At 41.5% G+C, this 72,089-nt stretch overlaps 3 protein-coding genes across 4 annotated transcripts; 2 read left to right on the top strand and 1 right to left on the bottom strand.

The window, feature by feature from the left end:
• Positions 1 to 32,255: 32,255 nt before the first annotated feature.
• CLUL1 (clusterin like 1) lies at positions 32,256 to 43,431 on the top strand. 2 transcript variants are annotated; one of them, XM_009487867.2, is made up of 7 exons: positions 32,256 to 32,358; positions 33,679 to 33,827; positions 36,385 to 36,552; positions 38,563 to 39,007; positions 40,259 to 40,396; positions 41,914 to 42,128; positions 43,264 to 43,431. In XM_009487867.2, the coding sequence occupies exons 1-7, from the start codon at positions 32,256 to 32,258 to the stop codon at positions 43,429 to 43,431; spliced, it is 1,386 nt and encodes a 461-aa protein (XP_009486142.1). The 2 variants fall into 2 exon arrangements, with proteins under 2 accessions (XP_009486142.1, XP_075562407.1); XM_075706292.1 differs by having other exon boundaries at positions 38,563 to 39,013.
• Positions 43,432 to 47,189: 3,758 nt separating this feature from the next.
• TYMS (thymidylate synthetase) lies at positions 47,190 to 55,527 on the top strand. The gene is made up of 7 exons (XM_075705597.1): positions 47,190 to 47,361; positions 48,091 to 48,164; positions 49,355 to 49,529; positions 51,463 to 51,564; positions 52,761 to 52,936; positions 54,386 to 54,457; positions 55,353 to 55,527. Exons 1-7 carry the CDS (start codon positions 47,190 to 47,192, stop codon positions 55,488 to 55,490), a joined length of 909 nt encoding a protein of 302 aa, XP_075561712.1. The 3' UTR covers positions 55,491 to 55,527.
• Positions 55,528 to 56,726: 1,199 nt separating this feature from the next.
• On the bottom strand, positions 56,727 to 71,575 carry ENOSF1 (enolase superfamily member 1). Its single transcript, XM_075705055.1, is given in 11 exon segments — positions 56,727 to 56,843; positions 58,255 to 58,313; positions 59,275 to 59,406; positions 63,609 to 63,648; positions 64,258 to 64,346; positions 64,349 to 64,403; positions 65,493 to 65,580; positions 67,088 to 67,169; positions 67,624 to 67,662; positions 67,876 to 67,948; positions 71,477 to 71,575. Coding segments are annotated over 11 exon segments (873 nt in total).
• Between the last annotated feature and the right edge of the window lie 514 nt (positions 71,576 to 72,089).

Below are 72,089 nucleotides of genomic sequence, written 5' to 3'. Positions count from 1 at the left end.
CTGCATCAAAAGCAGTGTGGCCAGCAGGTCAAGGGAGGTGATTCTGCCCCTCTACTCTGCTCTGGCGAGACCTCACCTGGAGCACTGCGTCCAGCTCTGGGGCCCTCAGCACAAGAAGGACATGGACCTGCTGGAGCCTCTCCTGCTGGAGAGGAGGGCCACCAAAATGATCCGAGGGCTGGAGCACCTCTCCTACGAGGCCAGGCTGAGAGAGTTGGGGTTGTTCAGCCTGGAGAGGAGAAGGCTGCGAGGAGACCTTATTGCGGCCTTTCAGTACTTAAAGGGGGCCTACAGGAAAGATGGGGACAATCTTTTTAGCAAGGCCTGTTGTGACAGGACAAGGAGTAATGGTTTTAAACTAAAGAAGAATAGATTTAGACTGGATATAAAGATGAAATTTTTTACAGTGAGGGTGGTGAAACACTGGAACAGGTTGCCCAGAGAGGTGGTAGAGGCCCCATCCCTAGAAACATTCAAGGTCAGGTTGGCTGGGGCTCTGAGCAACCTGATCTGGTTAAAGCTGTCCCTGCTCACTGCAGGGGGGGTGGGCTAGATGATCTCTAAAGGTCCCTTCCAACCCAAAGCATTCTGTGATTCTATGAAACAAGCCCAAGGATCAGCTTGCACAGTGTTGCCAAAATAGTTTTCACTACAACCAAGTGCTAAGGCTAGGTTTCAAAGCCACATTGATTAGTTTTATTTTCTCCCCTTTTGCCTGCTTGCTTGTTTGCATCTGTGGGAATATGCGTGCATGCATGTGTTTTTTAAATTTTTTCGCAATTGTTTCACAGTGTCCCTTCTGATGTCTTCGAGACCACACATTAAGGAACACTGGGTGTAGACTAATTACAAGACTTTCCTAGTAGCATGAATTTGAGCTTAAAATCTCTTCGGCTCTTTTCTTTTTCTTCCCACAAGCAATATCAAAATGCCAACAGACAGAGAGACATTTTTCATATGGGGGCATATTTATCTTGCATCATCCAATGTGCTCGCATGCTGCAAGCGTATACCCATCAGGGTACAGGACAAGCCAATAAGTTACTCTGAAGAAAATTAAGGGCATGAACTTATAGCATAGCTGTGCCCTGGTGATAACTGCAGTTCCCCTCCATTTTCCCTTTGTGTAAAGTAGTTTACCTGCAGTCACGGCTGGCTAACCTACCTTCTGCTGGCTGCAGGGTAGGAGCTCACATAGCGGTGCTGCACCGTAAGGTTGTGGCTGGGAGAAATTGTTCATCTTTCTGATTTTTTAAGGCTCACCACAACGGAGGGCATGGTCGCTAAAACACAGGCATAGAAGCAATGAAATGGTGTGGAAAAAAAATGAAGAAATATGCACTTCATTTAAAATATGTATGTATGTGCTCTGCTCCTTCAAAGTAAAGTAAAGGAACGCGCCACAGAAATAGTGCTTTGTATTTCTTTTAGATGTGGGATATTTGTTAACATTGTTAGATGGACACAAAGCCAGATGGCTTCATTTTGAATTGTTATATGGTGTTCTTTTTCCACTGTGCCTAACAAAAAATCATTTATGAAGCAAAAGAAAAAAACCCTCCTTATATTACGTAACTGTTAATTCAGCCTCAAAAAAGAAAAGAAAAAAAAAGCAGCCATTTGGGATCCCATGGAAATATTATTGGATTGTTGCTGAAAATTTATGGCTGAAGACAAACATTGGATTAAATGACAGCTATTATAATGGCACCTTCGTGGCCAGTACGTGCATTCATGGGAAAGTGGTTAATATTCCCTGCAAAGTAGCTGAACTTGGCAGAGAGGCAAAAAACCATACAGGCTTTTTCAGAGGCAGTTGATGTTTACTGAAAATTCACACTGCTGGAGGTGCTCAGGAGCTCCGGATGACTGTGAATATCTCCTGCCACCAGCTCTTTCCCAATTGCTGCCCACCAGCCCCCAGCACCCAGAGCAAAGTCCGTAAGGAACAGTGCTGCTGTGTGGCAGATGATGAAAATGAAGCAGAGAGGAGCCGTGTGTCATGTAGTGTGATGGTGACAGGGCCAGGAATAAACCTAGACCTCCTGACTCCACACCTTGTGATCTCCCCACTAGACGTCTTCCTGTTTCCCTTTGAAAATGTTGACAGCTTACTGGACAGAAAAGTCTCCAAACATTACACATTCCACTGTCAAAAAAAGGGCTTTGTTATTTGATATAGGAACTCTTTTAATTATTGCGGTAACTTCACAGCATGAGGTCGCAAAGGGCAAATTTGTTAGCAGCATTTATTAGTGATCTCTCCATGGGTAGCATACAAGTCCAAAAGAACTGGCTTGACATGCTGGAGGTTTTTATGCAGTCTCATTCAAGAACATTTTAATAACAAGCATCATAACTTTTTTTGACTGGAAATAGTGAAATTGGTACTGATCCAGTGAGAACTGACCTGATTTTTCATGCACCACTTGAATCAACACCAAAACCTGTTCCAGCTCCTGCTTCTTTGGATTTTAGTTTCAGATAGAAGCAGATGTACGCAAATCCAGAGACAGTTTTTCCCTGTAGGAGCCAAGAATCTAAACAAAACTTCATACACCTCCATCATACTGACTGTACTTCAATAGTTTGAGTTTTCAGACAAATGCAAATCTGTTATTAGCAGGACTGATTAGACATCTGGATAGCTAATTTAAATGCTTTCATTAGTCACAGAACATTTTTGTTGTTTCTTATGAATATTTCCATTAAATTTGTTAACAATAAGCCATTTTCCCCACTTCTTTATAATGGGAATATTAAAGGGGTTAGAACTAGAATATGTCACAGGCAAAAGCTCTCCCCTCTACGTACAGTAAACACAGAGTAAAAAGAAAAAAGTATTCAGCCATGTAAAAATATGATATGAAAGCTTATATCCTAAATTGTTCTTGGTCTGAAGTGAGTAGCAAAGTTCTGTCACCTTTTTGCCTTCTTATACCTAATGGTATGAGGCACTTTGGATTCAGCACTGGGACTAAGGCTGAGAGAACCTGGCAAGCTGTCTTCTTAAAAACCCCCTAACATCAGCCTACATCTAACAAGTCAAAGCAGACATCTTTGGGAATTTTGCATCACACTCAGAATTTGGTCTGTGCCTGAACAAGGTGCACTGGCTTAATGGAGCATCTTGCTGAGGTAACTCTGCTCACAGGTTTGCGTTTTGCATCACTGGAACTCGTATGAGCTCCGCACCCCTTTTCAAGCAGGCTGTACAGTGACCGTGATATTACAGTGGCCGTGCTGGAAAAGGCTGTATCCTTTCCATGGCGATGTTAAACAAGAGCTCTGGTAAGTAACAGCAACTACGATGATGACATCATAAATGTCAGTTTCCCAAAGGGAGACTATGGATCGTATCTTCATGCTGGCGATAGAAAAAACCAACACACAAAGCAGTTTCTTACATTCATTCAAAGCGTGTGAGATGGGAATTCAGGTATCTTCATTCCCCAGTCCAGCACCCTTCCTATTACTGCCCACAATATTCAATGTATGTGTATGGGTTTGTAGTCTCTGGAGGTGAGCCTGCACATCAGATACACCACATCATCTGCCGTGTCCTGGATGTTAGCAGGTCCTCTGCAAGGCTCAGGGGTTTGCAGTGTTAGGGCTCCCCAGGCACCATGGGCCATGCAGACTGCTGTGCTTATGTTGCTACCATGGTGTCCTCATTCAAGAGTGTGATGAGCTCTGCAGAGCTTGCTGGTATGCCAGATTGCTAGGTCCTGGTTTATATTGACAGAGAAGGAGAGTTGTGACAACTCAGCTAAGCAAACCCTTTGCTACAGGCACTTGTCTTAGGTGCCACCACTACTATGGCATTACATTCAAGAGCAGTGGGGTTGCTGGACCTTGAGTCCCTGTATGGTCCCAGCCTGCCCTGCAAGGGTCTCAGAAGAGCAGTAGTGGGCCATGCTCAGGCTGTCCACTCCAGACTTTTGACCTAGGTTTCGTAACTCCTTCTTCCCTTGAATACACAGGACGCTAGGATTTGTCAGCCTCAGGTTGTAGGTGGTCCAAAGCGCTCATGAAACTCTTGAACTTTGACATCACAGTGGCACCAATGTCCTCCTTAAGTGCTATATTAGCAGCTCTGAATGTGGCCCACGTGTCCTTTCCTGGCAATGTGATCTGCAAGGGTACACCTTTATAATCAACCTTATACATTCCCAAAGAGCTATCAGGGTACACGTGAGCTGAAGAGTCTCAGCTTTAAATAGTTAACCCTTATAAACCTTCATAGCCCTTGTGGATGTTTGTGTGAACATAATACCACACCTTCATAAGGAGGGTTTGTTTTCTGCCTTTACTGATCTGAACATGTGAAATACTTTGGATCATCTATATCATATAGCAGGGTCAAACATTTTAATTTATAGAGGGTCACAGTTGCTACTCCTCTTAAACACCAATGGAATTTTTCAATATCCTTGAAGTAAAGCCCTTTTGCAAAACAGTAAATGTTAGTATGACAGTATGTCAAACATGGATTTGTTCCGAGATTATTTACTTACAATTAAACAACTGTGCTGGCTCTCAGAGAGACTAGTCAGCAAAATCAACATTATTTGAAAGAGCAGCAGGGATGGCCAGTGTTTTAGAATCCAAGGAATGTGGTTTTCATAAATTCCACAGCCTGGTGAGATGCCACAGAACTAACTTGTTCTTTAAAGGGGGCTTTGGGGGGCCTATTTTACACTTCTCTTCATTTTAAAGGTTTTCTATTTAGTGAGGAAAAAGCAAATAGTGATTTCTCCATTTTAAAACTTGTGAGATGAACATTTTCCCATTATGATCAAAGTATTTTCCATTCTTTTTTTTTCTTTCCTTTCACTTCGACATATGTGTACATATCCACATACACACCTCTTGGGCAGGGCAGAATGGGGAATCAGCTAGTAGCAGCTGCCAGGAGTGAAATTTCTGAACATGAAAAGGCAGTTAGGCTGTTTGCAACTCTGATCTGCTTCATGACACCATTAGTATTCCTGCATGCTGCAGTTCAGTCTCTTCTTTGAAACTGCTGTCCCTTAATAGGCATTCTTTGTAAATCCTTGCTGCATTGTTAGCTCATTCTTGAGCTGAAAGCAAAAGGTAGAGCCTGTACTTATATATGGGGAGGCAGTATTTAAATTGACATTCTTCCTGATGTATGTTTTCAATAAAATCTTTATCTTCTTTACTAAATAGGCACATTTCTCTTTGTGGACACAGTGTAGTTTAAAGCAGGGCAGGGACAGCAAAGAAACTACAAAGCCCACTTGGGAGTTCAAAAATGGGTGTTTGGACATCTTTTATGCACACATTGAGGGGCTGGCTTTTGGTTTAGTGTAACCCAACAGAGCGAGGGCAAAGCAGAGATAGAGCAGCTCTTTGCCTGTGCCAGGGAAAGTAGCTAGTGGCAAAGTGGAGAGCTACTGGGGCAGAGCATCTGCACGGCAAAATGACGGTGACCTGGGTGCCCCCCTCACCTGGGCCACAGCTCAGGACAAACAGACTTGCTGCTGCTTCTGCTGCAGCCTGCGAGGTGGCAGTTTTGGCAGGGGCAGCCCTCCCAGGAAGCCCTGGTGAGACCCCCTGCCCACCTCTGGCTGTACAGCAGCAGCCGCTCTGCTATCCTCCTGGTCCTAACGCCAGCCCCGCTCCTCCTGCCTCCTTCTGGGGACTGTCCCTGGCCTCTTTTTTTTTTGTGGCAGCCTTGCAAAGCCCGCAGCGCCTCTGCTTAGTACCATATATTTGCAGGAAACAGCTAAAGGTGTGGGTACGAAATGTCTGTATGAGCCGGGGGGGCTGTGCAGGTCTTTGTGGGATGTAGATAATCTTACAGGGAAGCAAAGTTTGAAGAGGAAGGTCCTCAAAGGAAATGTTTTAAATTACTTAACTAATATATTGTGTATCTACCCGTGCCACCATTCTTTAATTTTCTCTGCAGAATAAGGAGTCTGTATCCATTGTATGAGAGGCTGCAAATATAAGCAGTATTATGGTAGTTGCGACAAGTTTTCAGCTTAACTAAAAATAGTCCTTGAAATCCCTGAAGTCTATTTACAATACCCCAATGACTTCAACTTGCTCTTTTCAAAATTTGCCTGAGACTCAAAACCTGACTTCAAGATCTCTTTAGTATTTCTGGTTCTCCTCTTAGAGATGAATTCTGTCATGTGCCACATTCCCTCCCTTCCTACACCATCACCATCAGTGAGGACTATGCTCTAAATGGATGAGAGCAGATAAATGAAGTATCAGCCAGCAATGCTTCACATCAAGGGTGTCAGGTAAGGAGGTAAAAAAGGGAGAGGAAATCAGAAGTTTTCCATACATGTTACAAAGTGTTTTGCAAGCTCATCCTAAAGGAAAAAGGGTCAGTGAAAAAGACAGTAGATTTTCTTGCAGATTTACAGATTTGTATTTACTAGGTAGAGTCTTGCTAAAACATTAAAGACATTTTTGTACTCAGTGTTCTCATAATGATGTGGAAACAGATGCCAGAAATAGTCTCAAGGGAGGAAAAAGAAACAGTGAACTAGGAAACCAGGCTCCTGTTAGGGCAGATAATTAGAATATCTGAAGAGTGACAAAATTCCAGTGCCAAAACAGCTCCATTTCACATCACGGAGGAGGTGCCAGGAAGATGGAATATAATGAAGACCTCAAAATTCCTGCTAGTTTCTGTTAAACTTGTTGCAAAGAGCCCATACACTATGAAATTTGCTTCACAAGCATGCTCCCTCCCCTTCTAGTCTTACCCATTTCTTCAGTTTGTACCTTCACGAGTTTAGTATCTGTCCTTTAGAAATTTGCAAGTAGCTGTTGTCTACCACAGGGATTTATACCACCTAGAATACGTGAAGTTTTAGGTGCACCAGAACTAAAACACACGCAAGAACCAGACCCAGACCAGCACCAGAGCTGGCTGTAGATGAGGGGGTGTCAGCACTGCTGCAACCTGCCTTGAGATCCACTTGTACAAGTCGCCTATATTTTGCACGAGGGGACCTGGGCGGACAATAACCATCAGGACATATTTTCCATTCAGGACAGGACAAGCCTGCTAGTGCAGATACTCTTCTTTACACTTGGTTGTGTAACGGAAACGGGAGGAGGAGGCATCTCACACCAAGGAGCAGAAAAGCAGGAAAGAACAGGGGATGTATTTTGCTCTGCTCCATCGAGTAGCCCTGCCCTGGTCCATTTGTTGTGCAATTTAAAACTGCCTGTCAGCAACATTATTTATGGCAAGGCACAGGCTGAGTCTCAGAATCAGGAAGCCAAATCCAGCTTCCCTGATGTCATTCTCCACCCAGGCTATTAGGTTTTTAGTCTTATTTCTTAAGCAAATGATTCCTACATAATTTTTGCAGCCTGTTCGTACGACAATCTGTGTGTCTTCTATCACTCTTTTCTGCAGAACTTTGTAATGCCACTCACTGCTTTCAATCAGATTCAGCAGAAGGGCACAGGGCTCAAAGTTGTTCAGTTCCCAAATGTTTTGTTGAACCATTTGTCCATGTAGAGAAACAAGAGCCAGAGGAGCATCTGTTCCTCCAGGGAATGCAGACAGAGCTCAGCCTTTGTTCGGTCTGAAAGTGGCCACCTGACCCGTCCCCACATGCACATTAGCTGGCTGCTTGGCATGCAGACACATCTGAGGCAGCCACAGCTTGTGGTGCCCAAAAGATTTAGGGGCACTGAAGGACAGTGGGGGGGGTTATCCATATTGCAATGGTGGGAAGCATGGGGTACATGAGAAGAACTGAAGGCACGGGGCACAACGGCATCTTTATGAAGACACAAAGAAGAAATGGGACGATTCACCAAAAGGCATAGAGGCTATGCGGCGCAAGTCTGTGGTAAGCCACTTCCAGCCCTGACAGAGCACCTTAGCCATTGTGGGGCTCCTGGGCTCAGCACAACCTTGCACACGTCCATCTGAAGTGGCAATACATCGAGAGCAGAACTGAGCACACTTCATGATATTCTGTATGTTTCTTGGCATAGATAAAGTGTTGGAGATAAACCAGATGATGCATAAATTCACAGATTGTAGTTTAAGAAGATTAAAGAAATAGGGCTTTTGACTTTAAAAAATAAAAGACTCTAAGGAACCTTAAGGGTGGACATAGAAACAGGAAGGGTCCAGAGACATGTTGATAGCATTCCTAATAATAAACCAAGGGGCTCTGATTTAATCTATGGAATGACCAGACACAAAAGGAATTCAAGTGGAATTTTCTGCCTGCAGAGCAGTGGATAGAGCATGCAGGAAAAACAGCGAAGGATGAAAAAGGTGTGGTATGCAAGTATGGGCTAAAAAGTATTGTGGAATTTATCTAGAGACACAGAGAGGGCCACATTTAATTAGAAAGGACTCCTAGCTTCCTTCTGTCCCAAAATGTCTCTCATTTGCTATTAGCAGCTCAGCAGGGGTGGTATGATACAATTACTCATTAGGTAAAGGAATTTCAAACCTTTGCCCTAAGAGGAAGCTAAACTTGTCACTCAAACTCAATCCTGCGTCTTTTCACGAGCCTGAGCAATTCTTAAACAAGGATCACAGAGCCGGGCTTTATTTTTGTTTTGTTGTGAGTGCTCAGGGTTTGAAATGGAGAGTTTGCTCCTGGTCATATGTGCTGTGCTATACAGCAGCTGTCCTGCACACACCATCCTCCCGCCTGCTACATGAGGCTGAGACAGGCTAGTTTTATCTGCCTAAGCTCATTTCCCTCATGAAATGCATCAACTACAGCCTCTTCTTTTCTAACAAAATCATTAGCTGTGAGTGCAATAACCATATTTTATATTCTGGGCAGAGGGGAAGATGCAGGCTACAAGGTTACATAGCTTTGTGGCCATGTCTTCATGTATATTAATCTTTTGTATTGTCAGACTGGTGTTGCTGTAGCTTTTGTAGTTTAAGGATACAAGAAAGGTACTATTTTTCATTAGATTGAATGACTTAATTGGAAAAAAGGGCAAAGCTTTTAGATTTGTGCCCTCTTTTCCCCAACTACGGCAGCTAGGCTAATAAAAGATATTTCCTCCCTCTACAAATCTTGCTTTTCTGATTAAATCTCCACAAACTAAACGCTGCACTGACTTATGGCACATTCAACATTATTCGAGAGTGTCACTCTTTTCAATAACTATTAAATAAAAATATCAAGTTAATGTATATCAAAGGCGTTTAGAATAAAATCTTCAAATTAAACAGGAACATATGTAGCTCACATATCTTTATTTGAATAAAGAATATGGAAAAACTAACAAAGTGTACTATTTCAGCTGATCTGTTTTCCTCAGAAAACTTTGCTGAGTAAGACACTGAAATGTTAAACTTTGTTTCTCTTTCCATTTCTGTTGCTTAAGGAATTTTCTACAATACAGTGGAGTGTGTGTGTTGGGAAAATAACACTGCTTTAACATTTTTTTATAAGTCACTTTGATTCTCTTTTGTTATGCCAGAGATTTAATGTTTCTTTTGACATCATAGTGGCTGTTTTTGCAAGGACTGCTTGGGACAGCAGCAAAGCAATCTTACTTGCTTCCGTCCGCATGTACAGAACAAAAAGCTAATAGACACCAAGCAGTTTTGACATATGTTTGGTGGATAACAAGGAACTAGCAAAATCCCACAAAATTCTCAAAAAGAGACTGAAAAAAAAGGAAGCAAAGTTATCCAGAAATAACACCATTTAGTTTGTGACCAAACCGAAGAGCAGCATCTCAGGTTTCTTTGGGAGGCCACTGCTTGCGACCAGGTGCTCCTATGGGATGTACTCTGCAAGCCAAGTTTTCTCCCCAGGGCTTGTCTGTGGGACTGCCTTTGCTTTCCTCAGTGAAAATATCACCAAACCCATCCAAGGACTGAACTTACCACCTCTGATTTTTCAAGGATCCTTTAGTGGGCAAGAAGCCTATTTCCCCTAAGAAAGTGGGTTATCTGTCAGCAAGTGAGCCACCCCTCTGCAAACACCAGCCCTTTTATGGCAGGGCTACTTTTGTGCAACCCTATGGTTTCAGATGATTTTGACAGAAATCTCCAGCAGGAGATTCCCCAGACAGTGGACTGATAATGTTCTCTGCTCAATATATCAAAATCCAAGCCTGAGCCTGGAGAATAGATACTTTCCATCTCTAAATACTTCCTTCTGTACAACTGGTTACAGAAGCATTAGGATTAAACTCCCTTATGACTTCCCTGCAAGGTTGCTCTAGTTAAAGAGATATACACCAAAAAAATGGAAAAGCAGATCTTGCTTTTTGGAAAAGCAGCTCAAAAGTTTTCAGCCAAAAGGTATTACCTCCATGATCCAAACAGATAGAAAGAAAGCACATTTAGAAAATATAATAAAGAAAGCAGTGAAGCAGGTGGCCTTAAACTTGGAGTTATAGAAAATGCGACAATGAGTAGAAATACCTTTATTTCTGCATGTTACAGTGTAAGTTTTCCTGTCCTGCCTAACCTAGAAGAAGCTAAAATTAAGTATGACTTGGGTATGCTAAGAAGGTATTGCTGTATTATGGCCACTACTCCATGCAAAGCAGAGCAGGCCAGGGTTCTGCAAATACTCTGGGTAACTTGATGAAGAGCTAACAAGAAAATAGACAATCCTGTGAATGCCTCTGTATTTTTCAGATTTAGGCTTGGTACATTATGAGATAGGAAGAGGCGTTTACTTTTAATAGGTACTTACTAGTGGGGTAAATTCCTCTAGTCCTTACTCAGATTTGTTGTGCTTGGTGTTTTGCTTGTGTAGGATTAAATAAAAATAAAATGCAACAAAATACACTGTATACCAAGTGCTTTAGCGGAATGGACAACATTTACCTTATTATGATCATATCAGCAATATGCAGCCATTGCAGTGTGCTACCATCAACGTGAAAGCATTTAGAGGCAGGATGGTGAAGAAAACACCTCATTCAATGAAAGAAACCAGAAGAGCTAGGCAAAGAGGATATGTACGTGTATTTGGTCAAAACTCCTCATCCCTTGTGAAGACAGACTTCTCCTTTATGGGCAGGAGCATAGCACGGTCTCTCACCCAGTGGGTAATATTGCTATTGCAGCCCAATACCTTCAATACTATGCTGCCACCTTGACTCAAAGCATTTTATAAGGGCTATAAAAGGTAAGGAGATCTCACGAGCACTTCTCCCAGTCCCAGGATTTCTCCAGGGAAGTCTCCCTCCCTGGACAATGCCATCTTTGCCATACAGACATGATCAGCAGAGTTTCCTTTGGCTTGGAGGGATTAGATGCAGCTCTTGATGAAGGGGTGAGTCATCCTGCAGTGACTGCAAGATGATTTATACAGAACGTTTGAGGAAAACTTTTGATTGGCAAGGCTATGAGGATATCTTGCAAAATCTGCATTGGCAAACACAGCCACATAGCTGGATTCCTAATACAATTGCCTCCAGTTGCATATTGAAGGGCAAAGGGGTCCAGGAAGGCTGGGCCCTCTTCAAGAAGGAAGTCTTAAGGGTGCAGGAGCGGGCTGTCCCCATGTGTCGTAAGACCAACCGGCGGGGAAATCGACCGGCCTGGCTGAATAGGGAGCTTTTGCGGGGACTCAGGGAAAAAAGGAGAGTCTACTGCCTTTGGAAGAAGGGGCGGGCAACTCAGGAGGTGTATAGGGAACTTGTTAGGTCCTGCAGGGAGGAAATTAGAAAAGCAAAAGCCCAGCTAGAACTCAATCTGGCCAGTGCTGTAAAAGACAATAAAAAATGCTTTTATAAGTACATCAGCAATAAAAGGAGAGCCACGGAGGAACTCCATTCTTTGCTGGATGTGGGGGGGAACATTGTCACTGAGGACAAGGAAAAGGCTGAAGTACTTAATGCCTTCTTTGCCTCTGTGTTCAACAGCCAGACCGGTCATCCCCAGGGTACTCAGGCCCCTGAGCTAGAGGATAGGGATGGGGACCAGAATGGAGCCCACATAGTCCAGGAGGAAGCAGTTAATGACCTGCTACGCCACCTGGATGCTCACAAGTCTATGGGGCTGGATGGGATCCACCCGAGAGTACTGAGGGAGCTGGTGGAGAAGCTCGCCAAGCCACTCTCCATCATCTATCAGCAGTCCTGGTTAACAGGGGAGGTCCCTGATGACTGGAGGCTTGCCAATGTGACGTCCATCTACAAGAAGGGCCGGAAGGAGGACCCGGGGAACTACAGGCCTGTCAGCCTGACCTCGGTGCCAGGGAAGATTATGGAGAGGTTCATATTGAGCAAACTCCACAGGCAAGTACAGGTCAACCAGGGGATCAGACCCAGCCAGCATGGGTTCACGAAAGGCAGGTCCTGCTTGACCAACCTGATCTCCTTCTATGACCTGGTGACCCGCCTGGTAGATGATGGAAAGGCTGTGGATGTCATCTACCTGGACTTTAGCAAAGCTTTTGACACCGTCTCGCATAATATCCTCCTCGGGAAGCTGGCAGCTCACGGCTTGGACAGGCATACTCTTCGCTGGGTAAAGAACTGGTTGGGTGGCCGAGCCCAGAGAGTTGTGGTAAATGGTGTTAAGTCCAGTTGGCAGCCAGTCACGAGCGGTGTTCCCCAGGGCTCTGTTTTAGGGCCAGTCTTGTTCAATATCTTTATCAATGATCTGGATGAGGGGATCGGTGTGCCCTCAGTAAGTTTGCAGACGACACCAAACTGGGTGGGAGTGTCGATCTGCTGGAGGGTAGGATGGCCCTGCAGAGGGACCTGGACAGGCTGGATCGATGGGCCGTGGCCAACTGTATGAGGTTCAACAAGGCCAAGTGCCGGGTCCTGCACTTCGGTCACAACAACCCCATGCAACGCTACAGGCTTGGGGAGGAGTGGCTGGAAAGCTGCCTGGCCGAAAAGGATCTGGGGGTGTTGGTAGATAGCCAGCTGAACATGAGCCAGCAGTGTGCCCAGGTGGCCAAGAAGGCCAACAGCATCCTGGCTTGTATCAGGAACGCTGTGGCCAGCAGGAGCAGGGAGGTGATTGTCCCCCTGTACTCGGCGCTGGTGAGGCCGCACCTCAAATACTGTGTCCAGTTTTGGGCCCCTCAATACAAGAAAGACATTGAGGTGCTGGAGCGTGTTCAGAGACGGGCAACAAGGCTGGTGAAGGGTCTGGAGAACAAGTCTTATGAGGAGCAGCTGAGGGAACTGGGGTTGTTTAGCCTGGAGAAGAGGAGGCTGAGGGGAGACCTTATCGCTCTCTACAACTACCTGAAAGGAGGCAGTAGTGAGGTGGGTGTTGGTCTCTTCTCCCAAGTAGCTAGCGATAGGATGAGAGGAAATGGGCTCAAGCTGCGCCAGGGGAGGTTTAGACTGGAAATTAGGAAAAATTTCTTTACGGAAAGGGTGGTCAAGCATTGGAACAGGCTGCCCAGAGAGGTGGTGGAGTCACCATCCCTGGAAGCGTTCAAAAAACGGGTAGATGTGGCACTTTGGGATATGGTTTAGTCTAGTCTACCCTTGATTGGTTTAGGTGGGCTTGGTAGTGTAGGTTAATGGTTGGACTGGGTGATCTTAAAGGTCTTTTCCAACCTAGACGATTCTATGATTCTATGATTCTATATGCAAATAGGGGTTTTGTATAATCACAAAATGGGAGCTGTCTGTCAGTAAATCTCTTTCATTTTACCATCAGTTTCTTGACTACTCGGAGCACAAAGAATAAGAAATGGAAGAGCAAGACCTTAGAGGACCCAGTTGAAAAGTAAGAAATAGAAAAATTACGTGCTAAGGATATAGACTTGGTATTTCTGGCAAATGTCCACATTTAAGTGGACTTTTCACACGATATGGGTAAATGTTGTGAGTTGTTGACAAAATTTAATTTTTCTGTTTTCTCCATGACATGAAAAATTCCTTTTCTATTTTTGCAGTAAGTCCAAACACCAAGGCTTATGCTTAGCAAATGCTATTTAATTGCAAGGAAACATCACAAACATAAGTTGAGTAAAGTTTACATGGGGTTTTTTTTTGTGCAAAGAGCAACTGCATAATAGAGTGAATGCAACTGCTCACCTGCTCCCACTTGGAAGACTGTTGATAGACATTTCTCTTTAATATTGGCCAGTGGTGAAATAAACAGATTATAAGGTTTTATTCTCTAAACTCCTCCCTGCTTTGGCAACAGTTATAAGTCAAGATGCATGAAGGACAAGCGAGTGCTTTACATGACTATCCCAGTCCTAGCTAATATTTGCTGGATTGCCAGAAGAGCATCCTTCTGATGGGGTTATACATGTGAAGATTCTCCTGGTATTGAAGATAAATTCATATTGGTTGCTCATGGCCTTTGGGTACAAGTAAAAGCATTTTGTTGAAGAAGTTTCTGTCAGAATGTCTCTAAACTAATTTCTCAGAACAAAAAAGAAATATCATGTATTAGCTCTGAAGCTCAAACAGGAAAGAAGCTCTTCCTTTAGCTGAAGGGAACGGGAAGAGAACTTCCCCATATAAAATTTAAAGGAAGGAGCAAATAAAGACAGAAGCTACGAGCAATCATGAGTATAAAAGCATTAAACTTTTACAAATTGAAATATTTTATTTTTATGCCTGAACACTGAAAAAAGCCAAGAGAGTACTTTGGCTGAACATGTTCATACCTCTGAACATGTTGCAAAATGAAGTACACATATATTGTTTCTAAAACCACTTCCGTTCTTCAGGAAAACTGGAAGTGGGTTTTGGATACAATCTGACAATTAAAACAGCCACTATTTTCTAACACTGCTGTGTGTCACAGAGCATTACTTTTTATTATGATTTCTTTCGTAGCTGTTCCATTCTGAATTACATGTGAGTATGTACACTTCTTCAGTGCCAAAAAACCCTAAATCTGTTTGCATATGTGAGAACTGAAGTCTGATTTAGACACTACAATGCTTGTCACATGTAGCAAGAACAGAGGTTAGCTGTGGTTTCAACAGTGGTAAGTCCTTTGTTAACAGAAAGACCTGTAAGAAAAGTAGGGAGCCCCTACTACTTACTTACGTGATAGTATCTTTTATTAATGCACTGTGCCCTTACACATGCAGCTCTTTTAACATAAATGTTTCAGGCAGATGGGGAATTGTTGTCTGGTTTTTTCTCATTAATGTTCCCATAAATTATGTGATGCATCTGATCTCCTCAAGGTCTCGAGTCATGGAAATTTACACCTGTAAGAAACCATTGCAATAAATGATTATGCTACTAAAGGGAAAGTATAGATGCCATGAGATGGCAACAAAGGACTGTGGCAAAGATCATTAAATTATTTCACTGAAACACTGAGATCGAAGTGCCCTATAGCTCCACAACATTATGACAGTTGTTGGAGAGGTGGGGATCTTTTGTCCACTTGATATTTCCACATTCCTAACATGAGAAAGTGTTTCAGTGATAGCGTTAATCTTTTGGAGGTATGCAGGCTAACCTACAGGCTTTTCTCTTATGCTCCTGCACTCTGAGTGGCTTACACAGCTCCTACCTAAACCCCAGATACTTGGGACCTTGGGATACTTGTCCTAGTTGCTTATCTTTATGGTTTCAGCAGTATATAGATAGCAGCTCTCAGTTGCAGTTTGTTGCCCCAGCTGGTGGCTAAAAGCAATGCCTAAACATCAGTCTAAGGCCTTTTCTCTTAGGCGAAGATTTTGCTGCATTTTTGTTTGTTGGGCTAAAGATTCAGAGATGGAAACATTTTCCTGGGAGAGCTGAGAGGGAGAAACTGGTGCTGGGGAAGAGTTTTCATGAGTAAGTGCCCGGGTTTTTCCGTACTGTGAATGATCACTTAAAGAAGCTATGCACAGAAATATCTAAAGCTCAACTCCCTCTTGAAGCCATAGAAAACCCGTATCAGATAGAGCTGGAGAGGAATCTGTCACAAAAAAGAAAACTAACCCAAATGCTGTCAGTGGATGCCCTAGTGCTGACTTAGCTTCTTTACATGAGGCACTGTTGGATTAAGTGATTCATGTTATGGATGAAGGAAATGGTGAATAGAGACAGAATGTGAGTTCCCAGGTAACCAATCATAGTTTGGATGTAGTTGATAAATTTGCATTTACTTAATCTGAAAATATAAAGCCTGATTTCACCTCTCTTTCAATTTTCTATCTTTCTGCCATGAGACTGACAGAAATCAAAAGTGCATCTTTGTTTCCTGATTATCTTCATTTCATTAGATTGCATTTAATGTCCCAGCTGAGACATAACTTGTCTGGTAAGTACTTTATATAGGATGAGCAACGCACATAGTTTGGCTACAGATATGATTATATTCCATGAGAATGACAACATCACTTCAGAGTCCAACTAACTAGGTCATAATAAAGCAAATGTCCCCTTGCAGAAAGCAAAATAACAGTTTTCTGAAAATGTCTCAATTTTATGTGTCCTGTTTTGTTCAGCCAGACTGAAGAAATATAGAATAAATGACAGTTATTCTATTTGTATTTTGCAAAGGTTCATCTGGTTTAACCTCTTCTGTATGGACATATGTACCTGCCCCCAATATTCCAGACAAAGCTTAATCGCATAATGATGACATCTTTGCTATTAATAGAATGAGTTCAGGCTGATTAGTCAAGCTTAACCTACTTGTTTTGACAAGGTCTTCAAGTTTACTTCTGTTTAAACAAGAATAGAAAGCTTCTCACTGATGTTTATTAAGTATGAAACCGTATTTTTCTGTAATGGCAGTGAAATGAAATAAATAGGTCAAAGGTGCCAAACAAACATTTTAAAGTATACTTTGCAGAATAATTGACCCTTGTCTGGTTTGTTTCCTCAGACGTAGTGAAAATACCCAACCCACGTAATAACAGGAGGCGATCCAGTGTCAAATTCCTTTGTTAGGGGGTGAGCAAGAAATATTATTTTATGCATTTATTAGGTAAAAGAATGGGTATTACTCACTCTTAAAAATGTCATTTAATGGAAGGATCTGCATTACTATCAGGAAACTATAAGTTGCAACTCTGTATAGTAAATCTTAATTAAATGTTGCTTGATCTTGAAGAAAAGAAACCTAAACTCCAAATGTGAGTCCAGGTCAGATGCACACAAGGCATTTAAGAATTCAAACCCCTTTCATCTACTGAATTAAATGTACTGGCCAGATACTTTGTTTTCCACCAGGTTTCCTAAGACCCTTTCTCCACTATATCCTCCTTCTTCAGACAGTAGCAGCTAAGGAGACAATTAAGCCCTTAATGGAGGAATGTCACTGAGGCAGGAGAGGACAGGAGCCCTTTTATTTGGTAATTCAGAACAGTGGCCGGCAGAACGACAGTTCCCCCTGGAGCTATGGCTCTGAAACCCAAACTGCAGATGAGTTCCTGTGCAGCTTCTACAGCTGTTCCTTGTCTCCCTTGGGCTCATCACCCAATTAGTGAAAGTTTTTGTGGCGAGTATCATGACTGATACATTACGCTGTGCTTCCCCGTATGTGTTTTAGCTTGCACCTATGCACATATTATAGGTGCTAGTCCCCTGGATTGTGTAGGCTGCGTAGGTTGTGCAGGCACGTCAGGGTTGGGTGGACAGGGGAGATGGCTAGCTGATGCACACTGGTATCTAATGTCAGTCTGGAAAGAGCACAGCCTGGACCCAGAAACCTGAAGTGAAGACAGCTCTGATAGCTTACATATTGCCCTAGCATCCTTGCCTGCAATGAAAACATTACTTATCAATCTGAAAAGACACGTAGCTCCACAATGATCTAATTCTCTTTCAACCGCAGCTCTGAACTGTCAGGCTGAGGCTTATCAGTCTTGACTAGTAATAACAACCAGCCTGGTGGATGGCACTGAGGAGCGCAGGGGACTGGCTGTCAGGCCTGGTGGGATAGGGAGGAGGGCAGAGGAGGCTGTCTGCATAGCCGACCACAGGCGACTCAGCTCCTGGGAGAAGCTCGCTGGAGGCAGCTTCTAACATCTGGTTTGAGAAACAGCTGTGATTTGCTGATCTACATAATTGAGATGCCTCCCTGGAATTAAGTGTCTCCAGAGGAAACTCAGCATCTGAGCAAATAAGACAACCAGGAAGGATGTGGTATTGAGATACATGGAAGTTGGGTCTCCCATCTCTTTGTATGCTAAACATCTTTCTTGGGTACCTTGCTTCTTCACAGGAGATTTACAACAGGCAGTGTCAGTGCTGCAGCCTCCCAGGATCACCATGTGGAAGTTAGTAGCTCATGACTAATCCTGTGTCTCTGCTCATGGTATTTGAGCTGGCAGACATGCAGCCGTCTCCCTGTCAGTGCAGAATTCTTGCCCAGGAAGCATTTCCAGTCCTTTGTCCAGTCTTCAGACACCAAAATTTCCCTTTGGACTCTATTCCAGTCCAACACTGCCAGGGTATTTCTCCTTATATTTAGGTTAGTTATTTGTTACTTTGACCTCTTTGTGCTACGCCACACCATTCTGCTCCCTCCTCAGCTGCCAGCCCCTATGGCGATGGTCCAGTATTTTTCTCCACACTCCCGTATCAAATGCTCAATTTCTCCTGTTAAGCCTTTTCTTGAAAAAGCCTGTTCCCCCCTGGCCTCTAATCAATATCTACTTTTTATGAAACTCTGTGGGAAAGCTTCTTTATATGTATTCCTGATAAATGGCTCCAAATATTGCTTTGAGTAGTGAGCAGGAAAGGAGAGATGGAGGAGGCAGGGACCAGAAGAAAGGGAAGAAACAGTAATAGAAATATTTTACATTCCCCCAGATGCATGAAACTGTGCTTATCATTTTGCGATTAAAAGTGGGATTCAGTTGCCTTTCCCCAGAGCATTTTGAAATAACAGGCATATTTTTTACAGTTTGGAGAAAGCTAAGACATTTCTAAAATATATCATATAGCAAAGGCAGCCTTCACTGGATTTTTTTACCAAGATAATTTCCTGTGGCAGCTAATTCCATATTAAAAAGCAAACACATCACTTCTAATTGCCTTGAGTGAATGCCTCTGACATAGATGAAAACTGGTTTTCAACTGTATGTGCCAAAGTTATAATTTTTCAGAAAAAGGCAACAATTACAAATAATATAATTGAAAACAAATGCAAACAAAGCACAACTCACAAACAAGCAGGGGAAAAAAATCCCTGTCTTATGAAAACAGGTTATTATCTTAGCCACAAGTAAACTTTCCAGGTCAGTCATCTCTCTCAGCCACACAGAGCCCTGCTATCTGGCCAGCTACCGCATTTTATGCTCACATGTATGTACTTAGTGCTTCATGTTTTCTACTGTTTGCTCCTTCAGTCACACCCAATGGCCATGAATGTGGTCTCTTCTGCTTGCCAGTGAGGCTGAGCCAGACCTTGGGCTCTCGCTTGTGCTCTACAAGGGGCCCCAACCCTTCAAGCAATTTGAGGTGACGCACCTTCAACTTCTGCTAGGGCCAGGGCAGGCAGCTCCAGAAGACAATCCTGAGTACATCAGTACCTGTTAGCTCTGGGGTCAGACTTGTGCTTGAGCTTGAATATTGGATCATCCACACTGCCTTCATGAGTGTTCAAGCTCTGGCTGATGTCCCAAGAAAGCTAGCAGGCTAACTAGAAAAGCCCAGGAACAAGGGAGGACATGGCCCTTTCCTTCAGGCAGTGTAAAAACCAGCACTTTGAGACACAGTTCAGCAAATTAAAGTCCAAATTTTGGCATGGCAGTATAGATGTAACCAAGGAGACTTAGACTCTGGAAAAGAAATTCAGGGTGGTTAGTGCACCTGAAAATCAGGGCCTTTGTCATCATGCCTGGCTAAACCGCTACCTCCCTAATTTAATATGCCCGCATTGAGAAAACTGACCCTAATCCTTATACACTTTAAAATTTTTGGTCTTGCCTGTGGGAGTTTTGAATTGCCAAGTAGAGCAAAGTTATATTTCAAGTTACCTTTGCCTCATAAGGTCCTGAGCATTTACATTCCAAGGACGGGAAGTGCAGAAGACAAATTCACCCACAAAGACACAAAACCATCATATGCGAATCTCACTTCTTGTGACTATGCATAAAGACAATAATGTTGCAAAGTTGTCGAGATGTTTGTGCTATTGCAACTTGTAAAAAGTGAAACATTCCTCATTCCTCAACTAACATTCCTAAATACCTTATTATTTAAATGGAGTTATTTAAATGGCAGACACATAAATGCTATATGAACACCTCTCTTACGACAATGATAACTTATTTTATATGCAAATATGTATCTATTTCTCACTGATTCTATATCACTGCATAAACAAGAACAGAAAAATTACAGCTTAGTATTTAGCAAAAAGCCCAACATTTAAACTAGGATCATCTCTCTGTCATGAAAGACACAGGTGTCTTAAACTGCGACATTTTTGGGAAAAGTGCACAGTTAATTGCTCCCAGCACTATGCTATGTCTTGGGTCTAATGCTAAGAGCTGTCATACTGAAACTTGCAGAAGCTCTGGCTTAAAACTGCAGAAAAATATTACTGCTGTGAACTAGAACCTTAGGGTTATACCAGCTGTGCTTCTGGCCCAGAACATGAGTCTTTTCTCATTTATAATCCAGCCATTACTCATGCAAATTATGTGGGCTGATCTCAGTTTTGTTTTGGGAAATGGACAAACTGTGGTGCAACAGCTTTTCTCCAGTGACTGAATCCTGCAGGGCCCTATAGCCCGTGCTAAACTTCTCTCCTATAAGTAACTTTAAAAGCTTTTAAGTTCAACAGACCTTTCATAGAGAAAGCTGAGAAGAATATCTCCTAAAGACATCTTCAGCTAACTAGGCGTTCACGCATTTAATTTCTCTGAAGATGCTATTACTAGTCCTTTCTGAATAGCTCTGCTTGTGGTCATTTAGGTATATGCATTTACTGCAAGCTGAGCTGCATTCTTTTTGGACTCCTGTTGACTCAGAGAGAGGCTGTAGATTGAGTTGAAATCTTGTTCATGCAGAGTGAAGTCAACACGAGCATTTTCAGGGACTCAGATGGGCCCTAGCCCAGGACAAGAGTTTATAGTGTTTGGAGCCAGGAAAAAGTGAATGAGATCATCTGGTCTCTAGTTAATCACAGGATATGCAAGTTTTATCCAGATATGCCAGTACTGAAATAGCATTTTTTTTATCTCGGGAGATTAGAAAGTGTGTGCCATGGAGAGGAAAAACAGAGGTCCCTTCCTCATGGCGTGGCACCCCAGCTGCTGGGACCTGCTCAGGTGAGATGTTCCCAGGTAACTCCAGCTCCATTGCCAGCCACTGAGACGCAGCCGACTGCACCGCGCGGTACCCACTTCCTTCCCAAATCCTGTAGAAAGCTCAAGATTGCCGGACTGCTGAAGAAAATTTAATCAATGCTGTTTCTCATCAAACTCATGAACAAAGGCGGCAAGCAGAAGTAGTCAGGCTGACATACTTTAGGGCCAGAAAAGACTGCAAATACCAGTCAGCTGAATCCCCTCATGTGTGTGTACGTATAATACGATATCAAAAAGAAATACGGTTGTACAAGGTTAAATCAAAAATATGTCTAGCCCCGTACTACTTCCAAAAGTAGCAGATGCTTACAAGAAATACAAAAAGCAGGGCAATATAAAATCATCTGTCTCATAATCAGTGCTTTAGGAATCTCTTGAACTGGAGGTTGGACCTGGACCAATATACTGCAATAAACTGGTGGAGGGGTGTCTCGTCCAGGAGCTGCCTAATTTTTTTTTAAGCCATTGAGTTTACTTCCAGAATCTGGATTAATCCCCTTTTTCTTTTAATATGTTTAATGTCATTATAAGAACTCTATGTGAGGGTAAATCCACTTCCTTCTCATAAGCTGTCTCAATATTTTCCTCACAGTTATGAGGAAATGTCTTATTTCAAGGCTGGATTTTTCCAACTCCAACTTCCCGGTGCTAGATCTTATCACACCTTTGTCAGCACACTTGAAACAGAGGATGGAAAACAGATTTTTCTCTTTCCCTTCCCCTGCTGTACTGTATCCATTTTTAAGTAATAGCCACTCAGCTTTTTAAAATCCTGATCCGGAGGGCCATTTAATCGCATGATTTACTTTAAGTATGTAAGTAATCTCATTGACTTCAATGGGACTACTCTCAGGTTAAAAGTTAAATGCATGGTTAAGTGCTTTGCTTGAATAGTATTTAAGTTATTTCTAATTTCTCATTTACTTTCATTCTTTGCTGATGATACTTGATCTGTACAACGTGTTGGAAGTGCAGCATTTCAAGTAAATAGTTCAGCATGGGATCACGTAGGTTATAACGCAGCAATTTTCATTGCAGCTTTTGCCTAGTGCTAAAGGAATTCTGACTGATGGATACGAAGGGCTTTTTTGATGGTATTTTCTCTGAGAAACTAATGCTCTTCATTCCTGCTAATTCCCTCTGCTGCCTAGTTTATTTGTTCAGCAGTGCCCTAAACAAGGAAGGTTTCCTTCAAACAATAGGCTGTTTTGCACTCTGTGTGTGTGTGGTTTACTGAATCCAGACCTAGGGAAAATGTAGTGGTCTTCAGCTGGTATGAATCAGAGCTGCCTGCAGAGATGAGGGAGCTATGCTTACTTACATCAGCTAAGGATCTGAGCTGTTGTCTACTGTGTTAATATTTAAATGTGTGTATGTGTGCAGTTAAACATATAAGACCTGGGCAGAGGAACAGGCCTTCAATAACCTGCTCTTGGGACATGAGGTATAATATTAGAGACACAAGGGCAAAAGGCTGAAATGAAAGCTTATTTCTTCCTGAAGTCAGGTATGAAAATACATAATATGGTACTGTAGCAAAATACTTTTGAATAATGTTTGCAACATATTCACATCTGTACTATGGACCTTCAAAAGCTTTCTAGCACTTAAGGCATTTCAAATGAATCTGCATTATTTTAGAGTTTTTAGTAGTAGTCACTGACCACTCCTGTGTCCCACATATACGTGACTAGGGGCTCTGGCTCCTTTTGCAAACAATGCAAAGTGGCCGTTTCAGGTCAGCCAAGTTAGGAAGTTAAGTATTGCCTAACTCATGGTTTCAATTATTTTCTGAAGGCTTCTATATCTGTCTGTTGACCAGATGTGGAGCTGAACCCCTTCTGTAAGGTGCTCAGAATATAGAGTGAGACTACTCCTTAACACACAGTACTACTCCAATACTCCAGATTTTTGCCAATGTTCCAGAGTAAAACCTTTTTTCATTAAATTGCCTATTACTAATTTGCATATACAAACTATATTGTACATAACAGAGATCCAATTCTTAAAGAACTAAACAAAATTCAACTTGAATGAGCAAATGGTTATGCTTTTCTGCTTAATTTCCAGTTGGAGTTGAGGTGAATATTTTTACATCTTCAAATTTTATAAAAATCTCAATGTAGAGGTACAAAACAGCCTTGATTTGCATAGGAGGCAACTTACTTTTCCACAGCTCAGGAAAGGCACGGCTCCGCTGTAATAAGACCCTCTAAGAGCAAAGAGGTCATCACTCCAGAAATTTCTGGAATAACATTGTGACGCAATTGCCGAGTCAGACAAGCAAAGCCATAAAAAAACCCTGTACCGCTGAAAAGCAGTGAAGTATCTCACTTTAGCGTTTTTATGAGAAAACAAATACCTCCCAGGTAAATGTATAAATAAAAGCCTACCCCAAATATCCTTCCAGCAGGTAGGAGTTCATGGACTTCTTGATCTGGAGACAGGATTTTCTCCATTGTGCTAAATAACCACAATGAGCCTATCTTCCAAGATTTTTTTTACATCCTTTTTCTGTAGGAACAAAATAAAAACATCAGCATCAGGAATCCCTACAAGTCACTGTCCAGAAAGTAAGATGTGTGATACTGTGCTGGACACTAATTATAATGTAGCTAACCCAAAATCTAAGTGAAAATCTAGCATGACTTTGAAGTGTTAGAGTCTAATCCTAAGTAAATTGTTGTGCTATATTGTACTCTGTAGGAGTTTGCCTTCATCTTTTATGAGTTTAACACTTTGATTCAAGTTTTTGGAAAAATGATGATTTATATGTGGTAGCTGCCATCTTGTCTGACTGCAGATTGTGTTAGGAAATGGTAGACCGGATTTTGTACAGCTTGAAATAATTTCCAACTTGGTTGTGCTTTAAGTGTGAATGCTCAGAACCTGTCAACTTCCATGTATGATAGATGTTGCATATATCCATATTTAGCAGGCTATCTATGTATCCCATTTTGGCTTGTATCATACACATCATAGAATAATACAATCACAGAATCATCTGGGTTGGAAGGGACCTTCAAAGATCACCTAGTCCACCCCCTCTGCCATGGGAAGGGACACCTTCCACGAGGTCAGACTGCTCAAAGTCCCATCCAACCTGACGTTGAACACTTCCAATAATGGAGCATCCACAACTTCTCTAGGCAAACTGTCCTAGTGTCCCATCACCCTCGTCGTAAAAAAATTCTTCCTTATATCCAGTCTAAATCTACACTCTTTCAGTTTAAAACTGTTACCCCTTGTTCTACCACTACGGGCCCTTGGTAAAAAGTCTCTCTCCATCTTCCTTAAAGCCCCCTTTAAGTATTGAAAGGCCATGATAAGGCCGCCCCAGAGCCTTCTCTTCTCTGGTCTGAACAACCCAAACTCTCTCAGCCTTTCCTCACAGGAGAGGTGTTCCAGCCCTCTGACCATTTTTGTGACCTCCTCTGGACCTGCTCTAACATGTCCATGTCTTTTTTGAACTGGGGGCCCCAGAGCTGAATAAACACAGAAATCACAGAACTGTTGTGGTTGGCAAGAGCTTCTTAAGATCATCTAATCAAACACCCTGGCTCAAACAGGGCCACCTAGAGCTGGTTGCCCAGGACCAAGTCCAGTCAGGTTTTGAATACCTCCACAGATGGAGACTCCACAACCTCGCTGGGCAACTTGGTTTAGTGTCTGACCATCCTCACAGTAAAAAAGTGTTTTCTTGTGTTCAGATGGAATCTTATGTGTTTTACTTTGCGCCCATCGCCTCTTGTCCTGTTACTGGGTACCACTGAAAAGAACCTGTCTCCCTCGCCTTCATTCCCTCCCATCAGGTATACATATATACACTGATAAGATCTCCCTGAGCCTTCTCCTCTCCAGGCTAAAGAGTCCCAGCTCTTTTGGCCTCTCCTCATATGAAAGATGCTCCAGCCCCTTAATTATCTTTATAGCCCTGCACTGGACTTGCTCCAGTGTGTCCATGTATCTTTTACTGGGGAGCCCAGAACCAGACCCAGCACTCCAGGTGCAGCCTCACCAGCACTGAGTAGCAAGGAAGGATCACCTCACTTGACCTGATGGCAATCCTCTTAATGCAGCTCAGGAGCAAAGACAAAGCCAGGTCATGCCAAAACTGCATGTCACATCAATGAGATTCATTTGTCCCAGTTTTAGACATACACATTTAGGTTAGTCTGCTGTGTTCACTTTCTAGTCAGGGGAGAAAAAACAAATCTTCCAAAGTGCAACTCATCTAACTCTGAGGTCAAGGTCTACAGCAGGTGAGTTAAATTGCAGCTTAGCCTGGAGCTCTTCTTTGGCTACCAAGAAAACCTAGATCACTCACTAGCTGAGGTGCACACACTGTGCACACTCAAAGCTGGACTGATAAGTCCCATAATTCTTTTCTTAGTGTTTAGTATTTCACAATGCCTGCAAATGTATTAAGCAACTTGAAGGGTGGGCAAATCCACCAGTCTTTGCCAGAATGGTTTCATACCAGAGCAGAAGGAAACAGGAGGAACGAGAAAGGACTTCAAGGGTTATATAATTGTACTGTTCTGCCACACGAGCATCTTCATGGGCTTCCTACATTTTTGTTGTTTGCAACAACTAATAAGCTGTTGGTAGATGATATGGAAGTGTATGTTACTTCATATACTTCTATTTGGAGAGACCATTCTCATCAGTGTCTCCCCTGACATTCTGGTACTTTGTGGTCCTTCCTACCTCACCTTCACTTCCCTTTTCTGCCTTTTTTGTCTCATTTCTAACTCTCATTTGCTCTGAACTCAGTTTTTCTTTTTTATTCTCTTCCCATTTGTCAGGTCTCCATAACTAATGTTGTTGTTTTTTCACAGCGCTTTCAAAGCTTTGAGTACTGAGGCAGATGCATGGGGCAGTGTACTAGTTACATAAAAGGGCAGCTGTAAAAACATGTGCAACAGCAATTAAGAAAGAACTCTTAGAAGCATGAAGTCATTAATTCTAATTGCAGTAAGGCTCTTCTTAGAAATTGTCTCTAATATTTGAAATGAAGAAAAAGTCAGCTTCAGGCAGCATTCCAGCTTTACCTCCTCCACTTCTGTGCTACTGCAAGCAAGGGGACTGTGTGTGTCCTATTATTTGCTACATTGAGGAAGCTTTATCTTCAGACATCCCTCTTCGGGCTTGCTGCCCCACAGTCACTGGAGCAGGTTCCACTTTAAATGCAGCAGAAGCAAGAGGTCAAGTTACCAGCCAGAGGATTATTCCCCAGTCTTAATTGAATATTATCCAGGCCCTATCCTGCATGCCTTCACTTACGTTTCAAGAAAGCAGCAGATTAGGGCAGTTAGCAGCATCTTGAAGAGTTGTTCAGCACCTCACAGATTGATAATTCAGTCATCTTAATTTCATTAAACTCCAGAATTGTTTCCAATAAGCAGCAACTCTTTTAACTAGCTGATACAGAGCTGAATGACGAAGATATGCTTAAGCAAACCAGATGAAAACACACAAGGAATCCTGTTCCTTGCAGTTGCAGGCTGAAAGCTGATATATTACATGTCTGCATGCAATAAAACTTTTTTGTTTTAATGTTCCTAGGGAAGCTTGAAACTAAATCCTTGCAAAACATCTGGTTCGAAACTTCAGCATTTTAATATTAAATGCTTCCTGAAATCTGTTTGTGTAACTATACCATGCAGGTTTGCTTCATAGCTGTATAATAAATTATTTCTAACTCATTTTGTTACCCTTGCACTGACTTTGATATCTCCTGCTGATAACACAACATCAGTAATAGTGCTACTCCAAGTTCAATAGTTAGCTGATATCCCAAGCACAAATTCTGAAGACAACTGCATAATTTTTAGGTTTCATATTGTCTTACATTCAACTTTAAGGTTTTAATTCTCTGTTCCTTAGAATTAATTAAATTCCTTTACATTGTAGATTTGTCTTCCCAAACATGGCGTTCAGTGTCACTTACAGGCACAATACGTCCCTTCTGCAATGTCTTTGGATAAGGTGTGAAGAAACTTTGCGTGCCCCTGTGAACAACAGTTGTCACGTTACTGCTGGGACTGGTATTTAGAACTTCATGTCAAAGCCCTGGAGGGCTTGGAAAAAAAAATTCAGCAGTGAAGTGGAAGATTTTTTCCACACCTAATAGTCATCCTGAGTGTCCATGGATAGACAAGCAAAAGGAAATCAGAAAAGGCTCGTACATTTTAAAGCACGCTAAACCCTGTGAAGATGGTCTTGCTGACCTCAAAAGCTGTAGCTTAATAGTTCCAAATAAAGCCATATTAAACCTTAGCGTGATGTTCTAAGTTATGCAGGCTGATTTCATACCTTCAGCTGATTTCATGTTTGTCCTGAGCACAGTGCAGAGTCCTGACCTGGCACTGCCTGACCCTCCTCCAGACAGAGTAATTGTGTTGGCCTGACTCTGAGCTGCAGGGCTCATGAACTTTGGGATCCTGTCATGCTAACACAGCTGTGCTACTTTTGGGGCCTGAGCTGGTATTTTTGCAAGATGTGCAGCTAGGGTAGCCTCAGCTCCTTAGTCTGAGGCCTTCCAGCATGACTGAGAGAGCATCTCAGGAGCTTGCTCCTGTCTCTGGGCTAAAGAAGGAGCCTCAGTTCTTAACTTCAGCTACTCAGGTAGAGCTCAAAGACAGACTGAATACAAACTGAAGGAGGGCTCCAAGAGCCTTTGAAACACAGGAGAAAGCAGAAACCACTCAGGGGTCCTGAATTACTAGAAAGGATTAAAAACAAAACAAAAAAAAAACCTTCACACAACAAAAGTTCAATTCTATAGCCTTAAAACCCATACTAACTGTTAGCAAAGCTTTGTGCATGCTTTAGATTAGCCATGTAATTACACCATAAACCACCACTAGGATTTAATTTCAGTTGAAAGCAGTGGAACTAATGGTGTGCTTACAAATAAAGCTAATTAAGATTTTGTAGAACTGGGGACTAGTTCATAAAAATATCAAGAGATTTAATGTCAATATGTAGCACTTTGCATGACTCATAGAGGCTATAAATAAGTATAGGTCTTTTCAGCCTGATCATTATATGACTGGCCTAGCTCAGAAAGAAATGTGAAAATTCATAGTAGGAAATGACTCTTCCAAACAGCAAATAATTGTGTAAATATCTAACTGGAACAAAATCCTACAGCTGATGTATAACACAGGAAATTCCATTTCAACATATTTCTTGATGCTTAATCCTGCCAGGTGGAATGGATCAACAAAAAGGGAGAAGTCACAGTACATTGTGAAAAAATGTTATACATTTGTGGAGGTCATCCAACAGGACAGAAGGCAACTCTACAAAGCAGCTACAACTCTCATCGCTCAAGTTCAGCTAGGTTCAAGCTCAATGTCTATCTTTATCGTTACAAGTATTTACGTTTCAATTTATCAGTATCTTGCAAAAAGCCCGTTTTTACTGAAATCCCTTTTCAAGCTATTTCCTTAATTTTTTCCAATATATACACATTAATTTCAATTAAAATATAGTGGTACTGAAATAACAGTTGGGGTGGGGAAAAAGACACTTTCTACAACTTGCTCACAAGGACTTCTTCAGACTGTCTCCTGTATGATTCAATATTAGAAGAGTACCTCATAATTTTCAACAGCAGCAGTGAGCACTGAATCATCTGCTTGTATTAGACTGAAAAAATGAACATGTCAGTACAATGTCATGACATGGCATACTATGGCTGATCAAAGCACTCAGATTCAGAGGAAAATAAAATATTAAGAGGAAACTGTTGAACGTGGCAGCTGAGATAAAAATTGGAGCTCTCCATAATAGGTCACTGCAAAACAGATTTGGAATGTTAAAAGAAAAGAGAGTTGATACTTGATATGAAACCTGAAGGTATAATTGGTGAGATTTTTGTTTAATTAAATTCAAAATGGAAATGAGAGACAAAAAGATTTCCAGAGTGAGCATGACTAATAACCACCTTTCAAGAAGAGAGTGTGGGGTTCCTAAGTGCACTTCAAAGGTTAAATTTAAGCTCAAGATTAACTTTAACAGGCATACTAGCTCTAGACAATTTTGTCCTCAGGTTCCTTAGACCTCCTCTTTCAGCCATCAGATATATACGAAATAACATGAGAGCAAAGAACTAGGATTTGGTGATTTTGTAAAAAGAAACAGATATATATAATAATGCCTACTTCCACGTGGTTACATAGTAGTTATAATAAAGTGTGAGGAATAACATCTAAGACAATGCAACACACTTTGCAATGTTCAAAATCAACTGAATTGAGAAAAGGAGCCTGACACCCACCAGGACTCCATGTCTCAGCATTAGCTTTGGTACAGATTTTCCTTTAAAGATTGACTTTGCAAGGTGCAAGAGTGTGTTTGACCAGAGACCCACAGAGACCTTCAGAAGATGGGCAATTCTGAAAATAAGCGGTGGGATCTGTACCAGAGGCAGCCTCCAGCCTCTCCACCCTGTGGCAGGAGGGCTGCTCCCCTACCCTGCAGGGCTGAGACCGCCTGCTTTCTTGCAAATTCCTGTGAACTATGGGTGCTGTGTTAAAACTGCCCTTTTTACTCTGGATCAAGTAAAGCTTTCTCTATATCAAGTCAGGTCCAGAAAGGCCAGCAGTAACATTTGCTAGTAAATGAACATTAGCAAAGATAAATGCCAAAAATGAGGGGGCAATCCCTTGCAGTGAAAGATTAAAGTCTGTTAGGATTCTTTACACATGTAGCCTAATAACATGCATTTCACAAGTGTCTGTAATAGACTGTCTTCCTCTGTGCAAATGTATTTTCCATTTACTCTCTATCCTGAGCCAAGCATGAGGCCCAGAGAGAAAGATTGCCCCTTTTACTTCAGCCCAAGCCCCAGGGGTGCTTAACAAACAGCCTGGCCAGGGGATTGCGAAGTCTGTCAGGGTGCCTGCTTGGTATTGCCACAAAAGAGAACTTGAAAGGTTTTGTGTAGTGATGATTCTTGGTCAAGGAGTTAGCAGCATTTCAGTGAGCCAGCAATTCATATATACTGAACCAAAAAACATATTCCCCTCCATCATTTTCAGAAAATGAGTGGAGCTATCTTAATTTGTAATGCAAATTGAGGACTTGCAGTTCCCATTAAAACCAACGGGTTCTCCACTCTTCCTGATAATGTGTTTAAAAATAAACCCCTCAGATCTCTTGCCTAAGCAGCATAATCATGCTAGATCTTCACCATCAATCATCAATCGGCTTTTATGAACTATGAAGTAAACAAAAGAGAATGGGATGTTTTAAAACTGCTGTTACAGACTATGCGCTACAGACATCTACTTTCCCCGTCTCCTCTTGGACTTCAAGGGAGTATTATTGCTGAATATCACAAGGTGGGATATGACTTGCTAAAAATACTTGTCCATATTTTATATCAGGCATCTGTTAGTATTTAAATATCTCATTTCGAAGTATCCAAAATTTCATGCAGGTCACATCCCAGACATATTTCGCACACATGGATTAACTGAAGAAAATCATTAAGAGGGCAAACCCCCAAAACATTAGCAAGTATAATGAGGTACAAAATGCCACAATTTGCTTATCTCATTTCAGACTCTACTCATATGCCAGCCTGCATCTGGATTCCTGAATTTTCTTCGATCTCTGTATCTTCAGAAGGTACAAAAGAAGGCCATTACGTAACCCAGTGTTTTTTATATCAAACTAAAACTACACTGAAGAGATTAAACGTTGGAAGCTATTTTTAGCCAAACAATTGTTACAATTATGTAACAATTTCACTAAGAACATAAGCTGCAGATGTTTCCTAAGGTAAAAAGCAAGACGATGGAAGAGCTAGTAAGACGAAAGGCTACCAACTACAGAAAAGTAGCAGATCCAAATTACATTAAATTATGCAATTCTGCCCAACGCTCCCCCTAGTGGTTTTGCCCACAGAGATGAGTGTGAAATCCCATACATGCAAAATCCTCCAGCCTAATGACAAAATGTCCCATTAATAGGATTAAGTACCTTCTCATCAGATAAGTAGAACACAGCAAAATCCCTGACACTCCCAGCAATTAGATCAGAACACAGCCCGACCCCTTCCTGACGCGGGGAGCAATTTTGCAGAGGAGGTGTTTCAGTTTTAATGGTAAATATGTTGGGTTTTTTTTACTTTTCTTTGGTGATGGGCTTGTATTTCTTTGCACAGTTAATTGGTCTTTTGCTATAAATATACAGGTACAATATGCAAGTAACTATAGAAGTAAATCCAGGCTATAAATAAATCCAGGCTCTTAATTTACATACGCACTTGCAGCTGGTAACTGCATCTCCAAGAAGGCTACACGGGCTAACAAGAAGGAACTTAAATACTGTGTTCACTTAATCAGATGAGAACTATAAAGTGCAATAGCATGGTTTCTAAAAAATAAACCTTTCTCCTCTAACTGCTCTTGGGAGGGAAATAAAGCAAATGGCATTTCTTTCCCTTATTTTTTAGGAATTTCTTTCAATTGCTCATGTGTTTGTTTACAAAACTGATCTGATTGCCAATTTCTTGGCATGCCTATTACTGCATCTGCTATATTAAGTACTATCCTGAAGGACAATGAAAGGAATTGTATGTTTGGAGACAAGGAAGGGAACAAAGTTCTAGAAATTTCCCTTTTTAAGTTTGGCAATAATGTTTAGCATGGATGCATTTATAATATGAACTGAGAACATAGTGTGAGATCAGTAATTCATGTCTTTCACGAGATAGAAAAGGGACAGACTGAGCTACATAAGCTTTTGGTTTTTTATATATATGTCCTGATTCTTTTACACCACTGTACAAACTCAGTGGGATTCATCTAGTTAGTCTGAATAGATAATTACAAATGAGGTCAAGCTTCTTACTCATGTGTGTTCACTAACAGTAGCACTTAGGTGCACATTATAGATCTCAGAAACCACAGTTAAAGTCAAAATTAACTTGCATATACTTAGCAAACATTACACCTAGGCATTTGAGCATCATGAAGACGCTTACATTTAACTACACTGACCTGCTTCTTTAACAGAAAGAACATGAAGACCTCTTGGTTATTTATAATACACATGCTATGGCTGAATGGTCATCAGTGTGCACCGACAAGGCAGGAGGAAATGAATCTCCGGGAAAACCTGAAGCGTATGTATGCTATACTTACCAGGGGTGTGCTGGAAGCCCCTGGGCCCAGGTCTCCAGTCTCCTGGTGCGTTTTGACTTTCACACTCGCTGGCATCAAGAGGATCCGCTTTCATGTGTGGAGCTTAGAATGCATCACATAGCTGACTACATGCATCTACACACACACACAATGGGGAAATAAGAACAACTGGGATGAGAAAGCAAATGGGGAGATAAGCATCCCCTTACAAAAAAGTATTTACAACATTTCTACAGGTTATTTGGTCCCTCATAGATTGTTAGAATATAAACTGAACCCAAAATGCAATTCAACAGATTCTGAATTATTTTGCTTGTTTAAATAATCTTTGAAAATGTTTATTCTACAATTATATAGTTTGCTGGAAAAGATGGTTATTACAAATAATTGACATAAAACGACCTATTTCAGAAAAAAGCAGCTATTCTGCATATACTCACCTTTAAGCATGGCTTTATTTTGTGGATAGGAATCCCAAGAGGATCAGCCATGAAATATTCCTTTGCTTCAGTCTACGTTAATAATATTTCTGTAACAAACAAAAAGTTAGGGGAGGGGAAGAAAGATATAAAGAAAGAAATGATTGACATGTGCTTTTGGCAGTCTCAGGGTGATGTGTTCTTTAACTTGGTTTGTATAGCTCCAGTGATATTCAGGGTATTTCTGCAAAGGGAACAACACAGATAAAGGATAGGCAATCATGCAGAGCTTCAAGGTGCAATGTGTGGGCCAACCCAGGCTTTCACCAAAACTCTATGGTCATTACTTCACAGGAAGTCTAGAGATTGCATTTTTAAGAAAGCAGGTTGAAGGCACTTGTAATCCACATTTTCAAAATGTAAAGGGAAGCTGTCACGGGCTGCTTTCAGATCAAAGATAAATATATAGGTTATGTCATTAGAAAACTGATAAGTAATCCCTGGAGATATCAAGAACCCAGGATGGGGTCCTGAGCAACCTGCTCTAGCTGACCCTGCTTTGAGCAGGGGGGTTGGACTCAGCGATCTCCCGAGGTGCCTTCCATCCTTAATTGTTCTGGGATTCAGTGGTCAGCAGGGCGACAGATGAGTATATAGCTTGTGTTACACACAGCTGATCACTGGCAAAGGCTCTGGGCCAGATTCTTATCTGATGGAAATTGTCTTGGCTTTGTGTTACTCAGCATTCACTATCTCAAGATTTGGCTGTGCAACTGTAGAGAAACATAGAACTGTTTCATTCTCTCCTTCATCATCAGTGCATGACAGTTTGTGAGAGTGTTAAAATCTGACTAAGTCACTGTATAATTTGGCTTTTTTTAGTATTATCTGAAGTTGGAGAGAAGTATGTAGATGAAGAGGTAAAGAAAGCTTTGATTGGTATTAAGCAGATGAAAATTATGATGGAAAGAAATGAAGATAAGCACATAGATCTGATGAAAACCTTGAAGAAGAGCAGTGAAGAAAAAAAGGTAACTGAAGTCCATCTGGGGTTTTTTGTTTGTATTTTTGTTAAGTTGTGGCTATTGTTAATCAAAGATGGGGCAGGTTGTACATGGATTTAGCCTACCTCCTGGAAGTAGTACAGCAAGCCATTGTGCTCAGGCCAATAAGCGACCCAGAAGGGATCCCTTGGCATCTCCCCTTTTCTGGGAAGAACGTAAACCACATTGTATGTACACTCTGAGCAGCACGTATCTCTTTATGTGGTCACAGGATTGATAGGAAATCTGCTTCTGCCCCTTTCTCTCACTAGTGGAAGAAAACTCTCATGGCACCTCTATAGAGGTTCTTACTGTGTCTCCTGGAAGCAGGAGCTGGGCCAATAGACATCCTTTAATAGCCTGTCAGGAACCTGGATGTTCACATTTCAGAAGAAGTTAAAACTTTAGTTTATATTTGCCAATTTCTCAAGAAAGAGCTTGCTTGCTGGCAGGACCCTGGCAGACTGCAGCTTCAGCCCTGAGGGAAGCTTTCAGACTGCGCTGGAATAAAGCACTGAACAAGAGCACCGCCTGCCTCACTGCTGCATCTTCCAGATTGAGCAGTTCTTTTGAAAGCTAGAGGTGAAAAGTTTCCATCCTTCCTCAGAAATACGGCTTTCTAACTGAGTGGCATACTGTTATTTTTTCCCTGTGGCTGAGTGACTAAGCTACTTCTAAAATGAAACTGAAAGAGTGAGCACTAGGCAAAATACAGCTGAGTTACCACTCAGCCCATCCCTGTTGCAAGGTAAAACATGTTATCTGACACAACCTTCCTTGAGATTTGAGCGCTCTCATTTTATTCTGCAGTTGGGAGGTAACCAGCAGCAGCCTAGGCATAGTCAAGCTGACGGTGACCACCATGTGGAGATACAGAAGTTCTGCAGTAAAAGGAGACATTAAATGCAGTATGTGGACTCAAACATTACTTTGGAGAGAGAACCCGAGTTTTGTAATGTCCAGAAGCCAGAGCTGCTGCAACAGCAATGTGTTGAATAAAGTATCACACTTACTGATTATTTCTAGAAATCCCCTACTTCACTGAATTCACACCAAGACAACTGCAAGGAACTGCATAAAGGTGTTTTGTGCAGAAGGTCCAGTAGCTCTGCCCTGCATGTCTTTATACACCTCAGGCCACAAGATGTTTCCCAGCTTGCTTTGCAAACTTCAGACCTTCAGAAAAATATCAAAGTCACAAATGATAATGTGCTGTAGAGAAAGTACAGGGGACCAGGGGAATTTCCAATGCCCTTGTGCAATGCCTAGGCTCAGAGCCATGTGCTCAGATGACCCTCAGAAATAGAGATTACTGTATATTTTAAAAAATGCAAAGATCCTAGCTATCGCTTTCAATAAAGTTGAAGGAAAATTCTCTCTTGGCCCAACATCTGGTAGTTCATTTAAACTATTTGTATTAGCAAGCCAAAAAGTACCTGATAGCTTTCTAACATCTTTAGGAACACCAGTACGCTCCCACGATCTAGGCTGTTGTTAGCTCTTAGTGGGTGATTTCATTTACACAGAACTTAAATCCACAGTGAGAGTTCATAAAACACTGAATAAATGTATTAGAAAGATCAGAAAATATACATAGACTGATCAGAAAATAAACATAGACTATGAAGACCACAGTTACTGTCTCCACCAAGCACATTCTGACAGAAGTTTTCTTTGCTGTGAGCCTCTTCCCTATTGAAATGCTGCCGGAAAGGAATAACTGACCAATTAAAAGGTTTCTGTCATACTTAGGAACAACTGGAAATATTGTTTGGAAACCTAAACTATTAAAATATCTTGTACTTACAGGAAGAAATTAATGATGTGCAATCTCCTTCAATAGGAAGAACTCTTCTGTCTTTCCATTGCCAAGTCTATTCTAAAATGCTGCTTCTGATCTGCTCAGCTTTGTGCTCTACCTGATGAAAAATGATCCAGTAAATAGAGGCATGTTGTTTCCCTTCAGTATGGAAGAAATGCCTCACACTTCCACAAGAGCAGGAAGAAACCCTCCTCACTACAGTCTTTTGATTAGTATAATCCCAAACACTGGAAATTCTATACTTTTACATAGTTCTGCATCAGAGAAAGAATTTATGTATGGTAAGGACCTAGCCTCGTGAAATATCAGTCCCTTAAAGAATACAGAAAAGCAACAAAAATGGGCTATTTGTGGAACAGATGAATACTGCAGATATGATATGAAGAAAAAAATTATACGAGTTGAACACATGACCTTGTGAGACGTTGAATGCTTCTTGCACAGAAAGACGTGGGTTTTTTCACAACCTCAGAGATCCAGGTAGAGATCTGTTTGGTTCTGTAGGATGTGACCTCTGAGAGAACGACATAAGAAAAAACCTATAAGGAAAATTCCAGTTCCCTCCATATGCGACTGCAGCTGAGAAGACAACCTACCCTAATGGTTAAGGATTAGCAAAAAAAAAGGAACCATAAATAGCCAAAATGACTGATCAGCTCTGGGATAAGTATTTAGAATACTAACCTGAAAATTGCCCTCAACTGACTCTTTTTTCTTACTTAGCAAGCCTTGCGACTTATGGATGAAGTAAAGGAAAGATTAGAAGAAGAAGAAAGACAATGTCAAGTATCCTTGAAAAGTTTATGGGATGAATGCGAATCTTGTTTAGAAAGTACCTGCATGAGATATTATACAACTTGCAAACATGGTTTGCCAACATTTACAAGAAAGGTAGGAAGAAATTTTCTATCTGGGAAATACTCCTGAATTCTCCTAACAGTTTTAGAGAGAGCACGTGGTTACTAAAATTAATTTGATTTGGAGGGTCTGGAAATGTGAAGTTATATGGCAGAGATTACAAGCAATTATATTCATTGAACACTGAGCCAAAATGAGTTCAATTGCACCCCGGACGCTGATTATTCCCCTGACTCCAGTGGAGTCAGTCCAGATATACAGTGTTGTCTCTCACACTAGGACTTGCATTAAGATGCTCAATAACTGTTTGTGAAAAATACCACATAGATTCTTTATGGTCCATTTGAAAATCAGCAGAGTTAAAAGTGTGGATAGAGTTAGCAAAATTGCATGGGATAAAAATCATGTACCTCTACAACATCATTCTTTCCTATATTATTTTATTTTAAATCTACTCTTTAAGTAACAAAATAGCTTTAAAATGCTTAACTGTTTTTTAACAAAGGAAACTGTCAGCAAAGAAGATTCCCCTAATTCTACCAGAAAGAAAATATGCTTTCCTGGCTGCCTCATTATTATTACAAGATATAACAAAATTACAGTCATGTTTTGGGCATATACTTTAAGTGCAGCTTAACAACCAAAACTGCGCAATTAGCACTACTAAGATTTTAGCCAGATTACCTAGCTTTCACATCCCCAGGCACTGAAAAATATGATAACTTAAAAATTAAATGTGGCGCGTTTCAGAAGCAACAAGATTTAGAGCAAAGGTGTTTAACATTTGAGCATAGACTTAAAATTATTCAGGCAAAAATGTGGAAGATATTAAATTTAAGACTATTGGTGATACTTCTGGCTTTTTAGATACCTCTCATGGATACCTCAGATGTATCTCTTGGGCTTTCAAGAGTCTGTGGATGTCAGGTTGAAATTATTGCAGTAAAAGTTATATACTGCACTGTCACTGTCTTTGACCCTCTTGGTAACTTCCTCAGTGAGCTGTATGGTTTATTTGAAGCATTCTAAGTAAGAAATGTGTTGTGACCTAAATCATTTTAAAAAAAGAGGACAAAGACGAGAGCTGTGGCTGATGACACACAGGCAGCAGGGGCAATACTGGCTTAGGCTGTCTCTGCAGTGCCGTTTCTCAATTCACCTTCCCTCTGAGCTACATTAGTGGTCACATCAAGCAGCTGATCTGATTTAAAAAAAAAAAAAGGTATATGTATGTGCATGTGCATGTGTATGTGTATATGTATATGTATATGTGCTCACTGCAGGGGGGTTGGGCTAGATGACCTCTCAAGGTCCCTTCCAACCCAAAAGCATTCTATGATTCTACCATTCTATGTATATGTCTATGTCTATGTATGTGTTTGGCAGGCTTTCTTAACCCTTGCCAGTGTTCTAATGCCATGAAGTGCAGCTCCGCAGAACATTGCATCTGCTCAGGCGAAGGTAATGTGTTAAAACACGGAGCAGGGAACCAGTGGTCGAGACCCAGGGACTGGGAACTTCACAAAGCAGAGTCAACACTCAGCCTCTTCCATCATCAAACCATGGACTCAAACCAGGGCCACTGCTTCACTGGTTTTAATGGGTTTCAGTTTGCACAAGCATGTGAGGACTTGGCCATTGGGGAGAGAGGGCAGGGTGTTTACAGATCACAGCGAGAACAATCGCCTTCTGTTCCCTACACTGCACATAAGTACCACAGAAATGTTTCCAAGATAAAGTCCAAATTGTTTGTTGGAAGAAACCCAAACGCCGATACTAACTTTGAGCCTCCACAGATTAAAGGCCAACTGGCAACCCTTTTACTCCAGATCTGATTTGGAGCTAACGATTTAGACTGAATGTACTTTCACTCTTTCGAGTCTAGTGTCTTAAATTACTTCGGAGAATACTCTGTGTTTGCAGTTATTAAGAGGGCATTGTTTCTATGGGTATGTGAAAGAGAAAAATTAGAGCCCGTTTCCTGAGATATGAAAAACTGATAACTTGTCAGGCAGCTGATCTGTATCTTCTTCTTATACACAGGTTGAAGATTTTTTGAGGAAAATACCTCCACTCATTTTTACTTTTCATGAGGATCAAGGAAGAGACATCCAGTTTAATGAAAAGCCTGAGAAAGAGGATGCCCAGCTAGTAAAAATGGAAGATTTATTTAACCAACTATTATCAGACATGGGCTCAATATTTGACAGAAGTTTCATTTTTTTCAAGCAGATGCAAAAGGAATTTGACCAGTCTTTTCAGATGTATTTCATGTCAGATCTGGACTTGAATGAGTCCCCCAGCATGCCAGCTTTACCTGAGGACACCACCAGAAACAGCAGCTCACAGAGAGGCTGGGGTATACCTGGCTTCTTACAGATAGTTTTTGATTTCAGTAAGACGGTATTTGAAGGTGTCAGTGAGGTGATTACCGAAGTATTTGATGAATACAGAGATAATAGAAGAGATGTGCCAGAACAAGCCAAAGGCAAGTGTTAGAAAATGAAAATCAACTGAACTATTAATGACATCAAACTCCTCCGGACCACTAAACTATGGTTAATGATTCAGTTTGAGGTATGTTAGTGTGAGATATGGTATGGAAGCTCTGGAGGCTTTCTTGGTTATACAGGCATGGGTCAAGGATAATTTTATGGGTTAAATTAAAAGGTACAAATCACTTAGAAATCTCAAAGAAATGTCACAGGGGGACTTACGGGTCCTACACAGCCTGATTTTCATGGCAATTCTCAAAGCATTTGCAGGAGTTCCTCAGGAGCACTTGAATTCGTGATGGATGCAGGTTTTCATAAGGCTGACTGACAGGTGTGACCTCAGCATTTGTCAGGATATGATATGTATCATATCATCTTGACACGTCCCCAATTCTAAAAAAATAGAGTAATTCTGTGACATGTCAAGGCATACCCCTGTCCTTGTCAAAGGACATTAAGCTCAGCCAGACAGCTGCAAGCCCTGTTCTAGGCTTCCATAGCAATGCAGTGTGCCAATCAAACACAGACCAGCCATCAGGTTTTCCAGAGACCAGAAAAATTGTGGCCATAACATTGGTTTCAGGTGATAACTCTCAATAGAGGAAACAACCCTTGGTCAACTTTTAGAATACAAATAAGCCTTATCCTTCTTATCTTACTAATGTAAATAGAAAAACAAGCATCATTCAAATACATGCTGGTGCCTATCTATAAGTAAGGACATGCCGTAACTCTGAGTGGTAGGTGACATAACCACTATACGGTCACCAGGAAATACAAAGTTAAGTGATTCTACAACAGTGTTTTTTAATTTTTCCTGTATCATGACCAATGTTACCTCAGAAATAAGCTTTGGTACCATGCTCTCATCTAGCTGTACGTGATTATGAAACATCTTGACTTCTAAGGGTCAAAAAGATCTTATCAGAACTCACGTTTTAGAAATAACGTGTAATATTACCAATTGTTTGGCTATTAGTGGGAAATACACTACTATGCCTTTATAAGGGAATACACCATAGTGACATGAATTCCTTGAAAGAAAACATGATTTGTACCTTCTCCCGACTTCTACTTTTTAATGTCTTCCCTTTCTTCTTGGAGGGGGGAGGGAGGGATTTATGCGAGATATTTTGGATTAAGGGCAAGAAATTATATTCTAGCACACAGAGTAGGTAACAAATGTGTATTTGTCAAGACCCTAAGCTTAATGGCAGTCTAAAAATACTGTGATTTTGTTCTAGATCCTGACAGAAGTGGTATGTTCTCAAAAATTCTGTCAGGGCGCCGGAGGCCTCTGTGCAGGGAGCTTCGGGAGAACTCCTCCGGATGCCCGCAGTTTCATGAGAGATGTCAGAAATGCCAAAGCAATCTCTTGCAGGGTAAATAGCTATTTTCCGTTTTTTTTTCTGTAATGTGTGGATCACTGGTTTGTAGATTTTGAGGCTGTCATTTTCTACTGTGATGTTTCCATATTTTTGGAATTACCATTCAGTCACTGAGTTCTTACTGTAACTACAGATACAAACACTATTCCTCATTCCAGATGATTTCAATTACCTTTCCCTACTGTCTCCACAGAGTGTCAGTATAACTCAGTTGTTAACATACTGCTGGAGGTCCAAAGAGAAGTTCTATGCTCCATAACAAAATACCTATATATTTTGTTAGAGTTGCCATCCTGCACAGAAGCAAGGGTCAGGTGGTAATTGATCCTGCCTGGGTGCAAAAGCGTTGAGCGTAAAGTGAGGAGAAGCTCAAACTCCTGACACTCGCTTCTCCTGCAGACAACCAGACATAAAATCAGGTAGCATTCAGCTCCTCACAAGGAAAGCAAGTGCTGAAGAGCCTGCAATTACTCATTGTCGAACCATGTCAGTAAACAGGGCTGACATGAAGGACAAAAAGGGGACTGCTTGTCAGTATATATGGAGATGGCAAAGCTCTGGCATGCACTCTCCATGGGCACCTGGAAAAAATTCAGGCTGCATCACCTAGAACTGTTCTCAGGACTTCCACTGCAGCATAACGCATCTGTGTTTCCAGAATTATTTAGGTCTTAAAAGCCACAGAATATGCTTAAACCCAAGTGTCTTCAGAGTATCTCCAGTGCGGCAAATATTAATGAGCCAATGACACATTTTGAAAAGAATATCTGACCACCTCCATCTCACTAAAAATATCTTTTTGTCTACAACTGTGTATTACGATACCAATTTGTATCTGTGGTTACTGTACTATCAGCCTGAAGGTGTCCCTTGACAGTCCTGTCTGGCAGAATAAATTGAATTTTTCCATAGTGATTTTTGTATAGGTTTAATACAATGTTCTTGTTTAGAATCTGTATTTTAGTGAAGAAAAAACCAGCAATCTTCAGTTCTGAATTCATGGCAGATGATACTAGTCAGATACTAATGTCTAGCTATTGTTAGATAAATATTAGGCTTTAACACTCAACAGGAATACTAACATACATTACAGGCTTTCTTGTAATAACCTATATACTTGGAAGGCTTGATAGTGGAATATAAGCAATTAAATCAAAAGATAATATATAAGGAGATTATGAAGTTGTTATACGTAAAATCTACCAGTTCTTGTTTAGCATAACAGAAAATCTATTGCCATGAAATATGACATATACCTTAAAGTACTTGGTAAGTCATTGTAATACAGCAAATGGGATAATGAATCCATTTAGTCATTATGAGCCTGAACTAAATCTATCAAAACAGGTCAGCAAGAATTACTCTTGTTTTTTTAGCATTATTTAAACACCAACCCAAAACATGCCCCCTTGGTAGACTTTTTTCCAGTTTTCTATACTTCAGATAGAAAAGACAAAGTACAAGACATACTACTTTCCTATCAGCTTCATGCTGGCTGTCTTTTCTAACAGATTGCCCAAATGTTCCTGAACTGCACATCAAGCTTGATGAAGCCTTTAAGCTGGTTAATCTCTCGGGGGAGCAGTATGAGCAGATTCTCCAGGTGGTTCAGCGTCATACAGAAGACACTTCCTACTTGTTGAACAAAATGAAAGGAAGATTTGGGTGGGTGTCTGAGTTATCCAATATGACCATCGGACCAGAAAACATTTTCAATATAGTTAAGGTAAGGGTTATCTTCTGAAGGGAACTACCGCACAGTGTCGTCTTTGACCTATGCTTTGCTCATACTTATGCTCCTGGGGATTGTGGATGTTTGTACATGTGTGCTGTTTGGTTTTTACAACACAAAGTTCCTACTCATCTTGAATTTATGTATGCTTGGTAATCCCTCGATGAGCCGAAACTCCAGAGATTAGAAACTATTTTCCTCTAAATCCTTTTAGTCTGATGGATGGCTGACAGGCTAACCTGAATCACTGTCTGATAAGAGTAAATTGACACTAGCAGCTTTGACTGGCCTCAGATTACCTTCCCAGAAAAATTTCACTGTACCAGTCAGTAACACATCCTTATTGGATCACTGAATATCCAGCTATATGTCTATGTCTGTACCTATATATCCCAAAGCTCAAAGAAGGCAAATGTTATGCAGGTTATTGCAGTGGAAGCTGCATATCTTTAACAGCATCTGTCAATATTCCAATAAATACATCATGATGAACTGTATCTCACACACAAGAATACATCCAAGATAAATTCAATCCATTTTCCTGGGTGAGGGACAAATCCTATTCTCCCTTTCAACTCAGAAATCCAATATACTACTACTACTACAAAATTTTATACGAAATGATTATGCAATCCACCAAAAATCACAAAATCAAGAACAAGGGGACAGGCAATATTTACAGCACCGAGTCTTTCCCAACCGAGCCTGAGCTATCTGCTCTAGAAAAATAAAGCTACAGAACTAAGTCTGGCTTAGGACAACACATAGGAATTAATAACTTCAATCACACAAACTTTGTCTTGAAATTAGTGGGACAACTCACAAGTTTTCATTAGGAGATCAGAAACTCTTTATAGATGTAGTTCATGGTATAAATATTAACATGCAGTTCTTTAATACGGTCTTGCAGTGCCATTTCAGCTCTTCCCACCACCTACAATAAGCTTTGGCATAAATTCAGACACCCACTGTCTTTTCAGGAGAAAGTAATTTAAAGAAAGTAGACAAGTCTAAAACATTCCTCTATTTAATTTCCCCCTATTAAAGACAGTAGGCACAGTAGGTATAAACAAAACTGAAAGTATGCAGTAGTTCGTAGTGTCTAAACTACTGATTTGTTCTTTCCTAGGTGGTACCTGGGGATCCCTCTGGTAAAAATGAAACCGTGGTAGATGTGAATATTCTGACTTCACCTACTTTCACCATTAAAGTTCCTCCCAACTTAGACCCAAAGAGTGCAGAATTCATTGAATACATAGCTGGAAAAGCACTGCAACTATATAAGCAGAATTTTTAAGTGGTAAGTTAATTCCTTCTCCTTTCACAGAGAACGCAATTCTTTATAAGAGGTGTTTACATTGCAGTAAACTTTAGTTGGAACAGGATTCAGTCCTGGTATATTCAAGACTGTCTCCTCAGAAATGACACGTTGATTGAGAGACAAACAAGCGTTATGGAAAAACAAAAACAAATGCTCAGTGTTCTAGCTTGCAAAACACAGACATGATGATATTAAAAGACTTGACTTATTTAACTGTGAAGCCCTCAATCTTTAAGTAACATCTGGGATGAGGTAATGTGATGATAAATGTTCCTTCAGAAAAGAATTGCCTCACAACCACAGTGTAGAGCCTTGGCATCGGAAACCATGTCTTTGCATTCATTAATCACGAATGAACTGGAATTACCACTATTCATTATGTCTTTTATTTTAGGTGGTGTTTAAGAGCATGCTCCTTATTATTTTTTATGATAAAGGAGTGCAAAGTTAGAATAAACACCAGGTTTGAAAGAGCTGTCTCACCGTAACATTTTCCCATTAGCAGCGCTCTGCTCAGGTTAAGTGGTAACAGTGTCTGCAGTTTGACTCATAGGAACATGCACAAAAAGATCCTTCTCATGGACTTGTAATGACTTTTGTAGAAAGGGCTCACAGAGGCTTCTCTCCATGCTTAAGAGATTTCCAGGTGGGGAGGGAAGAACCAGGCAGAGAGGCAGGGGAAAACGACGCTTCACATTCTCTAACCCCATGGGGAATCTCCAGGAAAGACGGGCTGGTTTCAGGTGGCATCACGCTGCTGTGGGGCTAGCCAGCCACCCAGGGAAACCCACGGGGCTCCGGGGTGCGCAGCTCCAGTGGCCTCCGACTTTCACAGGTGGCTCTCGCAGGGACCAGAGCCACAAGAGGCACGAGACCTACAGGCAAATCACTGCAGTGTCCCCCCAGTCTTCTGAAGAGGCACTAGATTCGGACATGGCTCCTCGTTAGGTCATGGGTGCCCAGTATCCTCATCTCAGCAAATGAAGCATGACCTGAATGCACACAGAAGTCTCAGGAGGCATGGAAAAGGATTCAACATTAACAAAGCAGATGAAGAAAAGAAAATGTCAGCATTTTATATTGACCCTGGTGATTCTTTTGAGGTCAGACTCACATTTTTTAGACAGATGAAAGAAATCACTTCCACCAGAGAGGCTGAGGTGGGCTGCAGAATTTAGACAGACCATAATAAGCCTCACCATGAACTCAGATTAGGTAAATATCACTGAAATGATGTATATACTATATTTAAACCAGAAACTTCTAAAAAGTATTTATAAACATATAAAATAAAATGTTCAGCCGTTTCTCTACAGTTTTGCTTCAAAATTCTCTGTAATTTATATGCAGTTATTGATGATATATACTATTTCAGATCATGTAAGACTAATCTTCAAGGCCTAATGTGACAAGATTAATTTCCTTAGTCTGATCATGATTTCTAGCCTGAATCGTAGCCTGATCCTTCTGTGCAACGTATCTTGCGTAGCCATTTCATACCCGAGAAAAGTAAGTTGCATTAATTTCCAAATTGCAATACCATTTTATGTTCAGTTTGCACAACAGATTCAGGATACGTGAAAGCGTGATGCAAGCAAAGAGTTAAAACTTGGAAAGATCCACAGAAAGGGAAAAAGAGAAAAAAAAATCTGTTTCAGTCTGATTTTTATGTCGTGTATATTTCTACAGCAGGGCACTGACACATTCCCCATACATTTGTTTTTGTAACATCTTTTTCTGAGTCCAAAACCAAAATGTTTAATCATTTTTTTTCCTCCTAGGAAAGAAGATGTGTGAAATCTTGCTTCCTGAAATCCAGTATATACTCCTTAGGTGAAATAGCCCTAAGCTCAACATACAGCTAATTGTTAAATGACTATGGTTCAAATAGTTGCATATAAAAAAAATTTTGCTTAGTAAATACTGTGACATATAAGCTAGCAACCGAAGACTGTAGAGAGGTTTTAATTCAAAACCAAATTCAAATCCATTTTAATATTCATTTATTTAAATAAAATGTTATTTATGTTGTAAATTAGGTAATCTTTGATAACCAGCTACGGCCCTGGTTATGCAAAGATTTAAGGAAATAATCAGCTGTAAGCATACAACTAATTCCTATTTGCATACTTAAATTCAAGCACATTCTTAAGCCTTTTCAAGACTGGTCCCTACAGATGTTGCATATTCAGCTAAGTCTGAATCAACCAGATTTCCATATGCATGTAGCATATTATTTTCCAATGAAAACGTCCCATTTCTTCTTCTAGTTGCTTTTGATGTTTATCGTGTATATTAAATTACTTTTCTGAATATGCAGTAATGAGTAAGTCTGCTGCCTTTGGCATTTCTTACTTGTAGTTTGCCTCTGGAGCCGTAATTAACAGGGAATCCTTTATCAGAAAAGATGTTTGTTTTTTCCTAAATTGTACACATTAGCTTGCGATGGTATTTGCAAATTATAACAAAGGTTAAGAACCGATGTATCTCTCAGCTAGAAGCAGAGCTCTAGGTGATTTGGGTTCATTTGCTGTGCCTGGCATTTCTAAGCATTTTTTGCACACTGTTACATCCACCATTTCCAACCGTATCTCTGCTAAATAAATAGTATTCATTTCAAAGTGTACAAAACCATAGCTAAACTCTAACGGGTAGATGTGGCACTTGGGGACATGGTTTAGTCTAGTCTACCCTTGATTGGCTTAGAGTAGACTTGGTAATGTTAGGTTAATGGTTGGACTGGATGATCTTAAAGGTCTTTTCCAACCTAAACGATTCTATGATTCTATGATTCTATTAGATACGAGTATAGAAAAATAACCATACCCTAATTACACCGTACCTTTTCTTTTACTTCCATACATGCAAGTATACGCATTTATACAAGAAAGAGGCCAGTCCGTTGTTTTAATTAGTGGGAAAGCGACGTTTCCTGCATGCTGTAAGGAGAAGTAGCGTTTTCTAGTCCAGAGTCTTGTTCCACTCAGCCTCCATTACATATGCCTGCACTGGAGGCTCCCAATCGTGAGAGATGAGCAGTCACAACTCACGTAATCCTGTCGGGAAGGTGGGCTTTACCTGAGAGATAAGCGACTCTCGCAAAACGCTTGACTGACATACTGACAAAGAAATACTCAGAGAAGAGTCGGTTTGTTCTGACTAAGAGTATAGCTGGAGAACTCTCCGAGGACACCGCGGCGGGAGCAGAGCGAGGGGACATGAGCGCGGCCCGGCGCGCAGGCTCAGGCGCTGCGACAGCCCTCGGCCCGGGGGCCGGGCCCGCTGCGGGGCCGAGGCGGGCGGCTGCGGAGCCCTTCCCCGGAGCGGGCGGCTGCGGAGCCCTTGCGGCCTAAGGCGGGGAAGCTGACCAGGGCAGCCAAGGGCCGGGCGCCGGCCCCCGCCTCAGCCCGGCCGCGGGCCCTCCCCACGCCCCGCCCGACCGCCCCAGCTCCCCTCCGCCCCGGCGGGCACCTCGAGGCCGCGGAGGGCCCTGGGCGAGGGGAGGGCCGAGGGCAAGCCCGCGTTCGGGCGGGAAGGGGAAGGGAAGGAGTAGGGAGGGAGGAGGGAGGGAGGAGGCGGTGCCGACCCGCTCCGCCCGCCCCTCGGCGCCGCTTGGCGGGAAAGGCCGCGCTTTGGCGGGCTGGGAGGAGAGGCGGCCGGCGGGAGGGGGACAGCCGGGCAGCCGCAGCCCACCCCGGCCCGCAGGGAGCAGCCGCGGGCGCCTCTCGCCCACCATGCCTGCCGAGGGGGAGCTGCCGAGCGCGGCGGGCGCCGAGCCGGAGGCCGGCGAGCCGCAGTACCTGCGGCAGGTGCGGCACATCCTGCAGCACGGCCACCGAAAGGAGGATCGCACCGGCACCGGCACCCTCTCCGTCTTCGGCATGCAGGCGCGGTACAGCCTGAGAGGTCGGTACCGCCGGGACCCGCGGCCGCCGCCCCGGCCCCCTGCCCCTGCCCGCCGCGGCCCCGGCGGTCGCCGCCCTGCGCCGGGGGGAGGGACGCCATCTTCTTCCCCGGCGCCGTCCCGGTCCCGCTCCCGCCCGCTGAGAGCGGGGCCTCCCCCCGGTCGGGGCCGGGGCTCGGAGCCGCTGCAGGGGCCCGTGGAGGCGTTTAGGTCTGCACCGTCAGCTCCTTCGCCCTCTCCCTGCCCGCCAGCCTGCCGCGGCTCAGGGCCCTCCTCTCCCTCGGCCCAGCAGCCAGGCCCGGCCCGGCCCCATAGCTGTGCCCCGGTGAAAAAACGGGTAAGATCTTGAGACAGCCTGTCCTGGTCCTTCCTACCATTCAAGCGTAGTAGGAAGGGTGGTTTGTGAAATAGGTTTGCCAATAATTTTATCTTGTGCCTCTGCTTTCCCTTGCGAATGCCTGTATGCCGCACCGCAGCGTCCTCATTGCAGAGTTCATCAAAGTCCCCACGGATAATTCATCTTCCTCCCCTGTCCAGGAAAATAAAAGTCAGGTTCTTGTCTTCCGTGATCTGAATTCATATTCAGGAATTACACTCATTTACCAACTTCTCACTTCATATTCAAACGTCTGAATGTCAGATGATGGCATTACCCTCTGTGGAGAAAAACCTAAGTTGGGTCACCCTGACAAATCGCTGGTCACCTCTGACGCTCTGAAACTCTTTTTCAGATCAGTTTCCACTGCTAACAACGAAGAGGGTGTTCTGGAAAGGGGTGCTGGAGGAGCTGCTGTGGTTCATCAAGGTTCAGTGTTTGGATGTCTCTGTGGGTGGTGTGCCTGAGAGTGGTGTCAACAGAATGAACCAGTGTGGAGTGGATTAAGGAATTTGGGGTAACTGCAGATGCTTCTGTTTGTACAACAGGGCAGAAGAAGTGCAGCCACTGAATATTTTGACTACACGCGGAATCTTGAAGACACTCTGTGCATTTTAGTGGAGACTATTGCGTTGTTACCAATCAGAAGAGTTTTTCTGTTTCTTTTTAAGGGAAATCGTCTGAAATAGTGAGGGCTTTCGACAATTTGCCTATACCCCACAGTTACAAAGCCTCATACAGTCTCTTTTATTAGTGTTTGAATAGGAATACTAATATGAAGTAGACTGTAGGCAATTTAATGATCTGCTTTTTAATATTGAGATAGCTTTTATTGATTTGAACAGAAACAAGCAGTGTGGAACCACAGGTGTAGTAAGAGTGACGTAAACACTAGGGGTTTTAGTAGCAAAAACCTGAGATGTAATAGAACTAGTAGCTGTAGTTAGTATTAAAATTCAACTGTAGATAGTACATTACTGTACTTACAGATGTAAGTGTTCCTTTATGTGTTGTGACATTGTACAGGTATGGGAAAATCTACCTAACCCTTTGCTACATAGCAGGACTCCAATACACGTTCGTTTTTTTAAAGTATCTTTTTTTCAAATGTAAAAGACTAGACACTCTCCAAAACAGAACACTTTCTATGTTGGATTTTTGAGTGTGCTGATATGGACATGTTGCAGGACTCAGTGAGATTTCCCTGGGTCATTTTGTCATATTTGTCATTTTTGTCATTTTAAGAAAAGACAATGCCTAGGCTGTACATTTTTTATTTGTCCACTTTTATCCATCTGTAAAGTAAAATCTTGTTCTCTGCAAATGTGCGTATGAAATGATACGCCACAGTTGACCTTGAGACTGTACTGTTTGTGCATTCACAAAGCTAGAAGAATCCTGAGTTAAATAACAGCAGCATGGCACTTCAAAATTCATCCTAGTATGTTGCTCAAAAATTTTATTCTGTCCATGTTTTATTCTCATCCAGTATGTTAATCAGACTGTTCATCCTTTATAAGTGGAGAAATACTGTAGACTAGCAAAGCTTAATACAGCTGTTTTAAATCATGTCCTCTGTGTTGGGGTGAGGATGTAGACTTCCGTCTTGTGTTTCGTAGGGTTCTACAAATGCCAAAGAACTCTCTGCAAAGGGTGTGAAGATTTGGGATGCTAATGGATCACGTGAGTTCCTGGATAAGCAGGGTTTCAGCACCAGAGAGGAGGGAGATTTGGGACCAGTTTATGGTTTCCAGTGGAGGCACTTTGGAGCAGAATACAAAGATATGCATGCAGGTAATCACATACAAATACGATCTTGATTACTTAGTGAGATGACTATGACATGTCATTTCCAGAATACCAATACAGGGTGCTAATTTCCATGATAAAGTTGTGCTGGCAAGAACTGATGTTAGTGCACTACATTCACTGGAGACTGTGGAAGAGAAAGATTTTTCCACTCTGCAGCTGGAACAAAGTAGGATGTATCCATAGCTGATGATGCTGTGGACAGAATAGCTGTAACAAGTTGTGATGTGAAGTAGTACCTGTTGGTATTATTTTCAGTGGAACTGGTTCATTAAACTTACTCTGAAGTGTCTTGATGGCTCTTTTCTAAGTCACTGAACAAGAGCATGTACAAAACATGTAAAGGACTGCCATTAAAAAAAGAGATGCAAAAAAAGATTGTCCCTATCTGATTGAAGTAATTTTTAACTCAGAATAACAACGTGGTTTTATATTTTTTCCCCTTGTTTTTTTCTCAACACAGTCTTAAATTAAAGTTCACATTAAGTAAACTAGACTTAGTATTGGCATGTTGACCGCTGGCAGAATACAGTTTTATGCTAACACAAATGATGCAAATTGTGAACTGATACATCTGAAGACTTACTAAAATGTTTTAGCATTCCTGAATTTAAAGGGTCTGAGGCATAACGTAGTTTGGAAAAAATGAGCAAGATAAATCCCATAGGTTTCATTACTAGTAGATTTCCTTAAGTTGCATTACTAATGGATAGGTAATTAGCTTCAGGAACTAACATAATCATTTGAAAAGGCTTCTGGGACAGTATTGCTGGCAGAAGAATTCCCTGAGATGCTAATTTTATATTAGTACCTTGTGTGCTAGCTTGGGTCTCCCTGTAACCGTAATTTGGTGTTGCTTTGCAGTAAGAGTTATTAGAAAAAAATTAGTTACCAGCCATGCTGATGCACTGGCATGAGTAAGAACAATGAGTAACTAATGACTTTTATTCTGGAATCCATTCTAATGTTCAGTTAATTCCAGTGAATTTCTTATACAACTGGTATTGAGCCTAAAAATCAGCCTGCAAGCGTCATTGGGTGAAATGTAATATCCTGTGCTGTACATGATTAAAGTTCCCTTCTGGCACTTAATGCTAGGGAAATTTAGTTTTCATACATGACATTGTGAGTGCTAGATGGATGTGTTTATTCATCTGTCAAAAACTTTCTCCTTTTGAGCGTGCAAAGAATGCCGGCACCCCATGTGACTGGTCTTGGCATTTTTTGTTTTGTTTGTGGGTTTTTGGGTTTGTTTTTTTTTTTTTTTTTTGAAGAAGGAGCACCTTAGCATGCAAGTTTAGCACCTAGAAAGGCATCTTAATCCAGAAATGCAATGAGCAAATTACTTTAAATACCATGAATGACTAAGTGGTAATATCTTGTCCATTCCAGTACAGCTTTTGTCCTATTTAGGTAACAAGTCATCATGAATGATAAAGTAACACGCTTTGTCCAGTTAAGTGTTTTCTATTGCAACTTTTGTTTCCTGGGGTGTAGTATTTATGCAGACTTCTTTTTTGGTGTTAAAAAATGTTTAGTTGTTGAGGCTTGGAATGAAGTGTTGGACTGGATGATCTTAAAGGTCTTTTCCAACCTAAACGATTCTATGATTCTATAAATAGGAATGGTCCTATTTCAGGGCGTGCTAAAGGCACTCAAAGCACACAAAAGAGATGGTGGGACTTATGAAAGTACCATCATGACAATTTTGCAAGTCTTAGAGTACTGTAAGGAAGACTAAGAATAGCCTGCATTTGGAGGGTGCCAACTGATAAATTTAATGACTTTCAAAGTTACAATAAAATCTTCAGAGGTTGTCATTTGGGTATCACTGTTCAGTGGGATGTGGGCTGGGCTTTAAAAAAATACCATGACTTGAATCTATCTGGCTTAGGTCTTATTTGGTGTCTGTCTTCAGATTACTCCAACCAAGGAGTGGACCAGTTGCAAAAAGTGATTGAAACGATCAAAACCAATCCAGATGACAGAAGAATCATTATGTGTGCTTGGAATCCCAAAGGTATTGAACAGCAGACTTTAAGTGAATGCAGTTGCACATTATCTTGCTGCATGCTAAATTATGTTCTAATCCTGTGTCAACAGTCAGTCCCATTTGGTGTACTTGCTTATTGTTCATGAAACTACCAGGAATGCAGTAAAAATGGCCAGGAGTTATAAACTTGGTTCTCCTATTTAATTCTCATGTTCAGACCTCGAAAATTTTGAACCATTACTTCAAAGTTTTTCTCTCCAGGTTAAAGTGAGGGATATAGCTGGCTACCAGTGTCTTTGACATACAGTCTCTGTTCAAAGACAGCAATAAAAGATTAAAAAAAAAAAAAAAAAAAAAAAAAGAGTAGAGTATACCGAAGCAGTGTGTCTGATATATAGCCATATAATAAATTGTAAACTTACCAAAACCTTAAAACTGGAGAACACAAATATTTGTGTTGTAATCACCTCCTGAAACATAGGTTTTCTAGATATTCATTCACTCTGTAGGGCTACTTCTAAATAAGGGCTAGTGCCAGAGACTGTTTAACTTCAGCGGCAGTAGATCTGTGAACAAAAAAAATCACCCAGCATTTTCCACTTGTGTCTCTGAAAGGCAATGGCACATGCTGTTGCTGTTACTTTTAAGGTTAAATATTCTCAGATATCAGGAGATACCTGGTTAAAGTTTTCCTTACCTAGCTGTAAATGCACTATCTGCACTTTTAAGTGTAGATAAACACTCAAAAGATCTTTTGTTTTCTGATTATTTTTTTATTGATCATTACTTTTATATCTGAACAAGCAGTAAACACACGTTGCAATGAGAAGAGAGTGAGATGAAGCAGTTGGAAGTCGCTTTAGGGTGCATGCTTAATTTTACTTTTAATGTCTTCCTTTAGTAAAATCAACTGTCTCACCGAGGTGCATAAAACTAAACTGCTGTGCAGCATTATGGCATAAATCTGTTCTGTGGAATAATCTGTTTATGACTTTTCTGGTCATACAGCCCAGGAGACAGCTTGTCATGACCCAGACTTAATTGCTTAGGCAGCAGGTGCTTTTAAACAAGAGAAAAAGCAACAGAATGATAGTGCAGTTGGATTTTTGCTGTCTACTGTATCTCATTAAATGCTTGTTCAGTTTTTGCATCTTCTACATTTATAACACACTAATGCTGTTATGATTTTTTTTTTCCCTTCCTTCCTGTACTGCCATTCCTAGATATTTCTCTGATGGCTTTACCTCCATGCCATGCCCTTTGCCAGTTCTATGTTCTAAATGGTGAACTGTCTTGCCAACTTTATCAGAGGTCGGGAGATATGGGACTAGGAGTGCCTTTCAATATTGCCAGCTATTCACTGCTCACATACATGATTGCCCATGTCACAGGGCTGAAGGTAGGCTACTTAACCGTTTTACTTAATCTTGTCTGAGGGACTTAAAGATAAGACTCTTTATGTCATGTCCAAGAAAAACTGGAATGATCATACTGTTTGAAATATTGCTGAAATATGTGTAAGAAAGGGCCCTGTGAATTTAGTGTGAATTGTTTCTGGTCTGTATAGCCATTTAGGATCAGCAATGTAAGAATTACTAAATTCAGGTCAAACAGACGGAAGATCCTCCAGGTCTTTTTAACTGAACACGTCAAAACTGACCTGTTCCACTAGTCTAGTTCTTAGAAATCTGAACTGAGCACTTGTCCTTATGGGATAATAATATACAAGTGATTACATTTTGTAGCATGTGTTTTTTATTGGAAGCGAACAGTAGCTCAGCGGTTGCTGTCGAGGTTCCAATTTGGATATTCTGCCCACCTAACTTCCAGCTATAATTTCAGCTGGGTATTTTTTTCATTTCCTACTGTAGATGATTATGTAGAATGGTAGTATGTGCTCAAATAGCTACTGCCCTGACTCCAGAGCTGTATTTTGTGATTTGGCAGAGTAATTTAAATGCACCACAACCTTGTACAAGTGAAACCTTCTTTTCTTTCGAGCATGTAAAAAATTACACTAGCAAGGCCATTTGGGCCTGATCCTCCTCCTACCAGCAACATGAAGGGGAACTTAAAGTAGAGAAGTAGGGAAGAATCAGACTTCACAGCAATTGCAGACATACTTAAGAAATTAGGCCACGGTACTCGAAAAAGTGAACTTTAACATTATGTCCATAAGGCAGCTGTTGCTGCTCAGCCACTTCCTCTGGTGGTCTTTAGCATAATAAATCCAAGGGCTGATCTACATTGGTCAGAGGCCAGTAAGATAGCTGATAAAACTTACCTAAGTTAAATTACATTGCTCAGGGGCTGCTAGGTCACAGAACTTCCAAGCTTGTGAAACCTATCTGGATACTTGATAAGTGCTTTGGGGTTTAGCCTGTAGCTGATACCTCTGCTGCCACAAACTACGTTGTTTAGTAGTGGCTAAGGCAACTAGTTTGAAACCAACTTTGGCAAGTCCTACTTATTAGAAGTGGAGTGGAAAAGCCGGATGTCACTGCCCCATTTGTTTCCATCTTGGTGAGCAGATCAGTAGTGCTCCATTCATTTACCGAAGCTGTTATCCTAGCAGGTTTTGAAAGATAAATTTTTTGGTAAGCTAGTGGAAATTTCATTATATTTTTCATTAATTACGCATTAGTCTGGGAAGATGGTGTCCTTCGAAGCTTGCAAGGATGTCTTGATAATCCAATCCAGTACAGAGGCTGGAATTCCACACTTGTGGAATGTGTAATTCCACATTACATCTGTAAGATGCTAAGAATCAATACTGTAAGCACTGTAATGTTTTGTTTTCTTGAAACCTGACTATTTGAAGACCACATGTATTCTCCTTTCTCTTCAGCCTGGAGAGTTCATACACACATTAGGAGATGCTCACATATATCTGAATCATGTGGAACCTCTAAAAGTTCAAGTAAGTACTTACTCTGTATTCTTGTATCCTTTTGTCTTCCACGATGCTTATCCAATACAAAGTTACCTTGGTATTATAAATAACATTTTGCAAATATTAATTTATGTGGCTTTTCTTCTCATTTCTACCCTAGTAATTGTAGTACCTTAACCTCTGTTCAACTTGGGTCACAAACAGAAATACAATACAAACATGCTTGAAATGTACATCGGTGTACTATTCTAGAACAAAGTTAGAGATCCAGAATCTGTGCCCATACTTCTGACTTCATCATTCCAAAACCTTAGAAAACCATTCCACCTAACACTGATAAACACAAAATAAAATGTCTTTGTAGTATATCAGAAACGGGTAACTTACCAATTCACAGAGTTAATCAGTATTACTATTTGGCTGAATTTTCTTCAGGAAGTAATTTGCTGCAGAATTTTGTTTCATTAGGCTTAATTTGGACTGAATGTCCTCACCATTTGTATGGTTCGAAACCATCCAGAGAACTAGTTATTAGTTTGGACCCAAATGTTCCTGTGAGAAACTGCAGCACATTTGATGCACATCTGGGTCAGAATTTCCAATTTAGTTTCCTTGGAAGTAATCTAATCTGTAACCACCGGAATTGCTCTGCAAACTGAAAATGCTTGCAGTGCATTTGGATGATCAGGGAATCCACTGTAAAATTATGTTACTGGCCCTTATCAAAATATTGAGGTAGATTCCACCTAACTGTATTATAATTGTCTTTTTTTTTTTTTTTTTTTTTGAGTACAGGTCTTCTTGGGGAGGTGGGAAAATCTACATAATGTAATCTAAATTGAGAGTAATGAGATCTAATGTATAACACAAAATCTCTGCCTTCAAATATTAGCTTTAGACAATAAGCTTTCTTTTATTTCAGCTTCAGAGGGAGCCAAGACCTTTCCCCAAACTCAGAATTCTTCGTAAGGTTGAAGACATCAGTGACTTTAAGGCAGAAGACTTTCAGATTGAAGACTATAATCCTCATCCACCTATTAAAATGGAGATGGCTGTTTAATGCTATAAACCAGCTTCTATTAATGTGGAAATGTACCAAAGCTACTTACCTTTCTCTGTGCTTAAAGTTATAGGGTTTTTATATACTTCAAAAGATGCGTACTTTATTATTGAAAAAGAAACAGGTACTGGTAGACCTGTACTGCCTTCAGTACTAAACCGTAGTCATACAGAACAGCTGATGATTTATTCCTGCTGTACTATGCAGATGCTAACCCAGTTTTAAGTTGTTAGTGAGATAGTTTTCTACACGTCGTTTTCAGTTACCAGTGGACACTTCTGTTACCATTCAGTTACTATGTTTGAGTGGCACTTGCTTACATGCTCTATTTAGTACTGAAAATAAGAATTTTTATATGTGATAGAGGACTTCTTCAAGGTTGTGGAAGTCTTTTAATATGTTCTAAAGAGTGTATGTTTAATAAAGCTTTTTAAAACAAATCTGGAAGGGATGATACATATTTAATTTTAGTACGTTTGTTTATAGTTAAGTTACAAGTTGGAAAGCAAATGTAAATTCTGTTTTACTTTGGGTCTTGGAGGGTGAGTTCTAGCAAGGAAAAACAAACTCAGACTTCCCATGATCTTCATAGATGAACCAGCAGGAAGACAAAAGATCTTAATGGAACCGTGTCTGAAATGCAGTCTCTGCATAACATCTCTGTATCGGCATTTTTTTTTTATTCCTCAACCTACATGAATGATGAATTTGATACAAATCAAACAGAGCTGTAGTTAAACAGAGGTTACCAGATAGTATTAGTAATAATCTGTTTGTCATCATTTAAAACCAGATCCCACAAACATATGGACTGATTTTGCAGCCTGGAGCAGTGGAAGTCATAGGTACTAGTATTTGTAGGATTGGAGCTTATTAATGAAATCTTAGCAGACTTCAGCTTTCATCTCTCTTTATCCTTGCAACTTCTGCAGTAACTTCAGTCCTTAAAAAATTCCTCTTCAGGAATTCAGTTGTGAATAGATCTACGGTTAATATTCAGACATAGCATATTCAATACATATTGAACACATGGAGAAATGCGTAGTAATTTTTTGATTAATTTTTGAAGTCAGTAAACTGGTAAATATCATTATAAAATTGTACAATTTGAGATAATTCTAAGAATTTAATAAATGGTGTGCTTTGATTCCATTCATTCAGGGGCCTGCATAAGATGACCGTTGCATCTTTCTTAAACCAAACTCATAACTTTCAAAAGCATATTTTGCATCAAAATTATTTGGAAATCTCATTATACTGATCTTCATTATACTGATCACTGATTTCAGACTGAACTTTTTGTAGCGCCATGTTGTGCTCAAAAAATAAGTTGCTGTTCTCTTTTCCTGACAGCTAGCTCAACACAACAAAATTGCAGAAAAAGGGTGTCATTACCTTTTGTAAGTACATCAAATGTAAATAGGCCACTGCTTATTAGAAAGGTTCTCCTTGGTATCTACTGCAGTCCATCTTTCTTGAGCAGGGATGATCAGACTGTGCTCTTTCAGCAGAGATCACATGAGAAACTTGATACATGGAAGGACCAAACCTGTCTTTCTGTGAGGCTGCGTTAAATGGACACTCAGTAGTCAACCTGTAGTTAAAACACACTTGGGTCTTCTTTCAAACTACTGAACTAGGGTAGGAGCAGTATTCTTGTTACTAGACCCAAAAGCCACGTCACATGCTCCTTCTAATAAATTTAATTTCCGGTCTACTAGTCTTATATTTTAAAGTCACTTAGTTTGGATATTCCAGGTATCATTTGCATTAATGATGCCTCCCAGCTGTAGGTTGTCAGCAAGTTCTTACTGTGTGCGTGCTTTTATAAGTTAAAGGTTCTTGAGTGTATATACAGTCCTCTAAACTACAAGAAAACAGTTTAGGTTCCAAATTCACTTAACAGTTCTGCCTACACTTAGCAAGTTAAGTTCCTTTTGCTGGAAACCACTTTATGTAACACGACAGATGAGGCGGAATCTGCAGGGCATTTTAGCAAGTGTAGCCAGTGAGGATGTGAAACAAAATGTTGGCCTCAGGGCCTGGCTAGTGGGAATCAGAAGTCTCAGTGAAGTTAACCAGGACAGGAATACCCAGCCAAGAGAAGAGTTTAGAATGGGGATCATTTCCTTACTTTCATAAATTAAAGAGGAGTTAGTCCCATCGTAAGGCAGATTTAAAAACCCCTTTTAAGTACTACCTTCATGAAACATGACAAATGGTCTATTTTTACATAGGTGTATGGACATACACAGCATGCTTCAACAGACCAATATATATAGCTCTGGAAGAGCTACTGCTTTTCAGTACAGGAATTAAGTACAACTTCACTGTTTCCCTTTATCAGCACAATTTACTACCAATAGCAGTTGTTGAAAGGAAGCTTGTACCTTGAAGTCCAAGAAGGTTTATGCTGCTCAAAAGATCAGAAAGGTAAAAAGCAGACTTTACAGAGCAGACTTCAATGTGAACAAAAGTGAAAATACACATATTTTAAATTAATAGGCATGAGACTTTTATGATTTCAAGCAAAAAATATGAATACTCAAAGCATTTGAATATATAGACTTAAACAGGAGGTACTCAAGGAATTTTGATTTGCAGAATATGAAGACTGCTCACTGCTGCAAAGATGACTAGTACGACTGCAGGCTATATTCAGAGCAGTATTTTAGACAAAACATGGAACATTGTTAGATCCTTTTGGGAAGCTATGAAAGGAGCCCATAGGCCTACCAAGAGAAGGGGGTGTTCCTGGACTTACTTCCTGATGAATAAGCTCTTCCAGCAGCTCCCTGTCCCTTGCACTCCCCAGCTGATGACCTAAAGAGCTGTACAGGTGGCACTAGAAGTCAGTTCCTTAGCAGCTCTGCATATCCATAGCATTTCTGAGTCCTTGTCAGCTGCCCTGCTGACTGCTACACTCATTCTGCCTCACAATTTGGCCTTGAAGGGTTTCCTCTCTTCTGTCATTCCTCCTCCGAATGCATCCTTTTATCATTTCCCCACTTCCCAAGGGCAGTTCAATCAACTTGGAGATAGCAAAGAAATTTCTTACCACATTGCTCAACTACCAACTCCCTCTATGTTCTACCTTCTTAGACGAGCTTTTGTAACCCACATTATTTCTGACGTGTTATGATACATTGCAAAATTGGCCTTACTGCAATACCAGACAGAATGTTAGTTACCTGGTCATGATAGATGAGGGGTCAGAAAAGAAGGAACTGTTTCTGAATTTTGAGACAAACACCTACCTGATCAGCCATCAAAATCAATATTCTGTTAATTAGTCTGACTTGGTGAGTTTGCCACCATAGTGACTGGGATCTGTGGAGTGTCTGAAGATGGAATAGAGCCCAGGTTTCAAGTACCTTTATCAAAACCACAAACTGTTCACTTTAACCTGCTTGAAGTTTAATCCACACTTCTAACTTCCCTTTGTAGCCCACTAGGGTAACAAGACAAATACATGCTGGGACCACCATGTAGCAACATCTTTTTTAGGAAAAAAAACCCCGATCACCATAGTCAATTGCTACTGGAGTATTTTGTATAACTAACCTGCTTTCAAGGCTTCCAGATACTGGGATATAATCAAATATTATCAAAAGTCCTTTGGTGCAGCCCTATAGCATGACATGAAACTAAGAAAATTACAGCAGTGCATGCAAGCTTATACTCAGAAATCACAAGCATGACAGCTGAAGAAACTAATCAGGCTAGCTTGGAGGGTGGGGAGAGAAAGATTTTCTCATTCCTGCTGCATTTTGCAGAGCCTTACTCTGGAACTTTTTGGCCATCAGCAACACAGACAAGTTTTCATTCACACTTCCCAGCCTGCAGCTGTCAATTTGGAGATAACTCAAGGCCTTAGCTTGTAGAAGCTGTTTAAGTATCACTCTGTTGTGGCAGTGTGAGGGAAAAAATAAAAAGTTAAGACCTGAAGTTTCCCAAATTAACATGTTACAAGACCTGCTGGCAACTCATACCAAAACATTGGTACAGTGTCCCTGCTGTGTGTCTCAATAAATCCACATTATTTTAATTACTCCATTTAAATGAGAGCTCACATGAGAATTTGGATGAATTGAAGTTCAAGGATATTGCCAGTATTAAAAATAATCAGCTTATACTTCAAATGTTAAGAGCACTACACCTGAGCCAAGGAACTGAGGTATACTGAAAAAAAATCACCCTGTGCCAAAGGGCATATTCATACTGGAATGAGCTTGGAATTTGCTGCCCCTTACCTGTATGTTGAAAGTCGTAAGTGAAAGTGAAGCAAAAATGCCAAGTGAAAATGGCTCTTCCATTCCAGGTCAAGGACGGGGGCTTAATGTGGTGCTTGCATGAACTGATCGGGCAGCTCTGCCAGACAATTGCCTCACAGACTGCCTCAAAATCTTTTTAGGATTAGGCTCCTTCAGGAGCTAACTCGCCCACCTCTGGTCACCCAACGATGTCCCCAGCCAAGCACATGGGGTACACTGGGGACCAGACTGTCTTAGCCCCACTTCATCATGCTCAGGACAGCACAGCTTTGGGATGTGCTTGCCTATGTGAATGAGCAGCTATTCCCCATTTTGGGACAGTTAAAGTGAATATAACAGTGATTCTGCTGTAAGAAATCATTCCTTCTTCTGGAGACCAGTCCAGCCAGATGAGAGATGGCCTTGTAGACAAGATGCTCTTGGATAAGAGGCAGGATTCAATTTCTAGCTGTGCTACAGATTTCCTGTCTGGAGCTTGGCTACATTGTTCAGTCAGTTCAGGCCTCACATTAATTTCCCGTGTTTGTAGTATGGATAACAGTACTCCCCTTATTCACAGGGGAATTCCATGGATAAATACATTAAATGCTTATGTGGTTCTCAGATGTTATGGTGACAAGAAGAAGAAGGTTATACAAACCATCAAGTAAAGCCAGTATTCAGGACTGGCCTTTGCTTTGTAAAGCAAGGCTGTACTAATGGGCAATTCAAACCCATCCTAATAGACGTTCATTATAAAATACCTCGTCCCCAAATTAAATGTCCTGTCTACTGGTAGACAACAGCTGAGAGCAAGAAGCACAATGAAATATGTTGATAGCAGGGCTTGGCATGAGAATCAGGCAGTAGAGAAACTACGCCAATGCAGTCACTGTTGTCTCCAGTTGCTGCAGAGAACCGAGGATTTGTTGATTCACATTGTTTGGCTCTGTAGATTTGCTGTCAAGACTTGGCAAAAAAGATGGGTGCAATAAAAAAAAAAATTACTTTAGGTTGGAGACTGGTATTCTAAAAGGTACCGGCCTGTCTATTGGCACCTCGCTATTTATGATATATCCAGAAATAAGTTCTGGACTTTGGGCTTGTTAAAAATATTTCATGTGAAAAGTATTTAAATATAGCTGATGTCAGTGACTTACTACTAATGCCAGCAATGAGTTTCCTTGGGGGAAAGGAAAGGTTTCAACCTTATAAAATAGCTGCATATATACTGGCCAAATTCCTTCTAAGGCCAGACAGGGCACTGAGTGCACTGACAGGCCTCACCCTGACCAGCCTCACCTGGGGCCCATGCCCTCTGCCCATGGGCTTTAGTTTCTGCCTGGGCTGCATTGCAGGTGTACCTGCTTCCAGCTGTGGTACAGCTGTGGATGTGTCTGGTGATGGACCAATACCCCAGCCCTGGCCTTGTGGCCATGCCCCTCCTCGGCCATGGCCCTGCCTGGACACACCCTGGGCTGTGTCTGACCTTGGTTCCCCTCACCAGGCCTGACCCTGAACCCCACGCACATGCTGCCAGCCTGGCCTGGCCTCAGCCCATCCCCGTCCTTGTCCCCAGAGAGGTGCCCAGTGCTTGGGGCTGGGGCTACCCCACAGCCCCCCGGCGACCCCACTCCTGATGGGAGGTCACAGAATCATAGAGTCGTTCAGGTTGGAAAAGACCTTTAGGATCATCCAGCCCAACCACTAACCTAACATTACCAAGTCCACCACTAAACCAATTAAGGGTAGAGTAGCAATTTCATATTTCCTGGCTTGGTGGCTGGATTATTTTTTAATGAAAGTAAAATCTAGGAATCTTTATGGTTGGAAAGGACCTCTCAGATCATCAGCCCAACACCACCATGCCCACTAAACCATGTCCCAGAGTGCCACGTCTACCTGTTTTTTGAACACTTCCAGGGATGGTGACTCCACCACCTCTCTGGGCAGCCTGTCCCAATGCTTGACCACCCTTTCTGTGAAGAAATTTTTCCTAATATCCAATCTAAATCTCCCCTGGCACAGCTTGAGCCCATTTCCTCTCGTGTTATCGCTAACTACTTGGGAGAATAGACCAACACCCACCTTGCTACAACCTCCTTCCAGGTAGTTGTAGAGAGCGATAAGGTCTCCCCTCAGGTGGGCCAGGCCGGGAGGCCTCTGCCCTGCTGTCCCCACGGGGACCCCCGCAGCTCCCGGTCCCCTGGGAGCCACTGGCCCCTCTGCCACCCTGCGGGTTACCCCAGGCTGCCTCAAGACAGCACCGCAGAGCCAGGCCCATGGCTGCACAAGGCCTTGCCCTACAAACCTGGCCTGGCTCTGGGCTCTGACCCTCCCATGCCACTGGCTTCTGCCTAAACACAAGCTTCTGAGTGAACCCCTCACAGGGGGGCTTTGGGGCTCTTCAGGGACCATCCGAGAATCCCCCCTTTGCCCTGCCCTGTAAGCCTGCCAAGCCTCTGGGGCTACTCAGGGTCTGCCTGAGGCCCCCACCTGGCTCCAACCCCCCCGCCCCACCATGTCCCTTTCCCGTTTCCCTGTCCCTGCCTTGGCTCTGTGTCCCCTGAAATGCTCCTTACACCCCACAGCAATTAAATCACTCTTCAGCAAGTCCCATCTGAGCCCAGACGCATCCCTCTGGGGGGGAGCTGCCATCAGGGGCACTTGAGGGCAGGATGGGCCTTGCTGGCCCTGTCCAGCCCCAGCGGAGGCCTCCCTGCCTCGCACCTGCGCTGGGGACCCATCTCAGCTGAGGCCATGGCCCCCAGTCCCTGCCTGAGCCACCCCCAGGTGTGAGCGTCTCCCGCCGCATTGCAGCGGGGCCAAGCCGTGGACCTCACTGATCCGCACCCTGAACCGCAGCCTGACGGTCCAGCTCAACCTGGGTCCGACTTCATCGCTGGGGACAGGCTGGCAGGCACTGGGCTGTGCCTGACCCTGGTCCCTGTCACTGGGCCAGAGCCTGCCCTCAGAGCTGTCTCCTCGCCATGACCTCGTCTGGCAAACTTCTCCGTTGCTCCTGGCTGCCGCCCCCAGACCTGCCCTGCCAGCCATGCCAGCAGCTCCTGGCTCCCCAGCCCTCCCTGCATCCCTGACAGTGCCCCTGCTGCCACCGAGAGGGTCAACTACAGCTTGCTAACAGCACGATTTTCTGGGATTTTGATCTTTACAGTTGAGTTGATGCAGCACAAATAGAGTTGATACAAGAAATGGAGCCAGGAACCTCTCCACTCTAAAAACCACTCCATATAGCCACAGCAAGGTCATGTCTACACATGAGCTGCTGTGCTGAGCAAAACACTCGCTTAAGCACCAAACCCACAGAGCAAAACGGGAGCTGTGATAATTATCCTCAGGCTACAGGGGACATCAGCTTCGGCAGTCCTGCAGCTCTCTACAGACCGCATTGTCCAGCCTACATTATTCTGCACAGATGTTACCCAAGTTGTCTCATGGAGCTGCAGTGTGCTCCACGGAGCAGCATGGACTTACTCTTTGTGCCTTGCTTCTCTGCCTTTCACATGCACCATAATGATCACGGATGCGTTCTTTCACATTTCTCACTGCTGTGAGAATGTGAAATTTTATCAGTTACTCTCATAATAATAATAAAAAAATCAGATACTTCCAGGTTGCTCACAGAAATCATGTGCAGGAAGAATGAACCAGAGAGATAAGGTGAGGGGAGGCAACCTTGGCAGGGAATAGCTGAAATAGATACCAAATAATTTTCAGCTGTAGTATTTAACTTTAGTGAGAAAAGCAAAGGAGTTTTGGCGCCAGCTCCAAAGGTTATGCTGTAGTTGCATTAAACAGGTAGTAATTAGGGAAAAGCCCAAAACACATATACATATTCTTACATGTTCTTTGGTTGCCACACCAATTCCTAGCAGTGCTAAGGCCTGCAAGGAAATAACAAACATTCAAGGCTTGCTTCTGGTTTTTAATTCCCCACGGAGTTACTCAGTAGTGTAAAGGATGGAATAACAGTTGATTCAGCATACTGTTTTCTACTCATTTTATGGAAAATGTAACACACGTTATAAAACTTTTTATTGATTTTTTTTCTGCTTTCTCTGCTCCACAGGCAATGTAAAGAATTATATAGCAGGAGCAGTAAAGAAATGCACATACTATACATCTGGGGTTTTAACAGTGCTGCTAAGTATAACGTGTTGGGAGCACAAATTCTGAACCAAAATTCCAATTTCACTGGAAACCACACATTTTTTTAAAAAATCCATTCACATTTCATATTAAATGTTGGCTGCCTTCCTTACATTACAGTCCTTTTACGTATGTTTTTTTAGAAACAAACTATTTCTTTAAACTTAAGGGAATACAGGTGCAGAACATGTGTCAAGGTCCTGTAGCAAATACGTTTAATGGTACTCTGAATAACTAGTGCAACCAGAACTCTGAATATGTGAAGGAACAGTATCAACATTACACTACAGTACTGACTGGAGTCACTGCATTATTGTTGAAATAAAAAAAATTAACTCTCCAACCTTTGGAATGGTTGCATGTCCCATCTGGACATGCATATCCTCATCTGGAAAAGTTGCCTTCTTAATCCATGAGGGTTTAAACTCAGCTGGTTAGTGACCCACTCTATTGCTTCCTTTTTTTCCCATTGTTGGTTTGCATCCAGCATCTGGGGATAAGGAAAGTAAGAATCAAATACACTGAAGGATTCTATTGACTTTTTCTGTTAAACTCTCATAAAAAGAGCTCCAAAATTGATATGAAGTGGTAGAAATTCAGGAAATAGAAAGGAAATGAAAAGCTGGAATTGCCATTCTGACCATATTGTACTTTTGGCCACACTTACGCTGAGTTGCAATGACTATAGCAATATCCAGACTAGGTTTGAACCAAGCAGATTAGGAGCTGTAGGAAGTAGAGCAGAGTCTTCTGTGGGAATGAGTATATCTTGGCAGCATATACTTGAGTAAAGCATCCTAAAACATGGACATGGCTGCCTGAAATTTTCAGCAGAAAACCTTCTTGACAAAAAAATGCAGTAGTTTAAATGAGTTTCTCAAGCAGCACTTCCACGCAAGGGAGAATTTTTCTCCCTACAAAAAGAGAAACATGTGGAAATGACACCACAGTTCCTCTGAAGGCTCTTCAGATCTTTGCCATCCTGTATTCACAGAGTTCCTAGTTCAGCATTTCATGATAAATGGCATCCCATGAAAGCCCTGTGCTGCACTGCAGCACCCAGAGTAGGGTCAGCAGCTGTAGCTTGGCAGGGAACACATGGGTCAAAGAATCCAGCCCATAGCAGTCAACAGAGTAACATTTCCAAATCAAAATGTGTGACTTCCATCTAATTATACCTTTTCATTCAAATACTTTAGTTTGAAGAACTTCTTTTCCAGTTTATTTTTGGTCAAACATTGGTGAAAAAATATTAACAGGCTTTCCTCTGGAAGCCTCCCTGGATATAAAAGGCACTTTAAATCTTCTAGAAGACAATTCTAGAAGTGGGGTTCCCCCACAGACTTGAATGGAAGTTCTGGCACAGAAATACAGGATAAAGTTCTTAGTAATACATCTACTTTGGTCATGTCCAATACTGCTCTTTGTTGATATATATCGACATTTGTCGCCATCATTATTCAGGATTTGAAGAAGGAAGAAAAAAATATTTCTCAAGAAACGTATGTAACAAGACATATTTCATCTAATGGTTTTAAATAGAAAATAACATAGTACAGAAGCAAAACCTGATATTCACCATTATTTTGTCTGGGCCAATCATTTCTCGTATAAATCTGCATCTACAAATATCATCCTGCAGATCTGCACCTACCTTTACTTTGAACCTACATGCGTATTTGGAAGAAGATATAGATCATTTCTGAATGATTAATGCAGCAGTAAACTGGAATCCGTAAACTAGAGTTTACAATTTCAGCACCACTGTCTCGCAGAAAGAGCTTTCTTATTACTTCTCTTCCCTTGTGAGTAAACTTCATCCTACTCTGAAAATAAAACAACAATGTTTTCTTCATAAATCAATGGAAACACATTTATCTTCATTTGTGATCAGCCCTCAGCTGTGCCATACCATTACAGTTTTCCTGCAATGCAGCATTATGCAGTAGTAGAAGGGGGAAGTGTCTGAGAGAGATACAGAAGCAAAGTCATCACTACCCATATCATAGACCTGGAGGAGTTAAACTAGGTCTAGTCCATCTGTTCAAAGCATAAAACACAGAAGAATAATACTCAATACAAGTGTTTACTATATGTTGTCTAGCCTTCCCTCAAGGCCTATGTGCGTAACAGCAAGCAAAGTTATATCAATTATACATCTCCAAATAACTCTATCACACTGCATCTAGAATAATATTAATTTACACATTTTCAGAATAAGAAGCAGCTTTTTATTTCTTCCTAGGAGGTAGCAGAGAGCCACCATAAAATGAGATCAGATATATGAATAACCTCCAGCTGAACCAAACTCCTTAACCCAGATAACTGTAACATATGATAAATTTTTCTAATCCAGGTATGAACATGCCATGACTTGGCAACAGTATTTCTAGATATACCAAGGTGTATATTTCCCAGAAGATAAATCCCAGCTGCATTAACTAAATGTGACACCAATAAACTGTCCAAAGTTTTCACAATATTTCACAGAAAGCCAAGCACATGCAACTCTCTCTGGCAATAAGGATGCTGCTTTATGAAGGAAGCTAAGGGCCCTGTGCTGCTGACAGTTTCAGCGTATCCCTCAAAGCCAAGGCAACCAGAAGTTCTAGAAGAAACCATCAATTATAAAATTTTTGAGGTTCATGTTGTGTGTGGAGACATCCCCATTATGAAGTTACTGTGGATTAAGGACACCGTGCTTCTGAGCATAACTATCCAAGCACAGATCTTGTGTGTTTTCATTAACACTCTTAATGATCAAACTTTTGGTTAATTCATATCACTCTCCTGAGTATCCCTATGTGCATAAGCTCCTTGCTTAAACCAACACAGCTGCACCCATGCAAACTCACTGTTATACACAATATACCAACATAAAGAGACTTCCATTTCTACCTTAGTACCTTGTTCTCAATACTCATATTCCTTGGGTATATCCTTGATCACAGACAGGACTGTAACACTCTTCCTTGCTGGGAAAATTACTTAAATGGCATTGGGCCTGCTTTTTACCTCCCAAAGTGTACGCAATGCAATGTTACATTTTTACTGCGTCCAGCAAAACTTCTAAGTATTTAGATGCAAACAGTGAGAATTGATCATCATCTGTTAGCATTTCCCCACTTCACATGCCATTTAAAATCTTACTATTATAAGGCTGAACATTCAAACCTGGTTTCACTGCTGTCTGAGTAGCCCAGCCAGGCACAGGATCTTGTATAAGCCAGATATCCATGCTTCAACATTTGCTCTTCTGAAGCACATAGGATGGTTTCAAGTCAGGCTGTGTTTTAGTCAACAGAGGATTATTTGCTTAAATAGTCCCTCAAAGACTGTCCTTTGAGGAAACTGAAGGAGTGGAGGTGTTTTGACATCTTTTTTCCTTGAAACCCATAATTTTAATCAAATAGATCAGTTTTGCTGAATAAGCCCTTCTCCTCCCTAGCTATTTCTTTGCAAGAGAACTGCAAATCAGATAAATCCTTGGAAGAAGCAGAGAACAGCACAATCTCCTTGCTAACCCAACACAAAGATTTATATGGCAAAAAGTCACCAATGTAGCACAAACTGAATGGCTGACTTTGCACTCCTGGTACACATGAGAAGATGCTAGCGAACAACATGCTTCATCTCACACAGTCCCCTACTCATTCTATAAAAGATGCAGAGTAATGGTTTTCATCGGGTACAGATCTGTTTAAGCTCACCCCTTTCCTTTTTCCCAAGAAGGCCATTTTGGAGTGTTTCTGGAGGGGAACAAGCATAAATATCAAATTATACTGAAGAATAACTTCTCCTCACCCTCCAGATTTCTTCATTATGGTTGTTCTTCCAACCTGTCTTAGTCTCACAGGCTGGTGGTGTACTCCTGAGCTACTCCCACCAAAACTGATGAGGCAACTCAAGGATTAGGAAGAAAGCACGTACCAAATTCCAGCTTTGAAGGAAAGATGACTTACCATAAGCTCCTTCACCTGTTAGCACATCAGTAGTATATCTGAAATCCAGGCAGAATGGCAATTGTTTGGCATCCTGATTCAAGGATGACATATAAAATAAAAAGCATAGCATAATAAAACAGTATGATGAAACAAAGATTAAGTATGCTAGTCACTTGAGGAATGGCTATCAATCTTTTCCCCATGTCTCTTAAGCAAGCAGGGAGTTGAGATAGCAGATATTCTAAACTTCTCCCCCCAGCCACCTCATCAGCCCATGTTACACTGTCAAATGTGTGTGTGCCTAACTTCATGGCTGTGAATAGTTGATAATAAGCCCTTTTCAGCTTCCTTTTAAACTCTATCCAAGCAGGAGTGAAAAATTAAACAGGAAAGCCAAGTCACACTTTCCAGCTGTCAAATTAATGCAGAGAAGCATCCTGTTGTCACACCTCTTGCTTTCAGGTAAAAAACCCCAAGGTTCTTTTAGAACAGGCGCTTTTAGATCTTAAAACTGAACAGAATTGTCCCCAAATGACTGATCACTTCAGCAAACAGATCAACACACTAGGCCCAAGCATTTGCTAGCAGGCAATGGTAGCATATACAGTTCAATTACTGAGGTTTTAGTTTTCAGTAAAGAGTTATTTTTGGGGAAAAGCCCCCAGCAATTAAAAAAATTAGAACAAACCCCCAGTTATCCAGACTTAAAGAAAAGCAGCTCCTTGGCCAAAGCATAAAAAAAGACCTACAGATTAAAGCACAATCTTTAAGTACACAGCTTCCTGTTAGCAGTAGACATCAGTTCCCACTGCCAGCTATGATGCTAGAGGTGGACAAGATAAAATGTACAGCTTCCCCAGAAGAGGGGCTAGTTTGCATCTCTGCATGAGGGTCGACACATGAGAGGGCATGTTGGGAAGGAAGGATGTCTCTGAGCAGAAAGCAACACCCACTGCCAGGGAAACAGCTTCTATCTGAAATGAGCCGTAAGACCATTTTAGTTTGGACACCAACTAAAACATGTGCTCTTCTAATACAGTTAAAACCAATAGGGCCTAGTTGCCTTTAGACTGGAAATATGGCAAGAGTTCCTTACCATGTCGACTAGTAACTTCCACAGAAACTAGAAAACAAAACAAATTAAATATCCGGCACCACATGGATGCCATAAAAGAGGTAATACGCAGATGCTTTTTTCTGTATGAGGAAGTGTCATGAAGTGCAAGCATGTTTACATTTGGCACGCAAAATTAATTACTGACACCAAAGCAATGTGATTCTCAACCCCAAGCAAGAACATTTGACACTTTCCCCTGAAAATGATTACGGACTGACTGTCCTTCTTAACCTGGTTTCATTATGGAAGCAATATTGGTGGGGTGATTCTTAAAAAAGGGGAAAAAAAAAAGTGCCTCATACCAGCTATCTGACGGGGTGACCTTCCCTCCGGCCCCCTCCCTTGCTGGAAATCATCATCATATATACTACGCTTTCGACATATAAGATGTCTCTGTGAATTTTTTGTGAGCCTCTTTTCAGGGCTGTATTATGCTCTTGGACCTCAGCAAGCTGAAGGTTGCTGATTGCTTTCACAAGCAATGATACGTGAAGGCTCAATCCAACACAGCTAAAATGAAGAAAAGTGTGGCTGCTGGCAGACCTGAGATGGTGGGACTCAAGCCAGCTCTCCCTTGCAAGCTCTACAGTCAGGGTAGTGCAGTGGCATGTCCCAAGCCACATGGTACATGAGCGTGCACAGCGTCGACTCCAGTCAGTGCTAGCTACAGCATTTTGCTCTTTCTGTCCTGTTAAATCAGAAGGCCTGCAAACAGCAAATGTGTCTAACTGTGCCTGTCAGGATATGGCCACAGCAACACTGTACCAGGTATTATTTGTCCTCCTGCAGGGGTCTGAAGTGCTAGTTCTGGCTTAGGACTCCACCATACCAAGGGTTTTAAGCTCAGAGGGAGAAGGCCAATTTCTGCCTGTCATGACCTAAAGAGTTACCTGGCCTGCAGCTGTGCAGAGATTGTGACCATGGGTTGGTAGGATTCTGTAATACACAAGGACATGTAGGCTTTACCCTCTAAATTTCTCTGTTTTGTTACAGATTACCACAAATACAAGAGATGTCACCACTAGCAAACATACCTATGATTAATAAAGTGAATATGAATGAATGTGTATCAAGCTATTACAAATTACTATCAGCAATCAATAATATAGTATCAATCAATGGTATGGTATCAATCAGTAATAGCATCAATCAGTATTGTAATGCAACCAACAACAGCAACAACCAAGTACTTATATGCTATTATTACTATACTACTAGATTACTATATACTATTATAGATTACTACAGGTTATCATTAGTGAAGCAAACTTATCAGTATTTATAACAGCAGCTGTATTTATGACAGATTACTTATATGAATATATACAAGATTGATATGAAGTGAATTAAACTTCAGAAGGAGACAAACCATCCCAAAAGGGGGGAATAAACCAATCCCAGAGGGGGGCCCGACCACCCCCAAAAGAGGGGAGGACAGACCAAGCCAATAAGACAACAGGCAGAGTCCCACTCCAAAATGATCCATGTCACAGAGTCTGTTTTCAGCCAGGTGTGCCAGGGGAGAGCCCAAGAGCTCATAGAAAGATCATATAGGATTAAAACGGGAAGTTCTCAGAAAGGGAGAGGCTCCATTTTGGATAAAAACTAAGTCCTTTTTATATCGCAGAGACTTAAGAGGGAGTAGGACATTGAGCAGCCAATAGATGCTGTTAATTTCTATTTTTCACCTGTAACAGTGAAGAGATGATGCTGTTTTCTGTTCCTTCAGAGCAATTTTATTTTTTTAGACTGTTTTTCACCTTCTCAGATGATAAATTGCCGTTACAGTCCCTTGTTTTGCACTTATCAGTGCTATCTGTGGATGTCTCTGGTTTCTAGGTACCCCGGCTGCACTTCAAAGAGGCCAGCTGCACTTTTCAAGGATGTTTTTTTACAGTTCACAGGGCTAGTCCCCAGTCTCACAGTTCCAAGCTGACAGCCCTTTCTCTGTCAGTATTTTTGAGCAGTTAGTATCTGTTGTTCAGTAATTTCCTCTTCTAACCATGCTGCCTTTATGGCTGCTCACATCACTGCCTAAATAGGTTATTTTTAATATCCAATAACATGCTAAGTATACAAGATTTGGCTCCCAGATCAACAGCATATTCAGTAGGGAAGTGACTAAAAGATTAAAACCTCAGATTAAAATCTCCAACTAAGAAAGATGAAATCAAGAGAAGAGCACGCAGAGAAACATCTGATAAGCAGGGCTGGGTAAAAATCTTTTCTTTCAGAAGTGCCAGAGCTCCAACAAAATTACTCTGAAATATTCTGACCAGTTCCGCCACTAAGCACTGTGCAGTTGCTACAATTTTCCATCCTGTGAAAATTAAGCGTGTGCAGAGTCTCCAAGAACTCGGTGATGCCTGTACTTTATTTGATATTTTAAAACTAAATATATGTATAAATTACTGCAAAATCAAGACCAGATGTGCAAATGAGGGCAACCAGAATCTCACTGAATTAATGAGCATTCTTATATTGACATCCCATGAGCATTACCTTTCCCTTTCTCTTGGCCCACAGAGCATTCAGGACAGCAGCTATGGCCTTCTCTGGTCCAATCTGTTGAGCAATCAAATGTACATCCACCAGGGTCATCCACAGTGGTTTGATACTCACCAACGCCTCAGTTTCTGTTAAATGATATTTTGTTCACCAGAGATTAAAAGACTGCACTGTTGATACCACAGCAAGGGATAAAGTCACTGATACTGGAAAAAAGGTGGAATCTATATTGGTTAAAATTTGCAAAAGAAGTAGATGTTGAAATGTGTGACTTGCACCAAATACCCACCTGGAACTCTCTGAGTGGTCACTTTCACACTGGCTTGCCTTAGCACCAGATATGTTCCCAATCTCCAAGAATAAAAATGGAAATATTTTGTGAAAATGCACAACTTACATGTTTGTTACTATCCTTTCCACAACAGCACCCCCAATGTGTCTCACCCAGCAGAGTTGCCTGTTGCTGGTGAGCTCTCTGCAGAAGCCTCCAAAGTTGTTGACAATTTCTCCCATGTCTCTATTGACCATGTGAATATAGGAAGCCTTGACAGCACATATGGCTGCAAAGCACAGCAGAATTTACTGCCTCATTACAGCCAAATGCCTG

The sequence above is a fragment of the Pelecanus crispus genome, chromosome 2 (genome assembly GCF_030463565.1).
Source record: "Pelecanus crispus isolate bPelCri1 chromosome 2, bPelCri1.pri, whole genome shotgun sequence".
Taxonomy (NCBI): Eukaryota; Metazoa; Chordata; class Aves; order Pelecaniformes; family Pelecanidae; genus Pelecanus; species Pelecanus crispus.
The sequence above is the reverse complement of the archived record's forward strand: the minus strand, read 5'-3'. Positions and strand labels throughout refer to the sequence as shown.

Bases quoted from the DNA above. Each gene is read 5' to 3' on its own strand.
- CLUL1 (XM_075706292.1), top strand. From the start codon at position 32,256: ATGAAGACCTCTTGGTTATTTATAATACACATGCTATGGCTGAATGGT. The intron at 33,828-36,384 runs GTAACTGAAGTC...TTTCTTACTTAG, and splicing joins AGAGCAGTGAAGAAAAAAAG to CAAGCCTTGCGACTTATGGA. The intron at 36,553-38,562 runs GTAGGAAGAAAT...TCTTATACACAG, and splicing joins TGCCAACATTTACAAGAAAG to GTTGAAGATTTTTTGAGGAA.
- TYMS (XM_075705597.1), top strand. From the start codon at position 47,190: ATGCCTGCCGAGGGGGAGCTGCCGAGCGCGGCGGGCGCCGAGCCGGAG. The intron at 48,165-49,354 runs GTTCAGTGTTTG...TGTGTTTCGTAG, and splicing joins AGCTGCTGTGGTTCATCAAG to GGTTCTACAAATGCCAAAGA. The intron at 52,937-54,385 runs GTAGGCTACTTA...CTTTCTCTTCAG, and splicing joins CCCATGTCACAGGGCTGAAG to CCTGGAGAGTTCATACACAC.